The 72,089-nt window shown below is 38.9% G+C and overlaps 1 protein-coding gene across 1 annotated transcript; it reads left to right on the top strand.

Annotated features, from left to right (window-relative positions):
* Positions 1-34,914: 34,914 nt before the first annotated feature.
* htr2aa (5-hydroxytryptamine (serotonin) receptor 2A, genome duplicate a) lies at positions 34,915-71,118 on the top strand. The gene is made up of 3 exons (XM_056252022.1): positions 34,915-35,474; positions 64,905-65,105; positions 69,700-71,118. Exons 1-3 carry the CDS (start codon positions 35,006-35,008, stop codon positions 70,503-70,505), a joined length of 1,476 nt encoding a protein of 491 aa, XP_056107997.1. The 5' UTR covers positions 34,915-35,005; the 3' UTR covers positions 70,506-71,118.
* The last annotated feature ends 971 nt before the right edge of the window (positions 71,119-72,089 follow it).

The following is a 72,089-nucleotide window of genomic DNA, read 5'->3' as shown; positions in this document are numbered from 1 at the left end:
ATTCAGCAAGGATGTGTTAAATATATAAAAAGTGATAGTGAAGACTTTTTTAAAACAACTTTTTAATAATAAAAAAAAATCCTGAAAAAAAGTATTACAGGTTATAAAATAAATATTAAGCACCATTTCTAACATTTGATAATAAATCAGAATATTATAAAGTTTTCTGAAGGATCACGTGACACTAAATTCAGCTTTGCATCACATAAATATATTTTAAAGTATAGTAAAATAGGAAAACCATTATTTTAAATTTTGATAATATTTCAATATATATTATTTTTCTGTATTTTTTTATCAAATAAATCCAGGCTTGATGAGCATAAGAGACTTCTTTCAAAAACATTAAAAATAGTAATGTGTTCAAACTTATGTACTGTGTAAGTAAAAACATTTAAAATTAAACGTTGTATAAATTAAAAGGTTAGGAATCATATTTGTTTCAAGAGTTTTTTATTGGGGGTGGGGGGCCTCCAACATGAATATTGCCTAGGGCCTCCAAATGTCTAGAACCGGCCCTGGGTACGGTCTGCTGTACTTTGAGGAATGTTTAAAGTTTCGTGCGTGTGTAATTGTTGACATTTGCCGCGCTTAGTCCGTGCTGAGAGACTTAATTGTAGTTAAGTTAGTGCGTGCACTGTTCAGTTCTCTCGGTTTGCGATATGTTCGAACTCTGGATAATTAACAAATTACCAGGTAAACTAATGTAGCAGATGGTTGTGGTAGGCGACGGAGTTGCATTCATTTTGGTAAAACATTGTAATGATTAATGCACTTTGCCTGGTTACTCGTGTGATAGCTATACTCTGCGCAGGAGTGATGCTATGCATTATGGGAAATGTAGTTTCTGCGGTGTTCTGACGCAGCTGTGTAAAACTGTATAGGGGATTATATGATAGTGTATTCTTATTTACAACAGAAATAGATCTAGTTATTTTATTGTAACTATTTCATGTTTGTTTATTTTGCATTATATATTCAATGGATATATTTGTAACACTGGTTTATTTCTTATTTCAGGTTTATGACCTGTGGTCAATTGTATAAATAAACAAAAATACAAGACTAATGACAAACACGAGTCGTGCCATGTGTGCTGCCTGTCACTAGCCCATTCGGATGGCTGAAAATCTAAAAAGATCCGAACATTTTGTATGTGGTATTTGTTGTAATCTTTATCATTGTATCTGACTTGAACAATAACCACAAAAGTGCACTTAACTATACCCGATTCAACTGCAGTCTCAATATTTAGAGTTTTTATCATATTTCTTTCATTATCTTTGGTTGTAATTATGTTTGTTTAATTATTTTTCAATATATGGTACCAGTACCAAATTTAAAGGAACACTCCGACTTTTTGGGACTTTAGCCTATTCACCTTATCCCCCAGAGTTAGATAAGTCCATACATACCTTTTTCATCTCCGTGCGTGCTATAAGTCTGTTTGACGCACCCACCGCTAGCCTAGCTTAGCACAAAGACTGGATGTAAATGGTTGCAGCTAGCATACTAATCCAAATAAGTGAGAAAATAACGCAAACATTTTCCTATTTACATGTTGTGATTTGTATAGTCACAGAGTGTACAAAAAACTACGTCACATGAGACAGACATATTTTAACAGTATAAATACTGGGAACTATATTCTCTGAAGGCGAAGCACTGCTACTTGGGCGGAGTAATAACCGCAGCACCTGAGACGTACCGTACCCAAACTCTGAACGAACTCTCTGCTCCTCACCACGGCGCGTCTCAGGTGCTGCGGTTATCACTCCACCCAAGTAGCAGTGCTTCGCCTTCAGAGAATATAGTTCCCAGTATTTATACTGTTAAAATATGTCTGTGTCTCATGTGACGTAGTTTTTTGTACACTCTGTGACTATACAAATCCCAACATGTAAATAGGAAAATGTTTGCGCTATTTTGTCACTTATTTGGATTGGTATGCTAGCTGCAACCATTTACATCCAGTCTTTGTGCTAAGCTAGGCTAGCGGTGGGTGCGTCAAACAGACTTATAGCACGCACGGAGATGAAAAAGGTATGTATGGACTTATAACTCTGGGGGATAAGGTGAATAGGCTAAAGTCCCAAAAAGTCGGAGTGTTCCTTTAACTTCCTGTTTCTGTGTTGTTACTGACCACCAGCTCCTGTAGTCGAACTTTAGACTTCTATGATTTTGAATCTAATTTGATCTATTTAAGTTAGTCTAGCTAATATTGATTATAGATTAATATCGGCTAGCAAGGCCCAAGCACACGTTACACGTGCGTCTGTTTTGAATGTATCTTGACTGCCGTACAGTCTGACATTAATGACTACTGACATCCCAGAGTGTGACATGGCTTACAGCGGGGATCATGATCGTACATTCTGATAAGCAACAGATGTAAATTGTAAATCGTGCCCGGCTGAAAACGAGCGTATTCAAGTGTAAATGTTTCTGTACTATTTGTGTAATTTGAGTTTAAAACATAGATAATATTATAATTAATATTAGGTTTGTTGGGGTTTTAACATCGAAAATGAATTACTATAAATAGAATGATTATCTAATTTCTTAATAGTATTTTATTATAACACATGAACCATCTATTTGTGCTCATGGTCAGAGGTATCATGCACCATCATATATATTAAAACACTTTAAAATTAAAGATTATGATATTTTGGAAGTTGTCTTCCAGTGTTATTTTAAGATCATTTAGATACTATTATAGTTTTTATTAAAAGTTTGAATTAGTTTTTCTTTTATATTTTTCATTTGCATTTTAAAGTTTTAGCAATTTTTATATATTTTCTTAATGTCTATATAGTTTTTATACATTTTTTTTCTTCAGTTTTACATCAAGTTAAGCTAAATAAAAATGAGAAATGTAATGTTGCCTTGGAAACTAGCTGAAATAAAATAAGTGTAATTTTTTTTCTATTTTATTTTATTTAAAGTTTATTTTATAAACGTTAAATAAAACATGCATCTTTTGTGCAGCAACAAAAACGTTTTTATGGTTTTAGTTTCAGTTAACTGTAATAAGCCCGTTGCCTTCAAATTCAACAAAAAAATCTTACATTTAAATGATTTCTCTGCTCTTGGTCTTGCTTTTATCTTACCTTTTTTAGATGAGAGAAAAAAAGAACAAAAAAAGCTGCATTCTTCTGGGGACCAGCAGAAGATCATTTTGTGATGTGGAGCTCTGCAGGTGAAGGAGCTCAATAAAGAGAGGGAGAGGGAGGCAAGGGGGTTGAGTTAGTGTTTTACCATGTCGTGTCCCCACGCTCCTGTCTGTTTTTGTGCGGGGAACATGACTCACTCAAAGGGCAGAAAGGCATCAGAGGAGAGCTCAACAACCTGCTGCCAAGACCCAGAGACTTCAGATCAATGAGCACACGGTTTCTGGCAGTTTCACTTAACAACAGGCTATGAGCATAGGCTTGAAGAATTTACCACAGGCAGTCAAAGAACAAAGAAGAAAAATGCATTTGAGGAAAGTTATAACTCACCACATGCTTGAATATGTAAATTAAAGAAAAATTTGGCTTTTGTAGGATGCATTGAATTAGTTGGTGTATTTACAGCTGCATGTGTATGTGTTTGGAGGTGTTTGGATATACTGCATGTGACGCCACAGCTGATTGACAGGCAATAGGTTTTATGTTTTTGAAAGAGAGAAATCAATGGGGTTATTTTAAAAGTCATGCTTAAGAAAACCACATAGAGCCCTGGAGATGCAGTGTTTTCTGGGTCCTGGAGGTGTTCTGTCATGCTCTGACAATTGTGCCTATTTCTGCTACTTGTGACATTTTCATGGCCAAAGTCTGATTACACTGTATTAAGCACAAACTCTGCTACAATAATATGTCAGCAGCATGCAGGGTTTTTCCTAGCTCAAACCGAGGCGGAGGTGGTAAAATCCTTATAATGTATTTTAATAAGATAATTCAATTTGTATTTTTTGTAGACCATCATATAGCCTACTGTGTTTCCCACAGTATATTTGTGGGTGGAGCTCGGCACCTCTAGGGGGGATTACATTTCCTTAATAGCCTAAACCATAGGTCGGCAACCCGCGGCTCTAGAGCCGCATGCGGCTCTTAAGCGCCGCCCTAGTGGCTCCCTGGAGCTTTTTCAAAAATTTGAAAATGGAAAAAATATTTTTTATTTTAATATAATTTCTGTAGGAGGAAAAACATGACAAATATTCTTAAAGTTTTTCAACGTTGTAAAAATGTGTATAATAAATATTTAATTTCAACATTTCTGTCAACGAAGAATTTACGTCATAGACTGTGACACACGTGTCTGTCAGATCGGCGTGATGCTAGACCGGTGGGCTGACAAACAAACAAACAAACCGGCGGGTGTGTCATGGGCCATGGATCCCAAGGGGAAAAAGAGAAAGATAGCTGAGCACTCCCAACGGAATAGAGTGCGGCGCGGGACTAGATTTGATGGCCGAGTGCGCGTGGGCGCGTGCGGTAATGCACTCACTCTACTAAAACCAAATAGAAATCCAATATGGTCCAATATGGCTCTTTCAACATTTTGGGTTGCCGACCCCTGGCCTAAACAGAGGCTTTACTCCCTTCAAACTTAAATTGTCAATGTTTCATTATATCACTTTTGGAAAACACAATTATCAGAATACATTTTTTTTACCTTTATAAAGGGCATGTTTTCCCTAATTTTATTAAATGTATGCTCCATCTTTCATTTCAAATTCTTAAATTTGATCAATACATTCAATTAGAATAATAAGACACTAGGCTGTTACCAATCAAATTAAATCATTTACTTTGAAACATTACAACTGTATTAAATGAAATTTTGAGAGTGTTTTAAATATTGTTTGAATATACAAATAAGGAATGTTGAAAAGAATGACACTTTGAAACTAAACTGCCTGTAGGTGTCGGCAGGCGACCGTCTTAATGAGCGAGTCATTGAGTCATTCATTCAAACGATTCGTTCAAACGGCTGATTTATTCAGAATGAGGCAGTTTATGAATGGGTAATTTAATCTTTGACTCAACCGATTCGTTCAAAACGCTGAATCATTCAGTAATGAAACACGGCTGAGTGTTACTGTGAGATGCGATATGGTTCTGCTGTGATCTTTGTTTGGAACTATTTTCCCTGCTGAAATAACAAAAACAGTCATTGCATCTAAAATGTAAGTGACTTAATGATTTCATAACAGTTCAATAAACAAATAGTTAAAATTGTCACGGTTTCAATCGTGAGGGTATTCCGGAAAACAGCACTCTGGTGTGATTCTTCTTAACTGTAGCCTATAATATGTTAGAAATAAATGCGCGAGCCTCAACAGCGCAACTTTGTTACCGTCAGCAGGCCTACATTAGGTAGGCCTATATTATTATCAATCGCCACTTACATTAAATGAAATAAAATCAGAATCATCCTCGCGTTTTCGTGATTCCTAGTTATTTTTTTATATTAAAAATTGTTTTAATCAGGGCATTTGTCCGGTTGGGCAAGTACAATTCTCTTTCAATTGTCCCTTCAAAAAAACACACATGTCCCGGTCGAGCCCTGGCATGTGTTTTTCTTGATTGGTTTTCCCTGAAGAGAATTACGTTGTTGAAAACGATAGCAAAAGAGTGATGCACGTTCATTGCGTTTTACCGTGATGAGAGTTCTGTGTCTTTATTAAACTTAACACATTATAATGATTTATCTATCATCCACCCTCGATTAATTGGAATGTTGTGTTTTATTTCTTGGCCCGCCCGACCCGCGGATTATGATCCGTGCAGCACTATCGGCAAACGATACGGTTTGAGAATGAACACAGGCCGGGAACCCGCAACAGAACCGTCACGGTGGAAAAAGTGTATCTGAGCATGTGACTGTCTATCCGAGTTTTGTCGAGAGCCGGAGGCGGCACGAAATTTGACGGAGGCGGCCGCCTCGTAATTCTCTATGCAGGAAAAAACCCTGAGCATGTATGTAAAAGTTTGTAGTTTTGAGATAATGACATTTATGCGTGGTTTGTGAAAAAAATTAAAAATAAATTGTCACTGAAATAAGGTCATGAAACCCATACTGATTATTTCTTCACAAGACTTGAAAATTGTATCACGTAGCCAAGAATATTTGCTCCAAACCTATGTGAAAATCATCCTGCCTACTCATTCAGAAAAGACAATATATTGATTTCAAATTTGTAAGACATGTTTTGTGTAAGAAAGCTTTATGCGAGTAGGCGTGAATCATCATGAATATTGATGTTTTTCACACCTGAGAAAGACAAAGACCCTCCCATAATGGCCCTATGAGGTGCTATCAGGCCCTATCATTATGAGGAACCTTGCACAAAGAACGAGGAGATAAAAAAAAATGGCTTTTTGATTGTTTGGATTTATTTACAACACAACATAATACAAAGATACACAACAAATTACAAAAAAGCACATTATTGAACACACTGATCTAAAGACTTTGTGCCATTCCTGAAACATAGTACATATCTGTCATTTCCAATGTGTTTGATTCTTGGGTCGTATTGACCCCAAACTTTTAAAGAGTGATTGCATAAGGAAATATAAATTTTTATATGGAAAACTATATATCATTTTTTTTATTCACTCCTCAACTATACAATAATGCTAGGCCTGTAGCGGCGCGTCGATGACGTCGACGCTTCGACGTCAAAATTTCGTCGACGTCATATTTTTTTGTCGATGCTTCTTTATTTATTTATGTATTTTTTTTTTTTGCACCGTTCCCGGCGGTACAGCTCGCCACACACACGTGGGAGACCGAAACTTTGCTGAATCGAGAACGAAACAGCAACCTCTTCACAGAATTCACAACAAAGCCATGCAAAAGTCCCAACAAAAGAAAAAGTCCTAAAAAAACCCAGCTCGTACTAAATCATCGAAGGTATGGGAATACTTCAAATTTAGTCCCAAACGTAAAGGTGTCGTTATTTGCGCTCTTTGTCAAATGGAGTTGACATCCCACCTCCCGCATATTAATAGCGGCTCCCTGATGCCCGCAAATTAGTTAAAATCTCCCGGAATCTAGAGCTCGCGAGCTCCAAACCGTGTAGCGCGCGCACTCGCGCAGCGAGGGAGAGAGCGAGAGACCTTGCGTGTGTGTGCAAGTGTGCGTGTGTGCCTTATGAAGCGCATGTAAACCCCACCCCCGTCAACAAAACCGAAAAATCAGTCCGGATGTTTTTTATGAGCACTGAAAACATTAAAATGAGCACCACATCCAAGTGTGATAGGGCTCATTTGAGTAACCTACCAAACATTTTACAGTGTAGATACTCTGTAAGAACCAGATCAAAATTGTTGTGCATTGAATGTGCACTCCTGCAATTTCCATGTTACAAAAAACAATCGTTCAATTAGTCGTTAGATTAGTCGACTAATCGATAAAATAATCGACAGACTAATCGTTTAATTAATAATCGTTTACCCCAGCCCTAAATAATGCTGTGTTTTTTTGGAAATTTTTAGTTTTTTTACATATTTACTGCACAATTACACAACTAGGCCATAAATTGGCACATGAAAAATGATTTTTTAAAGAAAAAATCACTTTAATGATGATGATAATTAAATCTAAATAGTTTTTGGACATTGCTCTATGTGTTAGGGATAAAATACTACCATCTGGTGGTTAGTCGAAAAACAGTTTTTCTTATAGTTAAGAAATTAAAGTGCAATGACCACATCTGTCCAATAGAGGTCCATAGAGACTCATTCATTTTCACTCATTTGTCTAAACCGTTCTAAACGCTTCAAATTCTCTTCACAACTTGATATATATGCTAAAAATAGTTTATGCAATTTACAAAATATATATGTCACAGTTAGAGTTTGTTGTTGTTGTCTGATATATTTTGAATTATTTGTTTTTGCAAATTATTATACATACATTTCCATAAACATTACAAGTCAGCACTATGACATGAAAATTGAAAAAAAAAACATGTAATTTCAGAAAATTATTTATCAACAATTATTTATTTTTTTAGAACAAGAGATTTTAGAACAAAATAAATTAAATAAACCAATATAATACAAAACAACAGCACCAATAAACTGTAATGAACAGGATGCAGACATATGCATACATGTGTGTGTTTGTGTGTGTGTGTGTGAGATAGAAAGCTCGTTCCACTTTGTGTTTATGCTCTAGGACCAGACCTTGATTTAAATATATATTTTTTTAGATTTATGCCAGTTTTGTTTATTTTATTTGCCAATATCTGTAACAATGCTCTCGGTTGCAGTCACATACATGTGTGTTTGTGTGTGTGTGTGTATGAGATAGAAAGTTCGTTCCACTTTGTGTTTATGCTCTAGGACCAGTCCTTGATTTATATGTGATTTTTTCTATTTTTTATGCCAGTTTTGTTTATTTTATTTGCCAATTTCTGTAAAAAAATGCTCTCTGTTGCAGTCATAGATTTGTGTCTGTGTGTGTATGTGTGTGTATGTGTGTGTGTGTGTATGAGATAGAAAGTTCGTTCCACTTTGTGTTTATGCTCTAGGACCAGACCTTGATTTATATGTCTTTTATTTTTAATTTATGCCAGTTTTGTTTATTTTATTTGCCAATTTCTGTAAAAATGCTATCTGTTGCAGTCATGACATGTTTGTGTGTGTGTGTCTGTGCGTGTGTATGAGATAGAAAGTTTGTTCTACTTTCTATTTATGCTCTAGGACCAGACCTTGGTTTATATGTAGAACATTTCAGATTTATAATGGATTTACTTTTATTTTTTTGATATACAAAACAAAAAAAGTCATTTTTTTCATTTTCCCATTCATTTTCAATTGGGGTCATTTTGACCCCAAACACCTTAAATGGTAAAAAAAAATGTACACACCTTTAGAACAACCGAATCGAACCCAGTTTTTTTGTGCATGTTTAGATAGATTATTTAGGAAAAGTCCCAGAGTTTCATGGCCCTGAGATGAAGGGAACATTTTTTTTAAAAATCAAAGAAAAAGACCCCCAAAATGACCCCACTGAAGAATTAAGGGTTAAGTCAGCAGGACTCATCAGTGGCATCTGGTCCCTGTAAAAAACAAACAACTGTGAACATGCTGATATCAAGAGAAACTATAGGGCTGCACGATTTTGGGAATATATTTGAGATATTTCTGGTTAAAATTGCGATTTAAAATTTACAAAATACACAGACTTATGTATGTATATATATATGAACACCAGGTTTGTTGTGCCTTGTAGGCTACGTGTAGCGCTGTATAAAATAATAACAATAGCCAATAGCAGGCAGCCTATAAATTGTTAAAAAGGAACACTTCAGTAACACTATACTAGAGAAAAATATATGGATTATCATATGTTACTTCAAATCTTTCAATTCGTTATAACGTTATGAAATGAGATTGGAGTAAAAACGTGAAGCCTATTGTTTGGCGTGTTTTGCCTTTCAAACACATAGCACGAGTGACTCAAACTCACAGCGCGTGCAAAGAACATTTACTCAAGCGATCGAGCCGCTCCAAACTATGTAACATTATTGTTACATTATACATATCTACGTTTGAGCAGATATCCACAAACACAGTATTTAACAGTAAACACAGGTCTAAACATTATAATATTCACCATATTAGAGTAAACATTCATACTAGCCTACTTTTATCATGCTGTGTTTTATTATTGATAAACATCCTCATGTCGTACATGTATAAATTTAGCATTGCAAGGTTGCCTACCTGTCTAGTTCTCATTTCAACGTGTTTCTGTCTATATATAGATACATACATGTATGACATTAGGCTTCATGTTTTTACTCTAATCTCATTTCATAACGTACATTTTAGTCTGGCACCAGTTAAACTAGTAGCTACAATGTAAAATTTATACAACAATAACATGCTTACTATTATGAGTGGAAATGTCTTACTTACCTTAAAAATCTTCTCATCTTCAAATCGCGTTCTTCTAATTCTTTTGAGGTAAATCCAAGGTAAACAGCACAGCACAAAACAGTCTTCCAAACTCGATGAAAAGCAGAGGAGTACTGGAGTCTCTGATTCTTTGTTTTTGAGGTGATGGGCGTTTACAAGCCTGCGTTCCTTCACGTGGACTATTTGCATGTCAATCGCTAGTGCGCGCGGTCACATTAGAGTTAATGAGGAGCATTTGAGAAACTGTACATGTCGTTGCTTTCATACGGATTACTTAAACAGAGAATATTTGTTTTTGATATTTACATTTAAAAATAGAGACTCCAAGCTTTGTAAAGACATACGTCTCAAGTCTATGTGACAAACATTCGCTGAGTTACAGTTACATTTTCTGTCACGTTTCAGAATGAACTTCACATTGAGAGAGACGGCAGAACGCGCATCATGTTTATTTTCTTTATTTTACGAAAAAACGCAACATTTTGTTTTTATTATGAGTGTACACAAATAAAAGAAGACATTTAACAGTTTTGAATGATGTATAACACTTATGTAAGATCAAAATTAACAGAGTATTTTGAGTCTCTTTTGCACTGATAAGAAAAAAAGCGAGCTGGTCACGCCGGCGTGACCGCCGACCCCAGAGGGTTAAGCCTTGCCAATTTAAACATTCAAGGCAAGGCAAGTTTATTTATATAGGACATTTCATACACAATGGTAATTCAAAGTGCTTTACATAGAAGAAATTCAAATAATCAAAAGAAATAAGAATAATTAAAACAGTTTAGAATAAAAAATAAAATACAGTAAAAACAGTCGGACGAACAGTGGCACAGTGCTCATTCAGTAAATGCATAGCTAAACAGATGTGTTTTGAGTCTGGATTTGAATGTGAGTACTGTAGGAGCACATCTGATCTCCTCTGGAAGCTGGTTCCAGCTGCGGCTGGCATAATAGCTAAAAGCAGACTCTCCATGCTTAGAGTGAACCCTTTGTATTTTTGGCTGATGTGATCCTAATGATCTGAATGATCTGTTGGGTTTATATTCAGTGAGCAAAGCACAAGAAGACGTGAAAGACGATTCACACGGAAAGCCGCGTCTCAGACAGTGCGGAAATATTGAGTTCTCTTTCAAGTCTTGCGCTTGAATGGATACATTTACAGAAAAATTGTCAACATGCCGAGTATCCTAGCAAACAGTATATTATTTCTTAAGTGAACATAAACATTCTAGAAAGATAACGCATGTGTATCCATGCATATCCATGCATTGCAAGTGACAGCAGTATTCCTGAGGTCTGATTTTAAAGGGCATATTGCAGGTTAGAGGACCCAACGAGTCAATGTATAGAAAAATAATGTAGGAACTAGATTTTCTTTAAAATATACTTATAAATACGCTACAGAAGCTTCTGGAGTCGTTTTTGTGAGAATTTTACTTCCGCGTCTGAAAATGGGCGTGGCGGGCGTGACGTAACGGGCGGGAGAGCGGTCGATTCAAACAACAGGAAAACAATGGATCGCAATGACATTTCGGACGCTGAGGAAATTGTTCATACTTCCTCGTATGACGGACCACAGCCATACAATCATGAGCCTGCTATGCTGCCAAGAGAGCAGGACAGGCCAGGGTTAATGTTAGACAGAATGTCTTACGTCATCTAAAGTCGTAGTTTTTGTTATTTTTGGACCAAAATGTATTTTCGATGCTTCAAAACATTCGAACTAACCCACTGATGTCACATGGACTACTTTGATGATGTCTTTATTTCCTTTCTGGACAAGACAGTATATCGTACATACATTTTCATTAATGACATAATTTTCATTTTTGGGTGAACTAACCCTTTAATGTGTTTATTTTGCCGCCTGTCTGTTCGCCTGTCTATTTTCAGCATCCGCTCCGACATACGTACAACCTACTCGTAAGCTGCGGTCGGCGCTAACCTCATTATTGTCTTCTTCTTCACACCGCTTCACACCCGTTACTTACGTTTCACAGTCTATCTATGTTCACACACATTGTTGAGTCTGACTTTCAAGAGTGATGGAACCGTCAGAGTGAGCTGGCAATGAAAGTGAAATGTTACACACTACAGTCGGCGTCAAGTCATGGGTGTGGAAGTATTTTGGCTTCAGGAAAACAGATGGAGCAGTGGTAAGAGATGTTGACGTTTGCAAAGAGAAAGACTGCTATAGTGTAACATACACATTATGTGAATAGAATACTGTGGCGAGCAGGCCGAGGGATGTGAGAGAACGGCGCGAGGCTGGTGGCGTGAGTGTTACCTGTTACCTGTGAGACGCACCGGTCTCGCATCTCTCACGGAGGAGCAGAAGCATAAAAAGAGGAGCGACGATGCTGAAGATCAAGAGACCGGTGCGTCTCACAGGTGACGTTCATTAACACTCACGCCCCCGGCCTCGCGACGTTCTCTCACGTCCCTCGTCCTGCTCGCCACAAATACTGTTTCTGTATTCTCAATAAAAGGCAAATTATTATTTTTTTTGTTGATTTATTTGAAACTTAATAGAAATCATGTAAAAAATCTAGTATTGAATCGAATCGTATCGCGGGAAATTCTGAAGTATCGAAAATAATCGAATCGTTGGCTTAAGAAATCGGTATCGAATCGAATCGTCATTAAGGCTCCGATTTTCACCCCTAATAATAATAGTAATTTAAATGAAAAATATCTAAATAATATCATGTTATATATATATATATAGGCCTATATGATCCGAAGTAACTAGTAACTAACTACTTGAGTAATTTTTTCATTGGATACTTTTTACTCTTACTCAAAGTAAAAGTAATAATCTTAATAGTTACTTGAGTAAATATTTCTATAAGTACTTTTACTTGAGTACAGTTTTTGGATACTCTACCCACCTCTGAACAAAAGCACAAAAGAAAAAGCAAAATACACAAACACACGTGGAATGTAACACAATACAATAGTTAGGGTTAGTGTTACTACATTAAATCCATGGTGAATGTTGCTGATTTGTGGACTTAAAGTCTTCTATAACTTGTTCATTCATGGCACAACATTCATGGTTTCTCCTGGTTTCCACGTCAGCGATATTTGTTCTGATATCTATGGTTTATAACAGAGTTAACTCTGCGCCGAATTTGAATTTTTCTCAATGGATCTCGCAGCGATGTTATTAATTCTGTGGCGAAGTCAATGGATTTCTTCACTGGATACCCCAGCGCTGTGTTGTAAAGGTGTCGGGTGACCGATATCGGCCCGCGAGTAGCTCGCGACGCTGTGCTGTCTATTATTATTGGTCCGAACTAATAAACGGTCCGTGAAGCACAAATGAGTAGCACAGTTTCGTTCCGATTTCATTTCATTTGCCATTTGATGCTGGGCAACGTTGTGGTCACGCTGTCATATTCCAAAATTTGGTCGCACCAGCAGGAAAAATGGTCACAAAATGTGACCGTTTGATAGCAGTCTGGAGCCCTGAAAAGCCGGTGGCACAGCATCCTATTGAGCTAATGCCAATCACTGTAGAATTGCCATATTAACTGTGTCCATCTCCATAGCCCTCCTTAGAAAACACCACTTAAACACTTCTGTCCCCTGAACACCATCGGATATCACAGACTCTCTCCCAAAGATCCCTTGATGTATTTAGTCTTAGCACTGTATTCCCCCCTTACCAAATCACATCTTCTGACAGTTGGCCTCGGTGACAACAATGTCACTGTAAAATTAAATCTTATATTATACTAACCAAGGTGGTTGCTTACTAGTAGAGATGCAAAGATACACATTTTTTCCACTGATACCGACAGCCAATTGTTCAGAATGATTTCGGCCGATGCCGATACAGATATTTCGATTTTTTTTTCTTAAGGAAAAGAAAATCTCTCCCAAATAATGCTGCAAACTATACAGGGAACCCTCTCATTTGGTACACTATGATATTAGAGGTAAAAATTAACAACAGCTATTATATTCAAATGCTATTTATTTCCAGATATAATATTTACACTCAAATAAAAGCTGAAATGTTTTTTATACAACTCAGTTGCACATAAGGTAGTTTTCATAAACACTTCTTCATGGCAAATTTATTCAAACATTCATATATAATTAACAGTAAATAATCTCTTCTCTAGTGTTTTTCATAGCTAACTAACAAACTGTGAACACTGGTTAACTGTCCTGAGGTGAATGTAACATTAAGAGATATTGTTCACAAGCTGTTTTACTGACGTCTTTTCGCGGTTGAAACACAGATTGAGTGATTTACACGACTCATGAACAAATACTTTGAAAACATTGAAAAGTTCAAAGCACAAAGGAAAGACATATCGATGCGTAGTGTATAATACAGTATCTATCAATGCAATACTTTATTGAGCCTTTTCTCTTAACAGTTTTAAATTTCAGTTACTGTGCGCGTGAAGAACAATTATAGTGCTCTCTACTCCAGTGTTGTGATCTAACAGACACCCGGTAGAAAGTAACATGATTAAGGTACAGCAATAAAGTCCAGCAAGATAAAGTTGTTTTATGCGAAACCATAGACCTTTATCTACAGATCAAGTATAATAATAGTAACATTGATTCATCTTGGAGAGAGTTTCATCGTGTTGACTGTTGTAACAAAACGCGACGCACAGTTTGAATGCTGAATGGAGAATGACTGACAGCCGCAGCGGAGGGAAGAGTTTAGGTGGACTTGAATTTAACGACTTTATTAATTTCTACCTCACATTTTACTATAGAATGGCTTCAGAACACTTATAATATAGTACACGACAACCTTATGGTGCTTTATAATGTTTTTGTGCCTTTTGTGTGGCTTAACAATAACAGAATAGTATACATGATACAATATCGGATTTGGATCAGTCTCGTCTGACTGATACCCGATCCGGCAAAGAATGGGAGTATCGGAGCCGATACCGTTACTGAGTCGAAGAAGCTCAGGCTCGGCGGGCATGACGTGAAGAAGCTCAGGCTCGGCATGACGTGAAGAAGCTCAGGCTCTGGTCTGGGAACCAAAGGACAGGGAGGTACATAAAACACAGGACTAGCAATCATCAGACCTGGGCATGCTGGTGACTGTGATGGGCCAAGCTCGGTGGCCATCGGAGCTTGCTGCATGGTTCCCACCCCAAAAGAAAGTTTAGAGGAAGACTCCTCAACCTCCCCAACTTTAATTTGAAAAGTTAAGGAATCTTACACTGGTTCAAACTAGGCTACTGTATTGTATATGTTTGATTTATGTTGAAGTGTTTGGTACATAGCTTTTAATGGTGAGCCTTTTGTTTATGTGGCTATCAAAGTATATAAATATTTGAATTTAGATTTATCGCCCAATATATCTGTTTATATAATTACACTAATAAATGTTTAATTACACTGTAATAAATGTATAATTACATTGTAATACATTTATAATCACACTGTAACAGACATATAATTACACTAACAAATGTATAATTACACTGTAATGTATAATAACACTGTAACAAATGTGTAATTACACTGTAACAAATGTGTAATTACACTGTAATAAATGTATAATAACACTGAAACAAATGTATAATTACACTGTAATAAATGTATAATGACACTGTAACAAATGTGTAATTACACTGTAATAAATGTATAATTATACTGTAATAAATGTATAACACTGAAACAAATATAACTACACTAACAAATGTATAATTACACTAACAAATATATAATTATACTTAATAAACTGTAACAAATATGTTCCATTGTAACAAACGTATAATTAAACTTTATACACTGTAATAAATGTATAATTACACTGTAATAAATGTATAATACTGTAACAAATGTATCATTACACTGTAATACATGTATAATAACACTGAAACAAATGTTTAACTACACTAACAAATGTACAATTACTCTGTAACAGACATATAATTACACTGTAACAAATGTATAATTATACTTAACTACTGCGTAAGATTAAACTGGGTCATAGCACTTGCATATTGTTGTCCTAATGTTAGTTTAACTGCTTCTATTGTTCTCATTTGTAAGTCGTTTGGATAAAAGCATCTGCTAAATGAATAAATGTAAATAAACTGATAAAGGAATAAGTCCATGTTTGTCATTTGTAAATAGATGAATAGTGTGGTGATGCCTTATTTTACAAATTAAATTTTTTCCATCCAGAAAACAGAAAAATATTAATTACCTCAACCACAGTAATTGTTGTTTCAGTTGCTGCGACAAGAATATATTTATTAGCAAAATACGACAATCAACATTGCATGAACGAACAAATTTACGTTGGCTAAACAAAGTATTTTTACTGAGAAGAACTAAAAAATAATTGTTGAGACAACTCAAATGTCTTACAGCATCAAGTTGCCTCATATTTTTACGTTTTCTCAACTATTTATTTTTTACAGTGTAGTGCAATGCCCGTGCAAAATCTGTTTTTGTGTGTTTTTAGTAATTGTTGGTTTGGTATGTTTGAGTTGCTGAATAGCCTATGCTACTATTACACATGAGCCTAAACTCTGAGAAAACGATAACGTTAAGCGCACCAGAATAAAATATAATATTCAGAATTAAACATTGTAGCTGACTTACAGATTCAGTTAACACTAGAACGGCCACGGCGGTCATTTTGACCGTTTTGAATTTTATATCTGCAATAACTTTGTTGAAAAAATAAATAAAATCCTGCTGGTACCTGACTTTTCCTAAAAGTGTCTGTATTTTCATTTAAAATGTTTTTAATATAAATTACACATAAGGCAAAAAAACAAATGAACATATTTACCTATTTCGGCCATAGACGGTCATATTGACCGCACTGAATTTCGCGGTATTCTTTTGTTGCATTTCCCGCGGTTAACCTTTGTCTGTTAGGATATAATCAATATGGGCCAACATTTCTAAAGAATGCTTTCAGCACCTTGTTGAATCAATGCCACGTAGAATTAAGGCAGTTCTGAAGGCGAAAGGGGGTCAAACACAGTATTAGTATGGTGTTCCTAATAATCCTTTAGGTGAGTGTATATACAGGAGCCAATCCATTCAAGGATTTAAAAACCAGCATCAATACTTTAAAATCAATTCTGTAATTGATTGGGAGCCAGTGCAGAGATTTCAGAACTGGAGTAATGTGATTTTGTTTGGGTACACCAGTAAGGAGCCTAGCAGCTGCATTCTGTACCATTTGCAAACGGTTGAGTGGTGCTTGGTTAATGCCCAAATACAGGGAATTACAGTAGTCGAGCCTTTTTGAAATAAAGGCATGTATCACTCTTTCGAAGTCCTTAAAAGAGAGAAACGATTTCACTTTAGCTAGGACTCTGAGGTGAAAAAAACTGGTATTGACTACCATACTAATCTATTTGTCAAATTTAAGACCACTATCGACACGCCCCAAATTCTTCACTAATGATTTCACACATGGAGACAGAGGGCCAAAATTTAAGCAACGGGAACTAGCAGCTTCTGGTGATTCAAAGACTATAATCTCAGTTTTGCCTTCATTAAGGTGAAGAAAATTTAGGGACATCCAAGCCTTTACCTCCGCTAGACAAGCTAACAGATTATCCAAACCCGTGTTATTTGCTCCCAGGGGTAAATAGATTTGGGTATCGTCAGCATAACTGTGAAAGGAGATACCATGTCTCCTAAATATCGACCCTAGGGGAAGCATGTACAGAGAGAATATAATCGGGGCAAGAATAGAACCTTGAGGGACCCCACAAGTAAGAGACACTGCATTAGAAGTAAAGTCACCAATACTAACAGAGAACCTTCTATTACTCAAATGGGATTGAAACCATTTAAGGGCATTTCCCCGGATGCCCACCCAGTGCTCCAAACGTGAGATAAGGACAGAGTGGTCAATCGTGTCAAACGCCGCACTCAAATCCAACAGCACTAACACAGCAGACTTGCCAGAGTCACAGCCCATTCTCATCCCTAGGCGTCATGAAACTGACGCCTTGGGAATCATTTTGACCATGCTTCAATATTCGACGCTTTAGGCACCCTTTAGCGTCAGTTACATGACGCGATCCTAGGGCGTCATCTTACTGACGCTTTACCTTTAACGTCAGTTAGATGACGCTATCTAATCCTAACCCTACCCCAGACCTAAACCTACCCGCGTCATCTAACTGACGTTAAAGGTAAAGCGTCAGTAAGATGACGCCCTAGGATCGCGTCATGTAACTGACGCTAAAGGGTGCCTAAAGCGTCGAATATTGAAGCATGGTCAAAATTGTCATTTTAGTGACGCCTTGGGATGAGAATGCGTTGAGAGTCAAGAGTTAATAAAGTATCGTTTAGAACTTTGACCAGTGCTGTTTCTGTAGAGTGGTTTTTCTTAAAGCCTGATTGGAATACCTCAAAAATCTTATTTTTATTTAAAGGGTCATGAAACCCCCCTCTTTCAGCTCAAGTCTAGCTCACAATCTTTTTGAAAAATACAACTTAAATGGGCGTGGATGGCTGTGAGAAGGGGTGTGGTATGGCCATCACTGTCATCGCCAGTATCCCATGCATATCGACAGTCACTAAAAGCAGTGGTAAAACGTGAGGAAATGCTAGATTTTTTTTTATAGCTGGCAAAGTTAAAGTCTTATGAAATACGACACTTTATTATTGTCCTTTCAAAAGTAACTGAATGCCCTGCTATATTAGCCTAGTAAGCCTACAGTAATCGTAATTCTATTGAGAACATATTAATGTAGGCTACATGTATAATTATAATGTCATTATAAAATATATAGTTGTTTATAGACACTATACATATATTTGAAAATTATTAATTTTCCGCTTAAAAAAACGTTCCGTGCATAGCCTACACTGTAAAAAAATTGCTGTAATTATGCAGCTGTTTGCCAGAAATTTACTGTAGATTTAAATTGATGTATATTTACTGGCAACAGTTTGTTCAAAGTTAAATGAACATTAAACATTAACAAGTCTTTGTCTTTACAGAATAAAATTATAAAATAACAATCTAATGCAAAGCATTCTGGGAACCAGAAATCTTCATCAACCTTTTTCTGTTTTTTTCCTTCAGATTTTGGTTCCCAGAATGCTTTGCATGAGGCTGTTATTTTAGTTTTATTCTGTAAAGATAAAGACTTGTTAATGTTTAATGTTCATTTAACTTTGAACAAACTGTTGCCAGTAAATAACATCAATTTAAAACTACAGTAAGTTACTGGTAAGCAGCTGCCAGTAATACTGTAATTTCTACAGATTTTTTTTACAGTGTAGATCTACGCGCCCCCTGAACCCCCATTATAAAGATGGCTCTGTGGAGGTGGATGACTTCTCATTTTAGACACACACACACACCTCTGAAGGGATAGAAAAGTCCTCGGGACTTGGTAACGCATCACTCGCAAGACGCAACCTGCATTGGTTGTCAACAAGGTGAAGTCCATTCTCCAATTCTCGAAGCTCAAAAATGTTTGCGGCACACACGTTTAGATGTGTCCGTGGTTGATGGAAAACCAACCGCCCAGAGCCAGAGTCTAGCCCGGGCAGCATCGCGGGGAAACATATTCAACCCAATTGGACTTTTGCACCACGAAAACAAACACTTTCGTGCGTATGATTGCCTCTCTCATCTACTACGCGATATCACAGTTTGACATGTCTGTCACTGGAAAGATCCACGTGGTGTCATGAATAATTAAGAGACAGTGTCTTCTCATAGGATATGAAAACTCAGTCTCATTAATAATTATGAGACACCGATGAGTCATCAACGCACTATACTGTGCTCTGCCACGTCACAGCCTGCGATGAAGATTTTAAACCCGGAAGACGAAAATAGCGGAAAGAAACTAAAATTTAACCATTTTCACCCTACTATTAAATCTAACAGATGCTAACATTGTCTTCAATGGTGTTCAACACACATACCTCTGATAAAATCTCAGAAAATTTGGTTCAGGGTTTCATGACCCTTTAAGAAGCTCTGTAGTTGGTGAAATACAATTTTTGACATAAAAGAAAGATTTGAGACTGGCCTAAAATTTGTCAAGACTGTCGGATCTAAATTTGGCTTTTTGAGAAGAGGATGGACAATGGCATGCTTCATTTCATCTGGCACCGTAGCCTCTTCAAGGCAGTTGTTAATGATCTTTTGAACAATGGGCCCAATCACCTCAAAAACTTGTTTAAAAAATATCTAATCTAATCAGAAGATTCAATTGCAAAATGACAGATATGTTTATTGAGAGCTGGTCAGATGCTGGGAGAGTTAAGGTGTGCAAATGTCTGGTATGAAGCCCTTGGCAGCAGAGGGACGCTGCGTGTAGAACCATGGAGTGCTGAACACGGATGGATGACACACGGAAAACGGATACAGGCAGGGAACAAACACGCAGGAAGCATCCACAACGGTCTGACAAAGACTAGGCGACAATAGTGACACTAAAAAGGGTTCGCTGATCAGCTGCAGCTGGTGGGTTGATCAGAAGCAGCGGGCGTGCTGATCAGCGGCGATGATCAGCGACCACGCACACACGCGCACACACACACACACACACAACAAGACGAGAAAGGAGACAGCGAATTCATAAACCGTGACATTATTGTCTCTCTCACTGTCAAAAGACTATCTAAATAAGATACTTTTAGTTGTTATTATCTTGTTCTGAGTTATGTTGAATGGATATGGAATATATAGCCTATCTGTTGTGAATATGCGATATTACGGGCTAGCCTACTAATGCTATTATTATTTATAAATGTATAATTAAACTTGTTTAAATGTCCAGTTTGGTGTTGTTTTGTTTTTAAAAGATATCCTAATACAATAAATGCATTAATCTCTCAATTGGGTATTTATCATTAAAGATTTATGGAGTTTGCAATCTAACGGTCAAAATGACCGCTTGTGGCAGTTCTAGTAGTTATGGAATTCTGGCACTTCTAGTGTTAACATCCACAAATGAATTAGCGTGACGATTCAGGGGAGGTTCAGACCTTGGCTGGAGCAGCTACACAGTGAACTCCGAGAAAACGCTACGCTTGAGCAAACAGTTGGTGAATAGGCTACTACAAATGATGGCCGTGAATAAAATATAATATTCAGATATTTTTAAACCACAACCCTCTAATGTCAGAATGTTTATTTTGGGGAGTGACCACTCAGTGTGCAGTGTGAGCCAGAGTGGCCAGTGGCTAGAACGGCAAAAGCCAATGTGTGCTTCTTTTACCAATATATTAAACAATATCTTATTTTATAAGGCAGTCAAACTTGTATGTTTAGTTGGTGAATAGCATAGGCTACTATTACACAGTAGCGATAACGTTAAGTGCACCAGAATAAAATATAATATTCAGAAGTAAACAGTGTAGCTGACTTACAGATTCAGTTAACATCCACAAATGAATAAGCGCGACGATTCGGGGAGCAGATTACACAGTGAACTCAGAGAAAACCCTTTATTGGCCGATACATCTGTGCATACTTGCAACAAAGTCAATGAATCGGCTACAAATTACTTGCAAAAATGGCAAGCACTGACTGAAATCATCAATTCCCATGTCATTTGATTGGTTTATTATTTATTTGTTTATTTGTTTATTTATTTATTTTACACAATTTAGATATTTTGACACAATTTATTTATTTTACATTTTGTATTTATTTTTAAAGTATTTTACATCATTTATTTATAATAGATTTGTACATTCATTTAATTTAATTTATTTTACATTAATGTCACGGATGCAATAGCATCATTAACACAAGACTCTTCAGCTCCACCCACTCGTTCAGCTTCACCTGAATACTAATCGAGCACACCTGCACCAGCTCATCAGTACACAGTTCAGAAGCATGTCACCATTTAACTTCACAATTGTCTGGTCTTGTTGTTACAACCCGTACAACTTACCCAAACTACTCACCTTCTATGATCCCTTCTCATCTTCATCCTTCATGCTCCTTGTATTCAGATCATCGTCACCCTCACTGCACCTGCAAGGAAATCACAGACTGTTACCACTCAAATTAAGGCCTTGTCCACACGGACACGGGTATTTTTATAACCGGAGTTTTTCCTACAGCGTTTAAAAAAAAAATCCCGTCCACACATGCTCGGTCTCCGTCTACATGAAAACGCAAAAACACGCTATCAAGCGCGGTCAAGAGCATGCCACGCCAGCAGGTAAAGCCACGTTGGCCAATGAGAAGCGCAAATCTGACGTCAAACACAGCGGATAACGGCGCACACTCTGACGTCGCAAGGCAAAAACCCCGGTTTCACTGTCTACACGACAACACTGTAACCGGCGTTTCTGAAAATCCTCACCCTGGCAGGGGTTTCCAAAAATGTTCGGTTTCAGTGCGTTTCCGTGTGGACGAACGGCCGAACCGCGTAAAAAAAAGTCACGGTTATAAAAATACCCGTGTCCGTGTGGACAGGGCCTAAGTCTACTCAACTATCTCTCTGCTTAACACTCACCTGCTTATCCTGCTTGCTCTCTGCTACCTGTAAATGAACTACCCGTTACCAGTTACCTGAGTTGTCTCCTTCTGTAAGCTGACAATATATTTATTATGTCAATTGATTGATTTGTTGGTTTTGAAGCAGTTTGGTTTTGATTTTTGGTTTTGAAGCAGTATATGCTGGATGGCTTGTTTATACTTGCAGAAATGTCTGGGGAAGTTCCTCCAGATGTCCACTTCTGATTTTCTGACTGCTCTCTTTTTTATGACAATAGACTCTTATTTATTTGGCATTTGAGGAGGTTTGTTGACCGTCAGCAGTGAAATGAGTGCCAGCTGGGATGGTGTGAACACAGAAGGGGGTTGCAAACTGGCCAAGATCTTGAGCTATGAGTTAATGCATTACAAATGACATGGCAAAAAAATGTTTGATTGGCATCTTGTGATAAAGTAACAAGTAAGGGAAGCAGAAAAGGACAACAGACAGGCACCAAACACACACACTGTGGATATGTTGGCATAGATCAAAATCTTAGAACCGCAGCTGTGACTGGAAATTGTAATAGCACTGTCATTCTCATAGATGCAGCAATTAAAATTGTGATGTAACAGGAATATTGCAAAATAATTTTTGAGTTATTTGGTTCATGCTTTTAGCACGGTAGTCAAGATCATTTGTGATATCTTTTCGAAATTAAAAAGGAAGTAATTTATTGTTAAAATACTTAATATATAATATATTTTTTTAAATGCAGGCTATCACTCTTCTAAAACAGAGGAAGAGAAAACCATTGTATTTCCATATATGTGCAGATTTAAAGGGTTAGTTCACCAAGAAATTCTGTTATCATTTACTCACCCTAATGTCGTTCTCGTTCCAAACCCGTAAGACTTTCTTTCATCTTCAGAACACAAATGAAAATATTTTTAATAAAATTTGAGAGATTTCCGTCCCTCCATTGACAGTTTCACTTTGCTTCAAAAAATTTGCTTCAAAAAATTCATAAAGAAACTAATCCATATGAATTAAGCAGTTTTATTAAAAAAATTCTCGATTGCTTTGTATGATGAACTGATTTAATTTAGGCTTTTTTCAGATATAAACATTCATTAACGTTGCACACGTTAGTTATGATGTGAGAACCAATGAGGTTCATTCTCGTGTGTCACACAGCACTTTTGAGCTTCCACAAGAACCAATGAGGTTTGTTCTTGCGCATCAAGCAGTTACGCTTGAGCTTCTGTTTGTGTTCACTGATCAATGTTTATATGTGAATAAAAGCCTAGATTCAATTTGATCATATAAAGCGATCTTGTCTCTTCAGAAAATTTGGATTAAACCGTTCAATTCATATGGATTTTTTATGATCTCTTTATGAACCTTTTGAAGCGTCAAAGTGGTAGATGAGCAGACTCTCAATGGAGGGACAGAAATCTATCAGAATTCATTAAAAATATCTCCATTTGTGTTCCGAAGATGAACAAAAGTCTGGTTTGGAACAACATCAGGATGAGTAAATGATGACAGGAACAAAAAAATAAAATAATAATCGAAAATTAAAGGGTTCACCCAAAAATGAAAATTCTGTCTCATAATCTGTTTTATAACATCCCTGGTGTTTTTTCCCCCTCTCAAATCTTAAAATACAATTTGAGGCGTATTATCCACATTATCTAATGTTTTTTTTTCACTAAAAGGATACAGTCAGTGCATCTTTGAGTCTTAAATCATCTCATTTTAACATTATTTAGCTTATCCTTGGCAAACTAAATGTGGACATCACATCCGGACTCTCTTTTCCTATAGATTTTGTTTTTCACTTGCAGTTTGAATGCTGTAGAAGATTCAGACGAAGAACAAAAACCAACATGATGTGACAAACAACACAAAAGATGATGCCTGACAGAAAAAAAGAAATCTGTTGGGTATGTCAGTGAGTAATCTGACAATTATCTCCGTTAGCTGCTTTCAGTAACATGAATTCATTCACTGAGAAGCATTGAAGTTGGTTTTTGAAGATGTCATAACTGATTTTGTCACTTTTCTCACATACTCATTTTAACTTAATTAAAGTTAATGACAGAGTAAATGACATTGCTGTGAGCATTTACTTTTTTTGGACATCTTGGTAGTGAATTGGAGCAGATCAAGAAGATTTCAATCTTCAGCAGATGAATCACAGGCTGGAAAGTATCAGATTGCTGCAACAAGAGGTGTTGACTGAGACTGAGTGCTTATATTTATCCACAAGCATAAAAACACTCACAGATGATGATGATAATTGGAAATGAGCGGCAAACAGAGAAAATGAGCATTATGTAAAAGCCAAACTGTTCATGTAATGTCCATTGTGGTGACTGTGATTATATTTTTGGATCAACAATTAAAAAGAAGAAACTGACATTTGATGTCAGCTGAGCTGCCAACTAATTAGGAGACTGTCTGATTTAGTTCAGCAATTTCAGCATGATTTTCCAAATTGTTCTGCCTTTTCTTCACATACATGCCTGATGACTGAAAGAGAAATAGAATGACTACTGTCACAAATAATTTACAAATCCATATTTAGTTTAGTTTACTTTCCACATTGATGCTGCATTTTTTTCTACACAGTCCAATTAGAGGACTATTAGATGTATAAACCTGAAATTAAACATTTGTGATTATTTGTAATTCTAACACAGATTGTAAATGGTAATCATTTTATTATAATTGATTTTATTTGCTGCAGAGTCTGAACTCTGAAGTAATTTTACATACTCAATTCTGTAAGGCCGTCTAATTTGATCCAATGGCGGCATTCAAATTAGCGGTCTCACGCGTGTTCCATCTCTTCCCATCAAGGCAAAGGGATTTTTAATTAAATACAATACATTTTATCTTATGTATTAACTTGCTTTATCTGACTCCATAAAATGAAAGTTTTTCAATGATATCTGTGCATCATTAAATATACTTTAATGTTTGACTATTCCTTTTAACTCCAATGAAAATGAAGTCAAAGTCTGTTAGAATAATCAAATATAACAATTTATTATGTCAGGTAACAGTATTATGCCAATTTCATAATCAGTTCAAAGATCATCAATACAAAACATCAAATGCTTTAGGATAAGAGAAATAGATGCAAACCCAACATTTAAGAACTACATGAGCTAATCCTCACGGGCTATCTGAAATACAGAAAGAGCCCTGAGCTTTCGTTGCATTTTCCTTATATAGCCAGACCTTATTTGATATGTAAAACTAGAGTTTAGTGGAAATTTACTGTATTCCCCCACCATTACTGGGGGTACAATTTTGACCATCTGCTAAGAACAGTGGAAATTAGCATTCATGAATTTACACCTTTGGGAGTGCCTAGAGACCACATTCCTTTGTGTGCCAGTTATTTCTAAACTCTTAAAAACCTTATTTCCTTTTGTTTTACTTATTTGGAATGAGACATCTGAACCAGCCCTGAGACCTTTAAAATGATACTAAACACAATAATCATTCACATTAAACCATATATATATTCTTATGTGAGTTTTAGCTGTTACTGGGTGAGAGAATGAAATGTAAATCAGGTGAGACTGCGTGAGGGGGAGGTCGAATGTTAATTTTCAGCAAGTTCCTTTGTTTCAATAGACCATGTGGTCAGGACAGTTCCTCCAACCAGTTTTACAGTCTTACAATTCCTTGAGTGACTGCACCAAACTCCAAAAACCTTGATAATCTGGTGGTGTTTGATTAGACCTGAGTTTAACAATTTTTGTTTTCAGTCTGCTATTAATAGATCAAACAAATTACCGGAAAATGACTATGCACAGATTTAGAAGATGCCTTTAGAATGCATTTTGAATCATTATTCAAATTTGATTCTGTTTTTGAAAAGTAGAGTGCACTGCAGCACTATCAGAGCCAAGGGCAACAAAGGATTATTTTAAGCTTAATCATATATAATAACTTCTATACAAGCCTCAAAGTGGCCAGGCTGATCCCATATAGAGCATGACAAATGTATTTAACCCCTTAACTGCTTGGCACTGCTTGGTTTTTTACTGGTTTCCCTCCCCCCCCATCACATATTTTAGTAATCATAAATCAGATATCATTCGAAAGCTTAAACACTAAAAAAAAATTCATCCTGTGAAAACCGTTTTAAAATCGGCCATTGCGTTAGCATGGAAACAGTACTTTAAATCCTTTTAGCAAGCTTCTCCTAGTGGGCAGTCACGTTTCATATTATTCTTATAATTTTATTTGAACTATTTTATTATCAAAACTTTTTCTAATCTTGACTTTACACATATAATCAGACAGGTCTGAGACTTGGTTCCATATTTAGCGACTGTTTTGGTAGGAGTGAGATTAAAGAGAACAAAAAAAAAAAATCTGTATAATGTGGGTGTTGTTACATGTATGTCCTGTGTTTCCCCCGTTCTTTGTGTATTTGGTTTAATCCTGTGTCACTTTTCCCGCTCCTCGTTAGTTCTCAGTTCCTTCACCTGTCTACCTGTCATTATCAGTTCATTTGCCCCAGCTGTGTCTTGTTCTCATTATCCGTTCTAAGTGTATTTATACCCTGTGTTCTCCCTCACTCCTTGTCGGTTCTCGTTCGTATGTACGTTTATGTAACGTTTGTGTATGGTGTGTTGCTGTTTCCCGTGATCCTTGTTTTGTTTGAGTAAATTATATTTGAATTGGACCTGTTGACTGCTGCCTCTTCCTCTGCCTACACCAACCGTAACAGAAGAACCGACCTAAAATATGGAGGACGCTATGGAGGCTTTTCTATTTAATCAGAATGGGAGTTCTCTGGAGGAATTTGTTGCAGTTTACCTGCATCTGCATCAGGACGTTTACTGGGAGGAGGAGTTCTTAAAGCAGCGGTTCTGGAGAGGACTGGATGATCCACTAACCCAGATACTGCTGCTAGAAGACTTAAATCTTTCTTTTGCTGAATTTATGGACAGAGCTCTGTGGGTTTGTGGTTCTTCCCTCATAGTAACACCAGCCGATCCAGAGCCCGCTGATCCTGCGCCAGAGCCCGCTGATCCTGCGCCAGAGCCCGCTGATCCTGCGCCAGAGCCCGCTGATCCTGCGCCAGAGCCCGCTGATCCTGCACCAGAGCCCGTCGCCTGCCCGCCAGAGCCTGAGCCCGTCGCCTGCCCGCCAGAGCCTGAGCCCGTCGCCTGCCCGCCAGAGCCTGAGCCCGTCGCCTGCCCGCCAGAGCCTGAGCCCGTCGCCTGCCCGCCAGAGCCTGAGCCCGTCGCCTGCCCGCCAGAGCCTGAGCCCGTCGCCTGCCCGCCAGAGCCTGAGCCCGTCGCCTGCCCGCCAGAGCCTGAGCCCGTCGTCTGCCCGCCAGAGCCTGAGCCGCCTTCACTACTGGAGCACGCCTATCCGCCAGAGACTAAGCACACCACACGTAAGTCCACTCAAGAGGAGACTGCATTGATGGTGATGTCTACGGCGATTTTGTGTGTGTGGGCTACACACACATCAGTTCTGGCCCATGCATCCATTCCTCCCGAGCCTTCTCCGCTGGTTCCGTCCAGCCCAGCCGAGCCTTCACAGCCGGTTCCATCCAGCCCAGCCAAGCCCGCACCGCTGGTTCCGTCCAGCCCAGCCAAGCCCGCACCGCTGGTTCCGTCCGGCCCAGCCAAGCCCTCATCGCTGGTTCCGTCCAGCCCAGCCAAGCCCGCACAGCTGGTCACGTCCAGCCCTGCCGAGCCTGAGCTTCCCTGCAGCCCTGCCGAGCCTGAGCTTCCCTGCAGCCCTGCCGAGCCTGAGCTTCCCTGCAGCCCTGCCGAGCCTGAGCTTCCCTGCAGCCCTGCCGAGCCTGAGCTTCCCTGCAGCCCTGCCGAGCCTGAGCTTCCCTGCAGCCCTGCCGAGCCTGAGCTTCCCTGCAGCCCTGCCGAGCCTGAGCTTCCCTGCAGCCCTGCCGAGCCTGAGCTTCCCTGCAGCCCTGCCGAGCCTGAGCTTCCCTGCACGCCTGCCGAGCCAGAGCTTCCCTGCACGCCTGCCGAGCCAGAGCTTCCCTGCACGCCTGCCGAGCCAGAGCTTCCCTGCACGCCTGCCGAGCCGGAGCTTCCCCGCACGCCTGCCGAGCCGGAGCTTCCCCGCGCGTCTGCCGAGCCAGAGCCTTCTCCGCTGGTCCCGTCCAGTCCTCCCGAGCCTTCTCCGCTGGTCCCGTCCAGTCCTCCCGAGCCTTCTCCGCTGGTCCCGTCCAGTCCTCCCGAGCCTTCTCCGCTGGTCCCGTCCAGTCCTCCCGTGCCTTCTCCGCTGGTCCCGTCCAGTTCCCCCAAGCCTGTCTCTGAACCCGTCACTCCCCCCAAGAAAATTTTGGGGGGGGGATATAAGCCACCCTGGCCACCTGAAGTGGCCTCTCCACCCTGGCCACCTGAAGTGGCCTCTCCACCCTGGCCACCTGAAGTGGCCTCTCCACCCTGGCCACCTGAAGTGGCCTCTCCACCCTGGCCACCTGAAGTGGCCTCTCCACCCTGGCCACCTGAAGTGGCCTCTCCACCCTGGCCTCCTGAAGTGGCCTCTCCACCCTGGCCACCCGAGGGAAAGTCTCCACCCTGGCCACCCGAGGGAAAGTCTCCACCCTGGCCTCCTGCACGTCCTGCTCCGCCCTGGCCTCCTGCACGTCCTGCTCCGCCCTGGCCTCCTGCACGTCCTGCTCCGCCCTGGCCTCCTGCATGTCCTGCTCCGCCCTGGAGGCTTCCTGCTCCGGGTAGGCCACTCCCTCGTCAGCCTCCAGGGCGCCCACCCCCCCACCCTTATTGATGTTGCTCGGCGCGAGGACGCGCCTTGCAGGAGGGGGAGCTAATGTTACATGTATGTCCTGTGTTTCCCCCGTTCTTTGTGTATTTGGTTTAATCCTGTGTCACTTTTCCCGCTCCTCGTTAGTTCTCAGTTCCTTCACCTGTCTACCTGTCATTATCAGTTCATTTGCCCCAGCTGTGTCTTGTTCTCATTATCCGTTCTAAGTGTATTTATACCCTGTGTTCTCCCTCACTCCTTGTCGGTTCTCGTTCGTATGTACGTTTATGTAACGTTTGTGTATGGTGTGTTGCTGTTTCCCGTGATCCTTGTTTTGTTTGAGTAAATTATATTTGAATTGGACCTGTTGACTGCTGCCTCTTCCTCTGCCTACACCAACCGTAACAGGTGTCACCTGGTGGCTATTTTTTGTATCATGCCTTAACAAAATCGCATAGGAACTTTTGTGATATCAACAACTTTACATGAACTTTAAATTTGGAACACATATATACAGTATGCCTTTGATTGTATAGCAATTTTAGAGAACATTTTTTACTTTGTTTTAATTTAATTTAATTGTACTTTTTTAACTTATTTTTAATTGTATTATTTGGTAAAATATATATTTTGTATAAAATGTTTAGTACAGTACATTTGCTTTACAGTGAACTTAAACTTCTATAACATTTTTACACTTTCATTTTTTGAAGTGCTTTCACTTCAGAGATAATCTGCTGTGTGTTTTTTTTTTAAAGAGACGCACCTTAGGTCTGTATTCCATTCTTTTTGTTCTTCTATTTCTGAAGATGTCTATTGCCCTTTGCAGTCTTTGTTCTTATCTGCTCGAGCACTGAGCATCTCCATGGTTATGAGCCTGTGATAGGTCAAAAAAGAGGCAACAATGTGATTATCGTTTGGTTATCTCATTCCCTATTGAATGCATTGTTAGCGACAAAGCCTTTCCATGGCAACAACTGGCTGTGAGTGGCAGCGAGTTTGTTGATATCTGAGTGGAAAGCAGAGCTGGAGGGCTAGTGCTGATGTACTGTCCAGTGACCTGGAGTTGTTTTGAGGGTCTGCAGTGCAACGTATCATGCTTCCTATGACTGTATTACCATTATGAGCATTTAACTGGAACTTCAAAAGACTCATGTATGGATGGTGTCCATTTACACTGTGTAAGAAGCAACACATAGACAACATTCAATTAATGTGTTTGGTATATCAGTCTGACCAAAAATAAAAAAATGATATAATTCCTTAAATCAGAAATACAGCTGCCATTTAATAATCGTGGTACAGCATCACTGTATCACCAAATGCCAACCGAAATACAGTTATAGCTGAGAAATGAGGCAAGAAAAGCATGCAGCTGAAAATGTGATGTTCATATTTGCATAACTTATTCATTACTGCACCTCAGCAACTTTCATTTGTGCCGTTAATGAACCGAGCAGAATAAAGACCGAAGGCATTCTGTCATAGCACTGAGATTATTACAGTTTTTTCTCAGTCGCTTTGGTGCATTTCTCACATCACTGTAACTGTAACTGTTACAGTGATGTAACTGTTGTTGCATTTACACAACAGTTAATGACGTTCTCAAAACAATTAGTACAAACTGCAAAACCTATTTGATAACCTGCAAAAGCGTGTCGCTTGCTCAAAATGGATAGCTCATTCCACAAAAGCAAGTAATCATGTCAATGAAAGTGTCAGTGTCATCAAGATGAAAAGTCCTGACACCATTGTTTATGAACAAGATAGTCAAATGGCTTTGTCATGTTTTCATTATGACAGTTTACTCTGTAAATGTTTTCCAATGCAAAAAATTCAAAAAAGATCTCGGTGACAAAATGCTTAAGACAGCACTATATACTATTTGCACAGCCATTTAAAAACTACAGTAAAGTTACTGTATTTTGTGAGGTAACTGAGTACAAGACACTGAATATGTAAGTTTCACATTTTTACTGCATGCTGTTTGCAATTCTAATTTGTTCACAGCATTGTGCAAAAGAAAAAATATACCCTTATTTACAACAAACATAAACTCCCTTTGGGTAGAGCTGTGCACAACTGTAAACAATATTGCAGTATACATATTGGAACTGAACATACAGCATACATAGTACTGTAAATCATTCATGCACATCCCTTCTCATCAGTGAATGCTGAGGTTCACCTGAGAGAAATTGTTCAATTTAGGTTTAAAAAAGATTTTAAAAAAGATTAAAAAAGATATATAATTTTTTTTATTTGCTTGACAGATTTTGACAACTAGTTCAACATGTTTGTATGTGATGACTCAAGCAATGACATGAGGACTATTAGTGATATATGGAATGACTATTCAGCATTCACAAGTATAGTTAATTTTGACTGACATGACATAAGCAAATGATAATGTTATAAAACAGCAGAGAGTTGTATGAAAGCAATTGATGCATGTCCAAAAGCATTTGCAATTTGTTGGAAGGAATGAGAAACTGCTACTATGATGTGCACAAATGACTAAATGTTGTGGAGGTTGAACTAACTGTTGTGCAAATGTAAATAGTGATGTGAGAAATGCACCAAAGCGACTGAGAAAAACTGTATTAGCAAATATTCCCTTAATTTAAACGTTGAAGTACAGGACTGAACCTGTAAAGAGTCATCATGGATGACCATGATAGACCCTTATAAGTACTTTAGAGCAAAATATTTCAACAAAGCTAGTTAAATATTAGTAATTTTCTTCCTCCATGTCTCAATGAATCTATAAATCTGATCAATTTGTTTATTTATTTTTGCATGCATGCAATGTGTATTATAAGTCTTCTGTATAGAGAATAATTCAAAGGTCATTTCAATCTTCCCCTTGTTTGCTACAGAACCAGCTTGCATGTGTGTGTGTCTTCTGTAAACATTTAATGTGTAAATCTATGAGTAGCGCTCATTAGAAGGTGAGATCTTATTGGAAGTGAGCTATTGATAGTCCACATCTGACAGGTTCATTTTTTACCAGAGTCTCATGTCTATGGTCAACACTTTTCATTTCACACCACACGCCATATTCACACATTCACATGTAAACATTTATTCTACAAGACATGACTGCCAGGTTAGATGTACTACAAAAAGGAAGATAAGCGGCACAGTGCTGGGGGTAATGAGACAGTTCAAATGTAAATGGAAGTGTAAGAGGAGAAAGAGAGAGAGAAAGAAAGAGAGAAAGCTTGAAATATATTGCACAACTAATGCCAGTTGTGTGAGAGAAGATGGATAAATGGATAAATGATCAGGGAGAGGGACAGATATACATTTATATAGATAGATAGATAGATAGATAGATAGATAGATAGATAGATAGATAGATAGATAGATAGATAGATAGATAGATAGATAGATAGATAGATAGATAGATAGATAGACTGAGATGGATGGATGGATGGATATATGGGATATATGGATCTATATATATGGATATAGAGGGATTGGTAGACATTAAAATATAGATGTATGGAATGATAGATGCATTGATGGATGGATGGATAGACAGATAGAGGGTTAGATTTAGTTGGATGGATGATGAATGGATGGATGGACGGATAGAGGGATAGATATTAGGGATGTAACGTTTCAAATTACTCACGGATCGGTTTGTATCACGGTTTTAGCATCACGGTTTCCATATGGTTCGATATGTGTTAAGTTCAGAGAAAAATGACTACTGTCAAATAAAAAATAAAGAAAATATAAGAACAAATAATCAAACTACAAGGAACAGCATTAATAAATACAATAGAGCAAAGATAAAAAAAACAACAAAATAAAACAGTGCTTTTCAGGTTATTTTGGAATCTAACAAACAGTAGTTTTCTGGTACAGAAATTGAATAAAGTAATCAAATGTAAAATATCATTGCATATAATCTTCACTGCAAATATTAAAAAGAGATTAATCATTATTAAAGTTAATAAAGTTATTGAGTCAAGAACAGTGAGTGATTTCCTTGTCTCTTGTTGTTTGATTAACATTAAAAACAGACAGCTGGAATATTAGGCTGTTGTCACTTTAAGACATAATGCACGGATCCAGTACACTGATACACATGCGTTGTCTTTCCCGACTGTTTACGTTCACTTAAGACATAACCTACTAAGTTTGCTAGGATACTCGGCAAGACGGGCATGTTGACAATTTTTGTTTAAATTTGTCCATTCAAGAGCAAGACTTGAAAGAGAACTCAACTCAATATTTGCGCACTGTCTGAGACGAGGTTTACCGTGTGCGGCTAAGATGAGTGCACACATAAATCTTCACACAGCGTGTGCGAGTATTCTTTCACGTCTTTTTGCGCTTGAATCTTTAAATTGGCAAGGCTTAAATAAATTTAGTTTAAACACAGATAGCAACATGTGCTGTTCAGGTCTCACCTCTGCGTACGGGTGATGACAACATAAATGGCTTGTCATATATTAGAGCATTTTTAAACTTTGTTCAATAGGCTATAGCCAACGGCACTTCTATTGAACAAAGTTTACAAAGATTACTTTTTTTGTCCACGTTTTTTTGATTATCGCTGTTGTAACGTATTGGGAAGCCAGAATGCGTATCCATCGACATATATCTGTGTCTGTTTTACGCATTGTTATTTTCAACAAACCATATTATAGATGTCATCAGATTTAAGATGTGGGTGGAGAACGGTACGGTTTGATTTTTTTTTATTGAGAACCGTTACACCCTTAATAGATGAACAGATAGATAGGGATAGATTGACAAGATAGATAGATTTATTGATTGATATAGATGGACAAATAGAGGGATAGTTAGACGTTTAGATATAGATGGATGGATAGATGATAGAGGGATAGATAGACGTTTAGATATAGATGGATGGATAGATGATAGAGGGATAGATAGACGTTTAGATGGATGGATGCATGAATAGATGGACAAACAGATAGATGGGATAGACATGATATTTTATTCCAGCAGTCATGATATTTTAACACCGGAAGCATAATTATTTTCTCAAGGTAAGTTTGTGTGTTTTATATATTTGTCTGAATATTTTCCTAATCTTGCCTGCTATTTCCATGAATCACATTTTCTTTGGGCCTCAAGAAAGTGGAGTGTGTGTATTTGTGTCGCCTATCACATTACATAAGCTCCCTGATTCATTTTGGTAGTTGCAGATGCAGGTGCAGAAGAAAGAGGGAACACCTGAGGAACTTTCACTAAACCTCTGACTCACACTTCTGTCTCTCTCTCTCTCTCTCTCTCTCTCTCTCTCTCTCTCTCTCTCTCTCTCTCTCTCTCTCTCTCTCTCTCTCTCTCTCTCTCTCTCTCTCTCTCTCTCTCTCTCTCTCTCTCCCTCACTCTCTCAGCACAGCTGGATTGAACAGAATGATCACTGACTTGAGGAGGACCAGACTCTGCTAGCTCACACACAGCCAGAGAGAGCAGAGAGAGGGAGCACGCGAGAGAGAGAGAGAGAGAGAGAGAGAGAGAGAGAGAGAGAGAGAGAGAGAGAGAGAGAGAGAGAGAGAGAGAGAGAGAGAGAGCATGTGCTCAACTAGCAGGTCATCCAGCTCATAAAATCTGACAACGAGAACAGAGGGGAACAAGAAGACTGCGCGTTCTGAAATGCACGGATTATGGAAACCACGTTTTATCTATACACCTTACATTTCCAGTTTTCAGGCTTTTTGGTGACAGTAAAAGAGTAGCAGGAAGACTTCAGGAGTGTTTTCAAACTGGACAGAATGAAGCAAACCTCTGGACTCGTGGCTGTATGAAAGATGCCATGAAGAAAAGAAGGATACATCACCTCTAACTGAACTTGTTTTTGACAGTCTATCAGTGTTAATAAGGGACATTATGAACTTGCATGCCAACATTTCAAAACCTGTGTCCAAAAGCATCTTCACCTCTTCGAACCTGATGCCCTTTGACCCAGACACCTGGACACCGGACACGGACATCATGCTGGGTAATGTGGTCCGTAACAGTACGTTTGGCTGTAACAGAAGTTGGGCTGATACAGAAGAATCTCTCCTGCCCAATCTATCCATCATCGGCACTTCCAGTGAAAGGAAAGAACCACTGTCATGGCTAAGGTGCAACGGCGAGACGAGTAAAGAGGAGTTAGTTCGGAAAAACTGGGTTGCACTGCTGATTTTGATTGTGGTCATTGTTACGGTTTCTGGAAACATTCTAGTAATCTTGGCTGTCAATCTGGAACGAAAACTGCAAAATGCCACCAATTACTTTCTCATGTCACTGGCAGTAGCAGATATGCTTCTGGGACTTCTGGTCATGCCTGTCTCCATGGTGACCATTGTGTATGGTGAGTCTGCTTTGATTTTGACAGCTGCAATAGGTGTGTACTGTTGTGATTGATTATGTAGGCAGTGATGTTTGGATGTAAGCTTTCACTTACACAGTGTTGAATGTTCTTGTGTGATTATGAATGACAGTAATGTGTGGTGATCTAGTAATGTCAATGTCAAGGTTTCAGAAGTTTACTACTAGTGATTGGAAACCATATGAAGAGTTATTGCCATATGAGTTTCCACTGGAAAAGTTGGAAGTGAACTTATGGCTGATGTTAATAAGGGACAGAAGAAATTTTCCCACCTCCTACTTGAAAATAATGACTGGAACGGTGCTCGGAAGTCGGACAGGGATTAGATTAGATTGATCAATCCTGACCTCAGGGAGAAGCGTCATTTGATATGGAAAAGAGGTCGGGCGACTGTTGAGCATTTGTTGTTTGTAATGTTTTTTGTAATGTTGTATTTAAAGGTTTTTTTTTTTTTTGCTGTTTTTTATAGTGACCTTTGCTTTTGCCATAATCGGCCTAATTGACATGAGTTGTGGCACTGTCTTGTGGTGTATTTGGATATTCCCCTTCCAACAAAAACAAGATTGGAGCGGTGAAAGTGTGATTTCTAGGGATGTGCAAGACTAGTACATTGGAAATAGTCTATTACATCTAAAAAATAGTTTTACACATTTATGTTTTGCTTTATATTTTTACAAAGGCTACGTTCAAATATTGTTAATGACATGTTAATGTTACGTTTTAACAATAATACGTTATTTAGAAAATTGGATAACTGGTGCAGAAAACAATGTCATTTTCTTTTCACTTCAGGCCTTGCATGCGTTTTCATTGACAGCGGAGTCAGAGGAATATTCACTGGAAAAATGAGGTGTGGGAGTATTTTGTTTAGAAAAAAAAAAAAACCTTAATATTGTGGTGGCTAACGGTAATGAAGTGAATGCTTAAGTTTTTTCAACATTGATCATAATGCAAGGCAAGCACATTGCATATATATATATATATATATATATATATTTCAGCACCATTCAGAATAGGATTTGACTGTTTGATTCACATTGGGATCGCATATGCACATACTGTTTTTTGGTTGTCTTCCAGGGGTTTGTTTACTTTTAGACTAGTTGATAGATGGTTGCATAATCTATGTTTGATAAAAACACATTAGTAGTAGCACATCCCTAGTGATGGCACAGCCTTGAGACAGACGTAATTGGACTAGACAATTTACCTCAGTAACCCTTTGAATTATAATATATAAAATCGTTATAAAAAACTTAAGAGAAAACAAGTTATGCACATGCATTATTTCTATATTTCTTCAATGTAACAAATCTAAATCAATCAAATCCCCATTTTATACTTGAAAAACTGTTTGAGTAAAGTAAGGTATATGGTGTAATAGCACAGAATTTGAAATGACATTGAACATGACTGCAGCATACAGTATTTGTGGCATTTAATGGTAATTTTCTAGTATACTATTCTGAACCCCAGTTTAAGGTATTTTAAATGACAGAAAAGTTTTGATTCACTGGTTAGTTTTTTTCACTGTGCTGATATTTCTTTTTTATATATACTGCATATATAGGGTCATGTTTATTTATCATTTCCACATTGTGTTGTTAATTTTGATTCATTATCTTTCCTGTTTCATTAGGGAAATGCTAATTTCTGTGTAATTTGTTATTTGTCTACTTAAAGTGGATGTGTTAATTGATCATTAGTGGCCTTGTATACACTGACGAGTGTATTTTCATGCAAAGGGCTTGCTGGATGACATTGTAGATTATTTTAATTGCTCCTCTATTTTATAATGAGTCCTAACACATAAAAAATGCATGGTTTAGACACAAGCTTTTATATTAGTTTATGATGGAGTTTGAAGGTGTTACTATTCGAGTGTGTTTTTCTGATGAAGCTTGACAGTGAAACGTCATTGTCACGCTGTATTTCAGGCTGTTATCAGTGTGCCGAGGCAGCCGTTTTGAAGAACTCAAAGAGACAGAGAGGTTAAAATCGCACAAGAGTGTGCATGAGAGAAATATGCCACACTCTTCAACGTTTCCATCCCTCTCTGTCTCTCTTCTGCTCATTTGTCCCCTCTAGATACTGTATGCTGTGGGAAGTATTAGTACTATTAGTCAGACTGTGGATGTGAATGAATGACATCATGTCACGGTTTTAGGACAGAGTCATGTGTTACAGCTAAAACCTTGTTAACAATTCAAGGTATGTGTGTGTGTTAGTAAAAGGACCTCTGCTGCTTGGTAAATGCATTTGTTAAACGGTCAAACAAAAGAACCCATTAAAGGTGATGATGTGGAGGGAGAATTTTGAAAGAAAGTCTCATTATTTTATGCTGCGTAAACGCTGGACTGATGCTATTCAAATCCACTGGATGCTGGTGAGATTCGCATCTTTGAGCACCAAAATTACATATTTAAATGTTGTTTCCTTGAAAAAAATGTCTTCATGCCATACTATCGCTTGAATAACTACACCCTTGTCTCATTAAGTATTCATTGTTCTATGAATATGCAAATTAGCTCCGCCTCCACTCACTCACACCAGCTCAGAGATCCACTCGTTGATGATCACACGTTGACGTGATTGGTTACAAGGTTGTTTGTGACATTAGAAACACCAGCAATTTCAAACCGTGTTTTTGAGTCTTTCTTTGGTTCTCTGCAGTTTTAAAGGGGTCATATAATGCCATTTTTATACAAGTTAATTTGATTCATTAGGGTCTAAATGAAAAGTTTGTAATATACTTTAATTAAAAATTCTCATTAGTATTGTAAGAAAACACTCATTTTACCTGGTCAAAACAGCTCTATTTTCAGCACGCCGTTTCAGTGCATATGCCTTTAAATGATAATGAGCTTCGCTCACTCCGCCCCTCTTTACTGTGGGCGTTTTGACACAATGCAAGTGGAGTGTTGCCTTGACAACAGTTGAGGGTATATTTTGGAGAAAGAATGGAGTTTCTGAGGACACATCTGTGCAACATCAATTTGTACCGGAGTCAAACCCGGAACAAGATGACGGCCGCAAAGAAGTTCGACAATTTAGGCTCGAACAGGACGTTTCTGAATGGTTGGTTAACGTAATGTCACTTTGATCTATCTTTGTGTACTGGCAGGGTAGAGTAACTTAGTGAGATGTACGAACGCTATGTGTTTAACTTACGGATGTAACGTTATACGTACTCAGGTGGAATAACACAATAACCATAACCCGTTGTTCATTATAAACGTGGGATTATGAATTATATTGAGAACGTCGTACATAGAAAACATGCCGTAATGTACCCTGAGTGTAAACCTTAGCCGCATTCATCGTGAAGCGTGCAAGCGATTTGCAAAGATTAATATAAAGGTTAATACAACTTTACACTCACTTCTTCTGGAGGTGCAGGAGGGACATGAATAGTTGGTACCGATTCTTTTTTCAGGAGCAGCTTCTTAGCAAAACCAGCTTTATACTGACCCTCATTTATAAAGCAGTCTGGTGAGAAATGATTCGCGCAAACATGAAAGCATTGACGTTGCTCGTGGGGAATATTCCCTTCGAAAACAAAACTCAGCCACTGCGTCTTCAGCGGTTCGGATTTAGGAACATCAAAATGACTGCTGTGTTCGTTATTACACCCAAGAACAGAACACCACAATCGCTTAGACGCCATTCTGCTCCAGTGTATCAACAATAGCGGACTATGATGACAGCTCACTCAGTGCTGGTCTGTGTTGAAACGCTGCCGTCAATCAACAATCGCGGGAGGGGCGTCCGACCGTGTGACGTCACACGGTCAAACGGCTCAATTTAAGGCAGGGGAAAACATATGAGGAGATTAAAACAAAAACACTGGATAGATTTTTATCATTATATGATGGTTGTGTACAGGCACTGCCAGCACACATTTCGGTACAATCAACTTGAAAAAGTGCATGTACCATTATATGACCCCTTTAAGGAGAAAATACTCAGCAACGATGTTGATTTATGAATTTGCAAATGGTTTGTTTCAAAGCATATTAAAAACATCACATAGACATAAACAACATTAAAAGCTTGATTTTCACCACAGGGGGACTTTAAGCAATTTGTCTTGGTCTCCTGGCTGGCTGTGCATTTTTGGTTTTATTGTTCAGGAGAAATTACTATTGTTATTTTGCCTGTTAATTGGCTTGATTAAACTCTTTGTCCTTGTGTTTGTGAGTCACAATGTCTGTTCCATTCTCCTTTTCTTTTTGTCTCACATGAATGCATACACAAACACAACACATATTTTCCGGAGAATGTTGCAATGAATTATAGCTTCTATCATTTTTTTTTTCAAATATATGAAAATATTATATGAAAATATACTTTTAAGAATATATGCAAAATATTGTGAATTAATACCATGTATTTAGAGAAATAATCTTGTTTAGTTAAGCTTTGGCACATAACTCACCGCGGTAGGAATGCACCGATATTACAATTTTACCAATATTTGATGATTATTTTTTATATTAATGTTATATTAATAAATGGTCATGTATTTAGAATGTACTAAGAATTTACATTTTTCTATTGATATATTTTCATATTAAAAATCTATATGGTTTTGTCTGAAATTTAGACATCACAACTTCATAATGTACAATATGAAAAATAAATTGATTTGCTAAATATTAAAATGTTATTAAATTATTTGTGTTTAACTTTGATTTACTTTAAGTGAGCGTTAGATTACAGCCAAGTTAATCTAAATGTAAAAGTAGGGGAAATGAGCTGCACAACTAAATATCCATAATATTGATTGATACAATAAATTCAGAAATCTAATAGAAGTGTGTGTAACCGATATGGTACTGTTATATTGTGCATCCCTATACAACGGTGTTATTGTTATAGGACTATTTATATACTATTATAATACATAATATGTTGAATTAGCTTTTTTTTCCCCTTTTAATTTTACTTTCAATTTTAGTCATTTTGTTCTATTAATCTGTGTTATACTCAAGCATTGAATCATGTGGCTTGTTAAGGAGAGGAGTGCAATCTGGAGTTTTTGACTGGCAGATAAAAAAAAAACATGAATGAAAAAATCATAAATGTAATATTAGAAGCAATCACACAGCAACCTCTCAAAACACTCAAGCAATCGCATAGCAGAGTGCTAACACCCAGTCAGAACACCCTAGCAACCGCATTGCAATGCCCTGGCAACCAAACACAACTCCTTGGCAAAGCAGTAGCAAGTTTTGCGCAGGAAAGTGTCAATTCTTCAGAAAATTAAAAAATATGGTCTTGTTCGGTATAAGCTGTTTGAACAGATAATAATTAGTGTGTTTTTGAATTGATAATGGGTGGATTCAATAGGCAGCTGCTCTGTATTGTTCCAGCACATGCAGACACAGAGGAAGGAAGCTACTCACTATAATACTATGGGCTGCTCCCCGACTTTCAGACTTCAGAACAGTGTATTTTAACACAGATTTTCTGATAAAGAACATTGCATGTACACACACATTCAAGAGACATACACACACACACACACACACACACACACATTGAGAGAGACTCCAATAAGGGTACCAGTATATCCTGATGGACAAATGTCTTTTATCAGAGACTTGGCCTGGTGGATATTACTCATGCTTCGGCACGGTTGCACTGTTGGGGGCAATGAGTTTCAATACCTTGTGTCATTTTATATCTATTATCTATCCACCCCTTCAGCTTCCTGGCAATTCTTTTTTGTACTATACAATAAACAGCAAAAAAGTGTATTTTTTCCATAAAAATAATTGAAAAAATGGTCATAACAGTAAGGGGGAAACAAATTGTGCCTGCTGATAGAGCCATTTATTTAAATGGATAGTTCACCCAAAAATTAAATTCATACCATAATTTACTCACCATCAAGCCATCCAATGTGTATATGACTATCTTCTTTCAGATGAACACAATCGGAGAGATATTTAAAAATATCCTGGCTCTTAGAAGCTTTATAATGGGAGTGAATTGGGGGCAAGATTTTGAAGCCCAAAAAAATGCATCCATCCATCATAAAAAATAGAATCCATACTGCTCCAGGGGTTAACAAAGGCCTTCTGAAGAGAAGAGATGCGTTTTTGTAAGAATAATATCCATATTTAAAACTTGATTAGCTTTAATAACTAGCTTCCGGCAGACGGACGTACGCAGCGATTTGCGGTGGAAGAGTAACCCATGTCCTGACGCATGACGCAATGAAGAACACGGAAGTGCAAAGGATAGAGCGAAACAAAACACTGGTCACAAATTAAAAGTCTAAAACAAGAAATTTTTAAAGAGAAATGTCAGAGGATTTCGATATAAGAGAAGAGAATCCGGAATGCAGTTTCCCTGACAGCATTCAAAAGACAACTGAAAACTCATCTCTTCCATGAGCACTTAACGTAAAAAAAAAAAAAAAAAAAAATTATTTCCTTTTCCTTTAAATCCTTGCTTATCTGGCTTATGCTACTCCGAGCAATGTCTGAACTTTGTATTTTGAGCACCTCTTGCGTTGTTTTTTTTTTGTTTATTCACGATGACTCGCTTGGTTTAGTCCTCAGTTGTAAGTCGCTTTGGATAAAAGCGTCTGCTAAATGACTAAATGTAAATGTAAAATGTAAAGAGAAGAGGAGCTTGAGTTTGTTACCCAGCCCTATTTGTTTAAACCGCGAAAGGCATCTGCTTACGATACTCCTACTTCCTACCTCATACATCGCGTCAGGGGTTATTCTTGTGCCGCAAGTCGACTTGTGCAGTATCCATACGTTCATGTGCCGGAAGCTAGTGTATTATAGCTAATAAAGTTTTAAATATGGATTTTTTTTCTTACACAAACGCAACGCTTCGCCTCAGACGGCCTTTATTAACCTCCTGGAGCCATATGGATTACTTTTATGATGGATGGGTTGGATGGATGGATGCATTTTTTTGGGCTTCAAAATCTCGGCCCCCATTCACTCCCTTTATAAAGCTGAGAAGAGCCAGAATATTTTTTAAATATATCTCCGATTGTGTTTGTCTAAAAGAAGATAGTCATATACACCTTGTATGGCTTGATATGGCTGGATGGCTGTTTGTAATTTGCTGATTGTAATTTCACATAATTTACATAAGCCATAGTGTTCTCCACCTTCACATTATCTTTTGAGGGAATGTCTTTGTAGGGAGATTTCATGAGAACAAGTGATGAGGATTAGTGAAACACTACTGAAACCTCCACCGAATTACTTGTAAACACAGACTGATTCCACTGGTCTTAGAGAAGAGCAGAGAGGCTGAAGTGCTTTCAGAAGAGAGGAGATGACAGAGCGAGCGAGAAACTGACACATGGGACAGAGATCTTTTAGTCCATGAGAATGGGATCACAGCTGAAGCAGCAGGGGTGATAAAATCAGAGAGGAACTCCTATTGAGTCTCAGCGATGCACTGACGTACTAGAGTTGTGACGAAGCACGCTCTGAGTAATCCAATGGTAATCAGAGCTGTTTTATAAATAGCAGCGAGTGGTTCTAACCTATTATCTGAACAGGTAAAAATAGCTATGTGTGTGTGTGAATCTGGGCCATTATCTCTAGGAAGCAAAGGAGCTAGTGTCTCCTCAAAAAAAATATTCCTTCCTTTTTTTTTTGAAGTAGTTAAATGCATAAACTTGATGTGACTTGGTTATAATGAATGTTAATTATGTGAATGAAGCAATAAGCCATTAGAGGCCATGTGTTATAGTGAGTATACTATGGGTAATGAGAATTAATATGATAAAGACAGACACCAGTGTCTTTGCTGTTCCTCTTTCTTTTTCTTTTTCCATTGAGTGACAGTTAGGGAAGCTAAAATAAATGGGATCAGAAAACACACAGACACTAATTTCCCCCTGATTCTCTAAACCTCTCAATCTCCCAAACGGCTCCACAGCAGAGCTCTGCCATAATCCACCGCCACGTCATGTCACCATGACGATGGAGTATTCCAGAACAACACACAAAGCTCAATAGCTGCCGTTGATGCAGCATTGATGGTTCTCTGGCACAGGTGGTCTCTAGGTTGCCACGGCACTCACCGACTAAAAAGAGAGGAGTGACTTAATGAGCAGCATGAAGGGCTAATGACGAGCATCTGCGTAGACACTGAAACATATCTTTCACTTCATTCTCATTAGGGTCGTGGCCATTTCAAGCACATGAAACTGTGCCACATCTGCTTAACTATTCTCTCTTAATCATACATCATACAGCATGGTACATCTGGGGTGGGTTATAATATCTTATACCACGGCCTGTTTAAATACTCGATTCTGATTGGCTGGAAGGTGTGCAGTAAAACCGTTTAATGCACAGGTAGTTCCAGTCAGTTTGATTACAGTTCGAAATTAATCCGCTACTATAAACATTGGTAACCATAGTAACAGAGTTACACTTGCAAAAGCGTGAGAGAGAGAGAGAGAGAGAGAGAGAGAGACACATATGAAAACGTTAGGTAGGCTCAGAGCCATAGAGAGAATGAGTTGCGACGCTCTTTGATCGCTCGCGATGGCTGTCACGTGGTTCATGTAAGCCCCAATAGTTACAAAACATACGCGGGCTGTCATGTTCTTCTATGGGACAGACAGCAGCGATTGCATTATTGACCGGTAAATATAAAATAAAACACACACCCAAGTACTTTTTCAGCTGTTACTGCATTATTGCATTTTGTTAATGTCAGTTATGCATTTGGAGCAGCCCATTCTCATCCCAAGGCGTCATCTAACTGACGCTTTTGACCATGCGTCAACATGCCGACGCACATGGTACCCCTTAAGCGTCAATATGAGACGCGCCTAGTGGTCTAACCCTAACCCTAACCCTACCCCAGACCTAAACCTACCCATAACGGAAGCGTCATCTAACTGACGCTAAAGGGTGTCATGTGCCTCGGATTTAGACGCAAAAGCGTCAGTCAGATGACGCCCGAGGATGAGCGTCTCATATTGACGTTAAGGGGTACCATGTGCGTCGGCATGTTGACGCATGGTCAAAAGTGTCAGTTAGATGACGCCTTGGGATGAGAATGTGTTGTTTGGAGAGGCAGGGTGACAACGAAATAGGCTACTACTGTATATTACTTAGATACGTTTTAGGCTTTTTTTTTTTTTTTGAGGTAAAAGACAGAGCTAGATAAGATCGAAGACGACAAAGATGAGGTCAATACGAAAAAGACAACTAAATGGGCAGTTAACACTTTCAGTGACTTGCGCCAAAGACAGAACAATTGTGATTTCGAGACCTAACGGTACTCTGCTTCTCTTTTAAATGAGACATTTCGGGAGTTTTATGCCTCTGTTCAGTCTACCGCTGGACGCGAATACAGTGTTGCAAGTTTGATGCGTCTCAGAGCAGGTATAAACCGTCACATTACAAAATACAACATCATAAGGGATAAAGACTTCAAGTCAAGCAATGCCGTCTTTAAATCAGTTTTAAAGCTCTACAGGAAAAATGGAAACGACACCAGCGTTCATCATCCGCGTAAGAAAAGTTTGGTTTGAAATACAGCTAATTCATTTAAATAAATGACATGATTAGTTCAAATAAAGCTTGCCTTGTCACTGTCAGTGTTGCCTATCATTCATAAATAATTTTAATAAATCCATGAATCATTAAGTTAGCTATAGGCCTATGCTTAAGCAACGAGGGGACTGTAGACTTTAAAGAAGAGACGCTCATAGGTAACTCGCGCACGCATATCTCTCTCTCTCTCTCTCTCTCTCTCTCTCTCTCTCTCTCTCTCTCTCTCTCTCTCTCTCTCTCTCTCTCTCTCTCTCTCTCTCTCTCTCTCTCTCTCTCTCTTTCTTCTCTTTCAGTTCTCTGTCTCTCTCTTTTAATAATGAATTTAAATAAATGTGTTAATTCATTCAAATAAAAGCAATCCGATGGCTCTACTTTATTTAAAGCGGACGGAGTGCTAGAACTAACGAGCCGTAACTTAAGAAAATAACCGTCATTTTTACACGTCTGTTAAAAAAATTACATTGTAAATTAACTTGGCAAATAACCGAGGTATAAGCGGGATAATCCACGGCTAGCCATGCATTAAAGGATTTTAATGCATGGCTAGCCGTGGATTATCCCTTACTTTTTGGATGGTTATGGATAGCCATCATCACTTTGGGGCAGTTGTGGCCTAATGGTTAGAGAGTCGGACTTGTAACCCGAAGGCCGAGGTTCGATTCTCAATAGTGGCAAGAAACAACTGAGGTGCCCTTGAGCAAGGCACCTAACCCCCAATCGCTCCCTGGGCGCCGCAGTGAATGGCTGCCCACTGCTCCGGGTGTGTGTCAACGGTTTGCAGTGTGTGTGTTCACTACTCACTGCTCCTTATGTGTGTGCACTAACTTGGATGGGTTAAATGCAGAGGACAAATTCCGAGTATTGGTTGCCATTCTTGGCCTTCACCTCACTTCACTTTCTTAAATGTTGCGTCCACTATTTCAACTCAAAAGCCTATGTCTTATTCACTAACCACCCAGAGTTCAGTTTAATCAGGTGCTGACTGTGCTGGAATAGCACTGCGATGTGCGGATTCAAATTAGATAATTGTCATTCTTTTCAGCACATTCCTTTCTATGTAAATTAGGATTATAAATTGTGCTAAACTAAAAATTACTATGTATGCTATTTAAAAATAACTGCGCTTTTTGCCTGCCACAATCAGCTTTGCTAAAGAAAAAGAGATTTCATTTTCTATTGATCAGGAGAGCAGTCATTCATCAAATGATGGAGAAGAGCGTTATAAGGTGTACAGTACATCCAGATGTGTGGTATCGAGCACATTTTCACATTTTTAAGAAAAGTGAATAATAGTGGCACTAAACCAATGCAAACAGCATGTGCAAATCATTCTTAATGCATTTACCCCTAAACGATTGTAGGGTTTAAAATTGAGTTTCCTAACCCTCTCTTCCATTACAAAAAGGGCCATTTGTGATTCCTAAAGGCACAGAGGTGTTGATAATGATCAAGATCTAAAGGCCAAGATGAGTATACATAGCCAGCAGCTATTACCCTGTCGCCCAACACTGGTTGTCCATTAAAGCTAAGCAGAGTTGAGCCTGGTCAGTACCTGGATTTTAAAACTAGGAAAACCAGGTAGCTGCTGGAAGAGGTGTTAGTCAGGCCAGCAGAGGGTGCTCACCCTGTGGTCTGGGTCCTAACTCCCCAGTATAGTGATGGGGACACTATACTGTCAGAAAGCACCGTCTTCCAAAATAAAAACTACAAGTTACTGTCATACTCGTGCGCCCCTAATAAATCCAAAGGTGTGCTGATACTTGCAAAGAGGTCACTACATTTAACCATAGACTTACTAGGAGGAGATGACCTTGGCCGTTTTGCGTATGCGGCTGTAACACTAAATCATTCCAAACTCCTGCTGGTATCCATCTACGCTCCGAACGAGCCTGATCAACATTTTCTGAATAATATCTGTGGAAAACTACTACAATTTAGTGATCTGGATGTCGTCACAGGGGGAGATTTCAATGCCTCAATTCATCCTCAACTTGATCGCTCATCTAGTTGTAACCCCTCTAGTGCAATGTCTACATCCTCTCTAAATAGGTTCATTACAGAGTTAAATCTAATTGACCCATGGCGCATACACAATCGCCATACGAAGGGCTACGCATTCTATTCTCCTAGGCACAAATCCTTTTCAAGAATTGATTATATCCTGGTTAGTGCCCCCTTGCTTCAGTATATATCCAATATTGTCATATTGCCTATCTTGATTTCAGATCACTCTCCCATTATTTGTAATATCACACCTGCTACAGCTCATGCTAAATCCCGTATGGCGCTTTAACGACTCCCTGCTGTATGATGCTACATTTCTGGACCAACTCAGATCTGGGCTTACAGAATTCTTGGAAATTAATACGGATCATTGCTCAAACCCTCAGGTGTTATGGGAAGTTACTAAATGCTATCTACGAGGGAACTGCATTGCCTTTTCCTCAAAGGCCAAGCGTCTTAAAAATAAACGCTTTGATTATCTTGAACAAGAAATAAGGTCTTTGGAGCATCAGCAGACCCAGTCTTTCTCGGAAGAGGCTGCTCAGAATTTGTTACTGTTGAAAAAAGAATACAATAGCCTGTCAATGTCCAAAACCGAGTTCTTTATTCACAGAATTAAGCAAAAATATTATTTTCATTCAGATAGAACTAGCCATCTGCTTGCATTGAGGTTAAAGGAAACCGAGTCCAAAGCAAATATCGATATGTTACGAAACAGTGATGGCAAAATAGTTACAGATCCTAGGGCTATTAATAACACCTTTAAAGCATTTTATTCCACACTGTATTCTTCAGAGGTGGTTCTTGACAGACATACATGCAAAACATTTAATTGAACTTGAACCTGCCTATCTTACCAGAAGAGGACAGAGACCTTCTAGATTAGAAGAACATCTAATGTTGGAGGAATTTCATAATGCGGCCAAATCTCTTAAAAAAGGGAAATCCCCCCGCCCCGATGGAATTTCCCCGGAGCTCTACCTGGCTGTTTGGGATGTTGTTGGGCCCTTAATCTTGAATTCTATGAATTATGCTATTAAACATGGTATGCTTCATTGGGACCAGAACATAGCGCTTATCATTTTGTTACATAAGAAAAATAAAGATCCGTTGAATTGTTTTAGTTAACGTCCAATATCTTTAATTAATAGTGATGTCAAAATTCTGGCAAAAGCCTTGGTTTCCCGGATGGAGCCCTTCATGGATACTTTGATTCATTTAGACCAAACCGGATATCTTAGAGGCCGGCTGGCCGCAGACAATATGCAACGTTTATTGCACATCATTGAACATTCTCACACATATACTACACTTGCGCAGTTTTTTTCCCTTGACACGCTCAAAGCTTTTGACAGACTTGAATGGGACTTTCTATGGACAGTACGGAAACATTTTGGTTTCGGTCCTAAATTCATATATGCCATTCAAACTCTTTATAGTAACCCAATAGCTTCTATTTCAACAGGCACTTATCAGTCTCTACCCTTTCCATTACAGAGGGGTTGTCGTCAAGGCTGTCCCCTATCACCACTTTTTTTTGCACTTTCACTGGAACCATTAGCCCAAGCTCTCAGATAAAGCCAAGCTATTGCTCCAATTACTTTACTCGGTTCTCAACATTACATATCGTTGTATGCGGATGACATCATTTTGTACCTTTCAGACTTAAAAAACTCTATACCTAATGTCTTAAAGTTATTCCACCACTTCAGCAGCATGTCTGGATACATGATAAATTGGGATAAATCCTCCTTAATGGCACTTAACAATATCTCTCACCACATTTCCCTTCCTAACAATATTGTGCTCACTAAATCCTTCACATACCTAGGAATCAAAATAACGGATTCTCTGTCAAGAATCATCCAATTAAATGTCAGTGAACTCAGCCAGAAAAAAAAAACCTTGATGTTCAAAGATGGACTAACCTTCAGATCTCAATGCAAGCCAGAATCAGTACAGTCAAGATGAATATTCTACCACACCTGAACTTCTTGTTTTTTATGATCCCATTCACACCACCTCCCAAATATTTTAAAGAGTTAAACTCTGAAGTATCTAGATTTATATGGAATGGCAGACAACCCAGAATACGTTTTTCTGTTTTGCAGCGCACAAAATTAGAAGGTGGCCTTGGCCTCCCTAATTTTCAGATTTATTACTGGGCATTCCAGATTAGAGCTATGCGAACATGGACGGACAAAGACAGTAAAGTGCCATGGAGAAGCATAGAATCAGTTATTGTACTTCCCCGTAGACTTCAAGATCTGTCCTTCACAGGTATAGGACATCGCAACTCGCGCTATAAATTTGGTTATTTCATCCACTTTAGCTGCATGGTACAGTGCTGAAAAGCAATAGCCCATTCAAAGAAATTCTCTCAGCAATCTCCTCTATGGAACAATGCTCACTTCTTATCTGATCAACAACCTTTTGTTTACCCTTTGTGGTCGTCTAAAGGGGTTTTTATTTTTTCCAATATTTTTGACGGGACTGGTTTGCGCACATTCCAGAATATCCAAGCAGAATACAGCCTACCTGGCTTTTCTTTTTTCTTGTACATGAGGTTGCGATCTGCTATGAAAGCTTATGGCGTGCCATGGAATTCTGTTTTGACTGACCACCCAATGTTTAGCTGGATTGATCCTGTCAAAGATGCTAGAGGGGCGGTCACAGCAGTCTATAATTCTTTACTCAGTAGTTTTCATAAGCCTTTAAAGATACTATCAACATGGGATTTGGAACTTTCTTGGTTAGGATTCCACCCAGACTGGGAAACAGTGTGGTCAAACCTTGGCCTTACTTCTAAAAACCTTAGTTATGTACTTGTAAGGACTGGGCTAAAAGGGTGAATCTGAATAACTAAATACATCCTGCTAAAGACCCAAAAAGACTGAATGTAACACACACACACACACACGAGCCCTTCCCTCCCCCAACACACGAGTGAAGCTCCTGTTACGAGACTTTATAACCCATCGGAATGTCGCAGAATGTCTCTGAACAAAGAGACGGACATTTCTGTTGGGTAAAGACATAAAAACCATTGAATATATTTTGTTAAATGTATATGTGTTTTTCCCCATGTCACAGTGAAATATCTTTGTTTGGCCACGGCATAAATAGACATTAGAAATACCTTCTTTATGCATATTAAATACCTCTGTATTTTTCCTTTGACTTTCATTTGATGTGTTTGACACCTCTAAAATGCTCATGGAACGGGCTATCTGAATATGCACAGAGATATAAAGTAAAGTGTATTTTTAATAGGTTTTACCGCCATTGAAGATTCAAACTGTTAAACTTCACACCCTCCTTGAACACACCCCTGTACCACGAGGGGCACGTTCTCCCAAACAAAGGACAAAAAACCGAGGGTTCCCGCGTGCAACATCCATTCCCCGATTGGCCCAGTGAACAGGAAGGGGATGGATTTCTCCGAGGTGATAAATGTAGGAGCGCGGCTCCGCCCAACTCTCTCTTGAACTTTCCAGCGCATCAGAAACATGTAATTCACGCGGATGTCCCCTCAGGGGATCAGATCCTATCCTGGATCTTTTCTTTACTTTCTAGCCTAAGATCTGTTTTCTGTACTCAACTTGTTTCACTTCCACGAAGTGAAATGACCTGAGCCGAACTATTTCCGTTAGTAACGTGACCTAAAAGACTTCCGACTGCTGTTCAAAGACTCGCGCCGCATCACGTGACTCCACGGAACCAAGGATTCAGCTCACGCACGCAGCTAAACCATGCGGGCCGCACGCGCACGGAGAACAAAAGATCTGCCGTCAAAAAACGCGGCTAGACCATGCAGGCCGCTCAAGGAACGCAGCAACACATGAGAGAACCCTTCCACATGCAAGTAAATTTGGGTTACCCTGTTTTCAGAGCATTAAGAATGTGTTTTCGTGTTGTTTCAGGAAAGTTGACTGTCTAGGTGATCGTAACCCTCTCTCTCTCTCTCTTACTCGCTCTCACGCGTGTAATTTATCCATATCTCTATATCTCACACACTTTCTCGTTCATTGATGTCTTATTGTGTTGTTTATGTCTTTTTTGTTTGTAAATATATATATATTACTGTACCGTAGTAAATATATAAGTAGACATGCCTTTATTAAATCCATTATATTCATTTTCATTGATGTGCTGTCTCTTTGCTCAATTTCAAGTCCCTTAAGTGCCAAAGGTCTAACTTATGCTACAAGTTTTACGAATTAAAGATACTTTAAAGAGTATGTGTTGATAGGGCGGGAAACCCAATTCTTCTGGCCAGAGAATTGCGTTTCCTGAAATCCTATAAAGTAAGATGATATTGTGGATCCCACAAATATTATCCTGACAATTGAGCTAATTCATTTTACCTGTTTGTGAAACATGGTCCGTGTAATTAACTGCAATCAACTTGTGGTTAATTTCAGGGATTCACATGCACGCATGCAGGTAGAATGACAGATCCTCCCTTATCGGGAGATTTATTAACATGTAAGACTGATCTAATCCAAACATGTATGAACAATTATTAATTACCAATTATTAATTATGATATGCAAATTCCCCACGGATTAGATCCGCCCTGAATCCTTACATACTTATTCATTTTAAGACTATCCATCATTTCTACTACACACCTTTCAGGCGATATCCCATGAAACTTATACCCAATCCATACTGCAGTTTCTGTAACACTGGTGCCTCTGGTACATTTCTACATATGTTTTGGGACTATCCAATGATTCATCTATTCTGGAAGTATGTGATTGTTAGGTTACATGATCTTACAGGTCTATATTTGGTTTTGGACCTGTTTACTATTATTGAATGATGATTCAAAGTACCAATTTTCTTTATGTGACAAAAAAGTGTTGATGGCAGGGTTCACAGCTGCAAAAAAAAAGCTATTTTACAGCAGTGGATAACCAGATATGAAGCAATTTTGGATAATCTCATTTCATTACATAGTTTGCCTTGAGTACAACCGCAAAGATCAATAAGGCAAAGACAACCACTGTAAACATCTGGATGAATATAGCCTCTGCCCTTAAAGAGCTTATTTGAATATTCTACAGTCAATATGAGTTTCCTGCCAGTGTTTGTTAAGTGTGTTGTGTTCTGTGCGTATGTGTGTTTTTATTTTACTTTATTTTAATTTTATTTCTATTCTCATCCGAATGCTCTCTCTGTATGATATACAGTATGTTGTTTATTGATTGAAAATGAAAAAAGAAAAAAAAAGAAAGCACCGTCCTTCGCATGAGACGTTAGACCAAGGTCCTGACTCTTGTGGTCATTAAAAATCCCAGGATGTCCTTTGAAAAAGAATATGGGTATAACCCCAGTATCCAATTTGCCCATTGGCCTCTGTCCATCATCATTGCCTCCTAATCATCCCCTTCATCACTCCACCTCCTCTCCACCAATAAACTGGTGTGTAGTGGGCATTTGTGCGCAATATGGCTGCCGTCGCAACATCCAGGTGGATGCTGCACATTGGTGGTGGTTGGGGAGATTTCCCCCTTCCATATGTAAATAATTGTAACAAATTATTATTATTACGTTGGGGGTCTGCTATTTGTCATATCTTTTATGCTGTCTGCTGTAATCTTAAAATGTAATCTGCTGATTTGCTTCAGCTCACGCTTACTTTTAACACTATCAGTTAGGTTTTAGTTTTGGTGTAGGGTAGGTGGGATGTTTTTCAAATGCGATAGAGCATTATTAGCACCACTCTGGATATTTCATTTCCAAACTGCATAATACGTTGTTATTCATATTCATATCCATATTCATGTTCATCTCTTTCAGTTAAAACTTAACACATATTTAGTGGCACTTACTGGACATTGGAAAGTGTCATCTTTTAGAAATATCGCCACAGGCTTGTTTTTCCAAAGAGACTGGATTTTATAATAAATAGTAAAAAAAATTATAATAATACAGTTGTGCTGCTCCTTTAAGAAAGCAGGTAGAAGAATTACTACTCCGCGCTGTTTGTCTCTTTAGACTTGCCGTAGTTCTTAATGCATTCAACAACCCTGAAACACAGCTGAGCACTTTTCATCATCTTTTACACGTTTTGTCTTCATAACTCTGAAGAACTTATGTCTGTAAGTGATGGTTAAAGTGTATTTTTATGACAACCTTAAGTGAAGATCGTTTGAATTACATATTGGTGTGAAAAGTGTTGAAAATGGTAAAGATGCTAATCGCGTTAGCCTGTCTATGGCGTTTTCCATGTTAAGTTAGCATTCATGCTAATCGTTATTTAACCATGTGTGGTTAATGGGTAAATTTATGTTACTGTATTTTGTGTTTTTCAAAGTGGTATTTATCCTGTGTTAATAAGAATTTAACCTATTCAAGTTTATTAATAAGTACATTTTGTATTTCTGTATTGCAGTTTCACAGTGCTTCTGATAAAGCATTCTAAACATCCTACTGCTTCCTGGGTGTTTATTGAAGAACCTGTTAGCTGTCTGCCAAGCTAGAAGTCCTACCCAAATTTTAGTAAGGGCAGAATAGTGAAAAGACACAATTCGACGGGTTACATCTGGAACGTGTTGCCACGTGGAAATGCACAGCAATCTTCAATAAAGCTGCCTTCACTATGGAAGATCTCGAGATACGATCCCAATGCTCTAACACTTCACGTAGCAGCCGGTCTTCTTCAGCAAGTGTTATAGCAGCCAGAGCACGTGCAAAGGCAGAGGCTGCTCGCACTCAAGCATCATTCGCTCAAAAAGAAGCAGACATGCTAAAAGCACAAGCATATATCGAGGAAGAACAACAGAAAGCTGCAGCTGTGGCTGCTAGGAAGAAAGCAGAGCTTGAAGCAAACCTACACACTCTGCGACTAGAGGGTGCTGCTGCAGCTGCCAATGCTGAAGCTGAAGTTTTAGAGGCAGCTGCTGAGAACGAAGTAGGGGATCCTGATCGCATTAGCTTAAAGAGTGAATGCGTTGAGCAGGGTTTTGCAACGAATACAAAATTTGACCACCCTCACCATGACTCGCAACCCCAAGAACCGGTGCCAACACCAACACGCCAGCTAGCAATGGAAGTTGGTGAGCCAGATAAAAGAAGCATGGAGAAGGGTACAACGCAGTCAAGTGAAATCAGCGTCCACGAGTTTCAGGAATTACCCGCTCAATACACATTCACTCAAGAACAAGCTCCTTCGAGTTGCCACCATCAAAGTCCATATAAGTACGCTCTGTACGACTTTGAGCGTCCATATCATTCATATCCACTACGAGGAAGTTCTAGTCACAGAGATCACTCACACATGGCTACACTATCAGACAACCATGGCCAACCTTCTCAGCCTTATTCAACTTTTGCTTCCAGAGAGCCCGAGTCTGGTTCAGCAGCTATGTCAGACTTAGCCAAGTATTTGGTACGCCGCGAAATGGTGAGCTCAGGACTCCTAAAGTACGACGACCAACCAGAGAACTATAGGGCCTGGAAGGCATCCTTCTACAGCTCTATAGAGAGCCTACACCTAGCACCAAGAGAGGAGTTAGATCTCCTTTGCAAATGGCTGGGACCAAAATCTTCCGAGCAGGCAAGGAGGATAAGAGCGGTTCATATCCATGATGCAGCAGCGGGTGTGAATATGGTGTGGCAAAGGCTGAAGGACTGTTTTGGATCGCCGGAAGCTATAGAAAATGCTCTCTTCAGGAAAATAGAGGATTTTCCAAAAATCAGCAACAGAGACAATCAAAAGCTGAGAGAATTTGGAGACATTCTTTTGGAGCTAGAGGCTGCCAGAGCAGATGGCTTCTTAACTGGGCTCAGTTACTTGGATACATCTCGTGGCATCACTCCAATTGTTCAGAAGCTGCCATACTCCCTGCATGACAAGTGGGTCTCTCTAGCATCACGTTACAAAGAAGCCTACAGAGTTTCATACCCACCATTCTCTATATTTGCAAAGTTTGTCTGTGACCAAGCCAAGATTCTGAACGACCCGAGTTTTGCAGTACTTACTGGTCCAAGCATAAACAAAACTGAAAGACCCTTTAAACAAAACTTAAAAACACCTGTTTCTGTCAGGAGGACGGACGTCTCAGTAGACACTGAAAACCATCAAGACAACACGGGAGAAAATGCACCGATCGACCTTGACAAGCAGTGTCCCCTACACCTCAAACCACATCCCCTGAGGAAATGCCGTGGTTTCCGAAGCAAACCTTTGGATGAGAGAAAAACCTACCTTAGGGACAAGAACATCTGTTACAGGTGTTGTGCTTCATCCAGTCACCTAGCCAAGAACTGCGACAAAAACATTCAATGCAGAGAGTGCAATAGTGATAGTCACCCAACAGCACTTCATCCGGGACCAGCTCCGTGGACTTCTGGAGCCTCTGTAATGGCGAAAGATCAAGGCGGGGAGCAAAGGGAAGGAGCCTCTTTAGCTATCACATCCAAACGCACAGACATATGTGGTCCTGCTTCGAGGTCAAGGTCATGTGCAAAAATCTGTCTTGTCAGTGTTTACCCAGTAGGCCATAGAGAAAGAGCCGTGAGAACCTACGCTGTTGTCGACGAACAGAGTAACAGATCTTTGGCAAGAAGTGAGTTTTTTGAGCTCTTTGACATCAAGGAAGGTTCAGCCTCATACACATTGAAGACATGCTCAGGAGTCATTGATAACATAGGGCGACGAGCTAACAACTTCGTCATGGAGTCTTTAGATGGTAAGAATCAGATCCCACTCCCATCTCTGATCGAATGTGATATGTTGCCGGATGATAGGTCAGAAATTCCCACACCAGAGATCGCCAAACACTATTCTCATCTCAAAGTTGTTGTGGGCAAGATCCCTCCACTTGATCCCACAGCAGCCATCCTTATCCTACTCGGACGTGATGTACCAAGAGTGCATAAAGTCCGAAAGCAGTGCAACGGACCTCATAACGCACCCTATGCCCAACGCCTCGATCTGGGCTGGGTTATCATAGGAGAAGTGTGCTTGGGGTCAGCTCACAAACCAGACTCCATCAGTGTCTACAAGACTAACATACTGAGTAATGGCCGTCCATCTCTTTTTGATCCTTGTCCAAATAAGCTTCACATCAAAGAGAAGGTGGATGTTCAAGTACTTCAACCTGGAGTTGCATATCTCGCAGATGTTGACAGCCTGTTTAGGGAAACGGATTGTCTTGGTAAAGGAGTCTCCCAGCAAACGGCCCAGGATGACAAGCCTGCGATGTCTGTGGAAGATAAGATCTTTCTGGAAATCATGGACAAAAAGATGTTTATGGATGACTCAAACAGTTGGGTGGCTCCATTGCCCTTCAGAGAACCAAGGCGCAAACTTCCCAACAATAGAGTACAAGCAGAAAACCGTCTCAAGACACTACATCGTAGGATGGAAAGAAGTCAGGAAATGAGAGAACACATGCTTGCATTTATGCAGAGAATCTTTGAGTCAGGACATGCAGAACCAGCTCCTCTGCTTCCCCGAGACCAAGAGCGCTGGTATTTGCCAATTTTTGGGGTTTACCATCCACGCAAGCCAGGTCAGATTCGAGCTGTATTCGACTCCAGTGCTAAGCATGATGGTATTTCCCTGAATGACCTCCTTTTGAGCGGCCCTGATTTAAACAACTCGCTCCTTGGGGTACTTACTCGCTTCCGTAAAGAACCGGTTGCTGTAGTAGCAGACATAGAGCAGATGTTCTACTGCTTCAGGGTCTGCGAGGAGCATCGTGATTTCCTGCGGTTCCTTTGGTTTCAGAACAACAACCCTGCCAGAGAGGTTGCAGAGTACCGCATGACTGTCCATGTATTTGGAAATAACCCCTCTCCAGCCGTTGCCATATATGGTTTAAGAAGAGCTGCTCTACAAGAGGAAGACGAATATGGCCTGGAGGCAAAACAGTTTGTCTTGAGAGATTTTTACGTGGATGACGGTTTGGCCTCATTTCCTACCAGTGACCTCGCCGTTCATGTACTAAAACAGACTAAAGAAATGTTAGCAGTTTCAAACATTCGACTACACAAAATAGCATCCAATCACAAGGCTGTGATGGAGGCATTCCCACCCGAAGAACAGGCTAAAGAGCTAAAGGGTTTAGCACTGGGGGTAGACCCTCTACCTGTGCAGAGAAGCTTAGGGCTCAACTGGAACCTTCAGAGCGACAGTTTCACTTTCTTCGTCTCCAGAGAAGAGAAACCATTCACGCGCAGGGGTGTTCTCTCAACAGTCAACAGTCTGTTCGACCCACTTGGTTTTGTGGCTCCAATAACAATACAAGGGAAGTCACTTGTCAGAGAACTTTCGTCAGAGTGTTGTGAATGGGATGCCCCATTGCCTGCCGAAAAAAAGACAAGGTGGAAGACCTGGAAAGATTCGCTCATTGCACTCGAGCAGCTTCAGATTCCACGATCATACTTACCTGTTTCTTTGGTCTCTACACAAGTCAGGGAACTGTGTGTCTTTTCTGACGCCTCTACCACAGCTATCTCTGCAGTAGCTTACATCAGAACAGTTGACAATCAGGGAAATATTCAGTTTGGATTCTGCATGGGGAAGTCCAAATTGGCTCCAAAACAGTGTCACACTGTACCACGTCTGGAGCTTTGTGCAGCCGTACTCGCGGTAGAGCTTGCAGACACGTTGGTGGAAGAGTTGGACATGAAGGTGCACACAGTTAAGTTCTACACAGATAGTAGAGTAGTGCTTGGTTACATATACAACACTAACAGAAGGTTTTACGTATATGTTGCCAACAGAGTAGCACGCATCCGAAAGTCAACACGCTCCGAACAATGGCATTTTATCAACACAGGACACAATCCTGCAGATCACGGCACACGAGACATACCAGCTACTCTCTTGAAGGAAACCAACTGGTTTTGCGGACCCCCCTTTCTCAAAAAGAAAGATAACGCTGCTTCGTCTCAGCAGGAAGTCTTCGAGCTTGTGGAACCAGACTTGGACACAGAGGTGCGTCCCCTGATTACAACCCTGGCTACTAATGTTTCCAAGGCTCACCTTGGCTCGCACAGATTCGAGCGCTTTTCCAGCTGGAAGCAACTGACCCTTGGAGTAGCTAGACTTATTCAGAAGGTCAGATCTTGTTTTAAGACTTTGGACGAAACAAAGATGGACAATTTCTCACAGGCAAGGACTGTAATAATCCGTTGTGTACAACACGAAATCTTCAAAGAGGAAATTAAGAATTTGTCCAAAGGAGAGAGTGTGTCAAAAGACAGCCATCTCAGAAAACTTGATCCCATCATGGACACTGACGGTTTGTTGAGAATTGGTGGTCGCCTGTCCTCGGCCGCAATTTCTTGGGAAGAGAAACATCCAATAATCATCCCTAAACTTCATCACATTGCAACACTGTTGGTGCGTTATTACCATGAACGGGTCGCACACCAAGGCAGACACATCACCGAAGGCGCCATTCGGTCGGCCAGTTTATGGATCTTGGGAGGAAAGAGATTGGTTTCAAGTGTCCTGCACAAATGTGTTACTTGTTTGAAGTTAAGAGGCGAGACAGAAAAGCAAAAAATGTCCAACCTACCTGTCGATCGAGTTACCCAAGTTCCTCCATTTACTCATGTCGGGATGGACGTGTTTGGCCCGTGGACAGTTTGTGCTCGTCGCACCAGAGGGGGTCTTTCTGAAGGAAAATGCTGGGCAGTGTTGTTTACCTGTCTAGTCACAAGAGCAGTGCACATAGAGGTAGTGGAGTCTCTATCAACATCGAGCTTCATAAATGCTCTAAGGAGATTCACCGCTATCAGAGGACCAGCAAAGCTTTTTCGTTCGCCAAGTGGAGGTTAGGGTAGTTCAAGGAGGTTCTGCTAGAATTTATTCAAGACCCATCTTAGAAGTCGTTCTTTTATTCAGAGAGACATAGTGGTATACTATGTTATACCAGGCGGGGAGTGTGCTGCTCCTTTAAGAAAGCAGGTAGAAGAATTACTACTCCGCGCTGTTTGTCTCTTTAGACTTGCCGTAGTTCTCAATGCATTCAACAACCCTGAAACACAGCTGAGCACTTTTCATCATCTTTTACACGTTTTGCAGGGTTCTCAAGTCTCACGCATCGGCCGTGAGACACACGCAATTCAACCAGTTCACACGCTCACACGCCACACCGTGTATATCTCACGCTGAAAAGGCAATGCCAACCAAGTTGTCCTGCAAGCTTTATATATAACGTTGTATACGAGGCGCATGCACACAAAGATAAGTTTCCTGCCGCCAGCGCGTCCGCATCTCGGCCAGATTGCGTTCGTTACTAGGCAACTTATAGACGCGCGAAGTCCGCGAACACACACGGAAGTTCGGCCACCGCGACATCGCGCGAACACACGTCGTGATGGAGAAAGTAAGTTGGAAGAAAGCTCGCCTAACATTTTTAGACTAGAACATTTAATATATAGCCCATCGTATACATTATTGATGCAGTCAAAAACTCTTTGCAACCCAACTCTTTCACACAACTGCTTTGCAACCAGGCCAAAAGCTTTGGCTCAGTTTGGCTAAGGAAATGTTATTGGGTATGGGAAGGAATGAAGATGTATTTCTTCAGTTTATTTTAAATTCTATATTATACTGTATTAATAGTATTTCTAGTTACATTAAGGCTAAAGCAGAGTGCTCTTGGTAATATTGTATATCCTGTCAAACATACATTAGCCTAATCATTGCCATTGCATTTGTATTTTTCAAAGATGTCAGGGAAAAATGCAAAAATATTTGTTTTTCCAAACATTTTGGAGCAATTTGTTATATATTTGTAGCCTAATTTTGAAATATAACATTAAAGAGTAGGCCTATATTTGATGTGATGAATTGCTCTGTCATTTATCAGATTTACCAATTGTTATACTTCACCAATTGTGGACTTCAGGAGGAACAGCCCAGCACTCCCCCCACTCACCATCATGAACAGCACTGTGGAAGCAGTGGAGTCATTCAGGTTCCTGGGCACTATCATCTCTCAGGACCTGAAGTGGGACAATCACATTGACTCCATTGTGAAAAAGGCCCAGCAGAGACTGTACTTCCTTCGCCAGCTGAGGAAGTTCAACTTGCCACAGGAGCTGCTGATTCAGTTCTACTCAGCCGTCATTGAGTCTGTCTTATGCACTTCCATCACTGTCTGGTTTGGTTCAGCTACCAAATCAGACATCAGGAGACTACAACGGACAGTCCGGACTGCGGAGAGGATTATTGGTGCCCCCCTGCCAAACCTCCAGGACCTGTACTCTTCCAGAGTGAGGAAGAGAGCAGGTAAAATCATCACAGACTCCACTCACCCTGGACACCACCTATTTGAACTGTTACCGTCAAGACGGCGACTCAGATCACTGGCCACTAGAACATCTCGGCACAGGAACAGTTTCTTCCCACAGGCCATATCCCTCCTGAACAGTTAACACACCTCCCAAGGCATATGCTTTAAGTGCAATACTCCCACTGTTTAGTGCAATATCCTACAACTCAGGTGATACTTATATGTAGATTTATTTATTCATAATATTCAAAACACTGTAATATATGTGATACTTGTGACAACTGTGATACTTTTATTCTCATATATTTATATTTATATTTTTTATTCTTAGAATTTGTAGTATTATGTTTCTTGTTGTATTTGTATTTGTATATGTCCACTGGAAGCCTCAGTACCAAAACAAATTCCTTGTGTGTGCAAGCACACTTGGCAATAAAGCTCTTTCTGATTCTGATTCTGATTCTGATAATTTCAATTTTTGCTGGTTAATTATGAACAATGGGTAAAATTGGGGGCGGGGCTAGGCGGGGGCGGGGCTCCATTTAGGCCCCTCCCCTAACCGCATGTGATCTCACTCCAAGCTTTTGATAAAACTTGAGAACCCTGCGTTTTGTCTTCATAACTCTGAAGAACTTATGTCTGTAAGTGATGGTTAAAGTGTATTTTTATGACAACCTTAAGTGAAGATCGTTTGAATTACATATTGGTGTGAAAAGTGTTGAAAATGGTAAAGATGCTAATCGCGTTAGCCTGTCTATGGCGTTTTCCATGTTAAGTTAGCATTCATGCTAATCGTTATATAACCATGTGTGGTTAATGGGTAAATTTATGTTACTGTATTTTGTGTTTTTCAAAGTGGTATTAATCCTGTGTTAATAAGAATTTAACCTATTCAAGTTTATTAATAAGTACATTTTGTATTTCTGTATTGCAGTTTCACAGTGCTTCTGATAAAGCATTCTAAACGTCCTACTGCTTCCTGGGTGTTTATTGAAGAACCTGTTAGCTGTCTGCCAAGCTAGAAGTCCTACCCAAATTTTAGTAAGGGCAGAGTCATCATGTATTGTGTTCTTGTATCACATTACGACACAGCAAGTTTGAATATGTGCAAGCACAAACTTTGGAGTTTTTGGAGTGGTCACTGCATGATTTTTTGGGGAAAAAAGGCATCAACATTCTTCAAAACATGCATCCAGTCATACAGGTTTAGAATGATGATGATTGATTATGGAAGAATACAAATTTTTCTGTTTCATGACAAACAAGAGGTAAAGAGGCAGTGAGAGAGAGGTGTGTGGGCAAGGAGGGCGAGATTAATTAGTCTGATAGATTCAGGGCTGTTTAACGAGGCAGAGGATGAGTTCAGGAAGGGTCAGAGAAAACGGGGTGAGCCAGCGGTATTGTAATTATCCATCTACCGACACAAACGCACACGCAGACACACTCCTCGTGACATTACAGCGAGTTTCCTTCTTGCCTCAGGCAAATGTCATAGACTTAAAAAAAAAAAAAAACATTTCAACATGGTGACACAGTGACGCATATAATCATGCCCTCAGTGGTCATTTCCCAGGCATCCGGCTCAAATCAGTGCTCACATGAAATGCATTTCAAATTGTCCTGGCACTCTAGAGTCTAGTTTTTCCAAAGACTTGTCATTCAGCTTGCTGAAATATTGGGCTTGTGGTCAAAAGGCAAAGCTTTTAAGGCGGTGGTGCTGTTTGTCTGTGTGTGTGTATTCATAGTTGATGTCGTCAGAGAGACTGTATGGTTAAATTCAGTGTGCTATTTGTATATAGTTTGTTATAAATAACCTAAACCTAACCATAACAGAAAACGTCCTGCTATTTACAATTAAAAAAAATATATTTACTTACCTATATGCATTTCTTTCTTCTGCTGAAAAGAAGATATTTTGAAGAATGTTGATAAGCAAATAGTTTCAGTTCCTAGTGATTTCCATTGTATTTTTTGTTCATACAATAAGTACCAAAACAGTTTAGTTACCAACGTTCTTCAAAATATCTTCTTTTGTGTTAAAGAGAAGAAAGTAAGTCATACAGGTTTGGAACAACATGAGGGTAAATGATGACATAATTCTCATTTGTGGCGGGTGAACTATTTCTTTAATATACTGTATTTTATAAAGTTTTTACAAATGACAACATTCCAGAAAGGAGGTTTAGTCAGATTTAGCTCATTTCTGGGTACAAATTTGGTTAAGTAGGTACACATACACTCATACACACTCACTGCTTTCTAAGGTGCCCTTCAGCAAAATCAGACTATTCTCCTGCATGGCTAGATAACGTTTGGCTTTCATCTAGACCAGAGGCACAAACAATTTAAGGATTTGAGGGAATTTGTCAGGTGTTTTTGGGTCTCTGTATTAAACGCTGAGTATTACCCTTCAGCAAATAGGGCGTCCACTGAGCCTGTGCCGATGAGCAACTCCAATTAGACAAACTGTCTGAAGGGTTTTAAATAGAGTCTTTGCCCTTCATCGTTTCTGTTTCCCTTTCAGTCACAAGCACAAACCCCAATGCATGCATCTCATAGACAGCACACACACATCCAGCCATTTTGTATTAATGTATTATTAATTAGCCTCTGGTTTTGATGCGGCATCTCTTGTTTTTTTAGCTTTATTGAATAAAGCCACAGCTGGCAGAAGCCTCGCGGAGAAAGGGATGACGTTCTTCATCTCTATTCATAAGCACCTCTTATGCCTAGCAGTGATTGAACTTTTATTCGTTTAGTTCTTTATTTTACTTTTTGTGCAACTTTCATCAAGACTTTGATTTTTATTTATGCCATGATGCATACGCTACATCAAACAGTGCCCCCCATCTTAATATTTTCTTAAAAGACCTTCATCTCTTCATATCATAAGCCCTGATCCTCTCTCTCTTTCAGCCCATGCTTTAATCACTTTCCATGCAATGGGGTATAAAATAAGGCCTGAAACTCTTTTTTTCTTTTCAATATACAGTTTTAGAAGGGGCTTAACCTTCTAAAAATGTTGATCAACAAGCTCAGAAGACTTTATTTTCTGTGGTTTGATGTAATAATTACTGAAATTTGGGACATAAATTCAATTTAATATTGTCTAAATACAGTTTTAAAAGTCTTATTTGTGCGGTTTTAATCAAAACTTGCATTAATTTAGTTTCAAATGAATTATTAAAATTTTAATATTAAATAAAAATGAATAAAATAATGATAATTGCATATACTTTTACTACAAAGAGTTTAATATCAGGTCATCAGATTATGTTGAAATTATGATGTAAAATATGTATCATACTCACAGAGAATGGCAGTAGTTTCAGTCTGTGTACAGTCGCATGGGTAATATTGCCTAAGTTTATGTTTGAGTCGTGATGGCAGTCTGCATCTCATGTTCATAGTAAAAGACATCTATCTTTAGCTAGTGTGTCACCCAGACTTCTTTTTGTACCTCAATAGATAGTGAAGGCAGGAGAGCGTGGGAGCTTTACAAAACTAAAATAATGTTATTTACTCACAATTTATCTCCCATGCTGCCGCATACGTTTATCCCACTGCAGACTGAATTTTAGCTGATTTTTCTTCTGCAGAGAAATTCACAGAATCTGTTTTTTGAGCGCTGTCTTGAACTGTATAGAAACCACAGGTTTTCAATCACTCTGAAAGAACACAGTAAACACAACACACACAGGGAAACTAATATAATACTGTGGCTCTGCTGAGGTAACAATCCAATAACAAACCTGAGTGAGTTCTGATGAAGAATGCTGTTTCTGAAACTCAAGTGTGTGATTCTGTGCTCTTTGTTTTGGTGATTGATGGTCTTTATCTATTTCTGCACACAAGCTCTGTATATTCATTCACCCACATTCTTCCCTTCATTTCCGGCAGCTCCTCCTCCTGTTATCCTTTCACTCATTTCTTTCTTTATATTTTTCTACCTCATTTCCTCTTCCCTCGAAAGTCTATTTTCTTTGTGGCACTTCATTTGTGTTGGCTCTTTTGGATTTGCCGTCGTGCTTCATTTCAAACTTTTGTCACTGACAAAAAAACAAAACGAAAAAAGAAAGTATCCGACAATAACTGCAAATTGCGGTAAAGGTATTATTAATTCAAAATTTCTCCCCTTCATGGTTTGTGTCTGTGTGTGTCCTGTATAAAGTGCCAGGAGTGTTAACAATGAACTTTACAGTGTCAGTCTGGTGGATGGTCATTTTCTGCCTGACTGCCCCCAGCGGAGTGAGTTAACTCTTGCACTTACAAAACTGTCTGAACTTGCTTTTCAGGATGGATGGATGGATGGATGGATGGGCAGACAAACAAGCTGATAGACAGACAGACAGACTACAATCTTGTTGAAATTAATTTCTAGAGTATAGTCGTGTGCTGTTTGCATGAGCTCATCAGACTCATGCTTTCCAATGAAATCACTCACTTGAGCTTAGTGGACAAAGCCCATTAAATGAACTCACAGGACTCATTAGTATGCAACAGAGGAAAGTCAATGTTTTAAGCCTTTTGTTGTCAGTTTTATTCCTTCGGTTTGATTTTCTGAATGTGTTTCTCCTCTTCAGGTTACTCCTGGCCCCTCCCTGCATCACTCTGTCCCATGTGGATCTACTTGGATGTTCTTTTTTCCACCGCCTCCATCATGCACCTGTGCGCTATCTCCCTGGACCGTTATGTGGCCATCCGGAACCCCATCCGACACAATCGATCAAACTCACGCTCCCGGGCCCGGGCCAAAATCACGGCGGTCTGGACCATCTCTGCAGGTACAACATGTGGGCATGACACTGTGCTGTAGTGTGATGTGAAGCCATGAAGCCATGAAGCTGTTATGAACAGGATGTCATTCTGTCTGATGAGTCATGACTCTGATCTAATGTATATTCATGATAACATGGTATTAACCTCTGACTCTGCATTTAGAATTTGTGAAATCCTAGAATAATTTCCTTATTGGTGTGAGATGACATTAGCTGTTTAGAGACGCTACTAAAAAGAAGAGTGATCCAAAGAGGGTTTAAATGTTTATGTGTACTAGGGCTGTCATGATGTCAGAATTTTCACAGCACAGTTATCGTGGCCAAAAGAATTCACGGTATACAGTATATCACGATAGAAACCTGTATCTACTGTATATATACTGTGTATGGATACATATATGGGTGTGTACACACACACACACACACAATATCTATAATAATATATAAACACTTATATATAAACAAAAACTTTTATGGTAGATGCGATTAATCGATTTGACAGCACTAGTAAAAATACAACAAAAATATTTCTCTATAGATATTTGAAGTTAACATACTATAATCCATGTTTTAATCCGAATGAGCACATTTTTTGGACTAAGGATTATTTGACGCAGAGGTGGGTGAACAGGTTTCTAGTATTGCCCCCTTTTGCACTCGCTGTTGATCGACAAGTCCTGCAGACTGGGGTGTTTAACGACTCATTTTCTCTAAATCCAAAAAACTCCCATACTGGCGAGCTTAATTGGTTCCTTCGAGATTTTTCTATGAGGTTTTATAATGGGGTTTTTCGATTCATGTGTAAAATAAAGCCTGTGGTAAACATAACTTGACTGTTGTTTGAATGTTATTTCTACAACGTAAATTACAACGTAAAGTTTTTAATAAATTAAATAACTAGATAAGACAGCTTGGGTTGTGAGTGTGTGCAGTGTGCGTTGTAGGACAAAACGTCAATGTATCAAGTTATGTTTACCATGATATTTACATGAGTGGGAGAGAGAGCTTTTTGAACACAAGTTGGATATCTGTAAATCAGAAGTAAAATTGCAGCAATAATCATCTATAATATAGATTGGAACTGCACCTTCATTAGTATCCTGCTGATTATGTCAATGGAGAAAAATTATTGAGATGAGGAAAAAATAGCATAATAGAAAGATAAAAATGAATGAATTTTACATGTCTGGGTTATTGAATGCTGAAGACATGAATAATTCCCCCATGCACAGTGTCATTTCCACCACATCTCAAATCATTCTCTGGTGGAAATGACAGTGATGGAAATGAGAGTTTAAACATTTGCAGAAGAAAATAGATATGGTATTAGCCTTAGCCAGATGGAGCCATCATTTTACAGATAGTAAATACACACAAATACATGTTCACACATACTTTTCAAGCTTGCTTGGAAATTATTCTCAATAAATATATTGTTCACGAGTGACATTTATCTTAATGTTTCTTTGATTTCCCTTTGAATTTTTATTCCATGTCATGTTACGTATTTAATCTCACATACTCTCCACTAAAAGTGTTGTTGCCTTGGTAAATAAGTACACTAACCTTTGATAAAACAATATTATTAAATAATTGATAAGTGATATAGAAATTTGTTTAAAAATTATATGATATTGTTTCATTTATTTATTTAGAGACTGTGATGTCCCTGTCTGGGACAAAAAAAAGTAGCAAAAGATAATGAAGGCATGGAAAGACAGTTTTAGTATGACCTTCATATAACAAAAGAAAAAGAAATCGATTAGTTTTAATAAAAATCACCCTCTGCAGTGCCCGAAATTGAAGAAATACCCAAGCACTGATCTTTTTCAAAACGACCTCAAACCAGCCCTGTTTTTCGATCTGCATGCAGCGCAGACAGAAATGAATTATTATGAGCAGAAAATGTAATAAAGTGTATCCCACAATTTGCACCACAGTAATGCAAAAAGAAAAACAAAACAGTGTAATGAAACACATTTATAATGCAAAGCAATATAACTACAGTCCATATAACTATTTTAAAAAATATCTTCACTAATAAAGCAGTTAAACTGTGCCGGTACACTTTTGGATAGAGCTTCAGTTCCCCGAACTCCAGTCTCAAGCCTCTGCGAGATTCAGACTGGGCATAGAGCTGAGAGCCAGTGTTGCTTTAAAGTGATTAGTAATTATGTATCGTTTGGGGATCAAAGAAGACCTACTAACATTTCAGAGATTAGGGCTCTTTGAGCATGAGTCAGATGCTTTTCAAAGAACAGCATGTCTGGTTGGTAAGACAAAAAAGTGCTTTTGTAATTATCACTGGAAGAGGCGCATGCCACTGAGATGCGTAATTATCTGTCTTCTGTACTGGAACATTTTATGGGTGTAATTTTTCTTGCATAAAAGTATCCATCCAGTATTTGTAATGCAAACATAACAGATGAACTATCCCCCTTCATCTCCATGTTAAAAAGCTCTTAATCTGCTTTAAGGCAAGACATTACAAACAAAACCAATGTTTTATCAAGCACTGGTCAATTTTGAGACTGTAAGCTATTTTGCTTCCATAGCATGTATTCTTTCAGACCTTTTTTTTTTTTTTTTTTTTTTGCTTTCTGATTTATAGTGTGATAAAAAGAGACATCCAAAATAAACCGGAAGTATGGTGATATCTAGTTAAAATTCACATGTAGTCTTGCCTTGAAATGTCATCACATAGCATCTATAACTGAGATGAGGATGAGTGCTGTCAGTGGATTTGAGCAAAGCACCATAATCCCCATTTACATTATAATGCTGCTTTTCTAACTTTTTCCAACTCTGTGTACTCTCATCTCCAGGAAAGGATGAGAAATGGGATGTCAGAGGAGGTTGATAGTGTGTAAGATAAAGTAACCCCACTCACTTTTAAAGGAGAAACCGTACAGATGTATTATTTTTAATCTCCTCATATTCCTCTCAGATTTTGACACTCTTATCATAGTCATCCAAGGCCCGCGGTTATCCATAGATTCACAGCCAATTCCAGATGCATCCAGTGGCACCGGGTCCATCATGGCACCCCCCGCCCTCCTTACCAGCTCTGTTTCCCCCAACAAACCCCAGAGATCACGATTTGCAGAGATTTACTGTTGCCATGGAGATGGTTTGTCACCATGGCAGTTTCACTGAAAGTTTGTCCTTGTGCGATAGAAGCTTTCCATTTGCAAGATGCTAGCGGAAATGAGAAGTATATTATAAACAGCGTTATACAGAACTGAACACTAATGGTCATAGTTGTGTTGTTGAGGTTACACTCCTAAACTGTTAGAGGCAATGAGAGAAAAAAGTCCCATCAATTACTGTAAAGTAACCCGAAGGCATGTAACAAGATGGACATTTTCGCTGCCTAAGCATTAGCAATATATCTAAGTAAGTAGAATAATATGAGCATGTCCTTCAACAAGAGATCCATCAATCACAGGGTTCACATTGAGCCGCACAACATGTTTTTAATAAATATACGCCACCTGCGCTCTCAGTTTAAAGCCGTTTAATGATTTGTAACTAAATTATGTATTAGTGCTTGAAACAATTAAAGTAAAGTGTTTACACTTGATTATTAGCCAAGAGCTATTTAAAGATTACCATCTCTTTTGAAACAGGATGGGATAATAGGGGATCAGACAGAATCTCTGCTGTGTGTGCGAGTCGGTTTTTCCTTTGAGATAAGAGATGGTTCATGGACTAAAACATTTCTTGGATGTATATGTGTTAGTCAGGTGTTTAAGTGATATTCCTTTATATGAACTCTTTCCAGTCCAAGTGAACAGCATATTGTGAGTCTGGTTATCTTTAAAATTATGTCCACCACACTCTTTGGTAGCATATGTAAAAAAAAAAAAAAAAAAAAAAAAAAAATATATATATATATATATATATATATATATAATATACACAATTATTTTTATTATATATTTATTCATATCTATTAATTTTTTATAGATATGGGCTGTTAATAAATAATATTATTATTTTTATTGTTGTTATTATTATTATATTATGATTATATGCTTTTATTAAAAAACACTATTATATAGACTACATTTATATCTACACAATTACCATATGTTGTGAAAACAATTTTTTTTATTGTTTATTAAATTGTAATATTGATTTATTATTATTAATCACAACGAACCCCATTTTGATTGTAAATTATACATAAATTATTTTACCATGATTTACTGATACAAAATAATAATCACAGAACAGTTATAATGTCAGAATTGCAAATTGCATTTAATGCCATTAAAGGGAATAATGAACTGCATGTTAATTTGTTTTCTATGAAAGTGCTATTTTTATAGCACTACAGTATATTAACTATTATTTATTTATGCTTGCTTGGACAAATGGACTGTGAAAGGGACATAAATAAAACAGCTGCAAATGATATGCAACTGCAGGTCACACAACTTTACTGCTTTTGTGTTTTGTGTGAAATAGGCAACTGTCATCATTGCTCCTCTTTTGTTTATTTTTTTGCCACCTTGTTTTTTTGGTCTGTCACAATTTCTGGAGACTAAACTAAACTGCGAAACAAATGCACTTTCTTCCCTCTGTCTTTCTGCAGGCATCTCCATGCCGATCCCAGTGCTGGGTCTCCGCGATCACACTAAAGTTTTCAAGGATGGCAGCTGCCTATTGACTGACAATTCGTTTGTGTTGATTGGGTCCTTTGTGGCCTTCTTTGTGCCATTGACCATTATGGTGGTGACCTACTTCCTGACTATCAGCGCTCTGCAGAGTGAGGCTACGCTCTGCCTTGACCAACTGGTGCCCAGGCCCAAATGGAGCGCAGGATTCACTCTGAACTTCCTCCCTAGCCCATCGTTCTCGCCCTCAGAGAAGAAACTGTTCTTGCGGCGTTCGTTGAGTCGCGAGGTGGGGACAGAGTCGGGGGTTGTGATGCCACCTTTCGGACGGCACAGCGTACAGTCCATCAGCAACGAGCAGAAAGCCTCCAAAGTTCTGGGCGTGGTCTTCTTCCTGTTCGTGGTCATGTGGTGTCCCTTTTTCATAACCAACGTTTTGGCGGTGGTTTGCGAGCCGGTGGCGTGTGACGCCGATATAATGAACGGACTGTTGAATGTGTTTGTGTGGGTCGGTTACCTTTCCTCCGCCGTTAACCCGCTGGTTTACACGCTCTTCAACAAGACTTACCGCTCAGCCTTTGCTAGATACATCCGATGCCAGTTTCACGAAGAGAAGAAACCACTACAGCAAATTCTGGTCAACACCATTCCACCGCTGGCCTATCAGTCCACACACCTGCCGCTTACTGGATCAATAGGCAATGGGGATTTCTCTCTGCACCTTCCCAATAAAAACCACCATCTGTCCAAAAGCCGCAAAAATGAGAGCGTCAGCTGCTTGTGAATTCACTCAATGAACTCACAAATGCCAACCATAACCCTGGATTGTCTTCTGGGTTCGTGTTTGGCATTCTATCCTTCTTACCTCTACAGAAATCAGCTCAGATTGATCTAAAGTATTAGTATTCAAAGCCCAAATGCATCTATGAACAAACAGCATCACAGTCCATGACTTGATCACAGGGCAGTGATGCATCAAAAGACCTTCGTCTGACTGGGATCGGTCCTTAGTACCATCAGTGTCAGTTTAATCAATGGGATAAATAAAACTTGTATATAAGTGTTAAGTCAGAGTTACTGTTTGATGTCAAGACTTTTCATTTTTATGTAGCACTTTATATTCCAGAAGGCAAAGTCTAAATTCATGGGAGATCAGCTGTGTTTTGTTTACAATGTCAGGTTTTTGAAAACAAGTGTGGATAAAATTTGTGATGTGACTAAAGTTTTGTACTGCGTCAAATGATTGAGATGTTGTAGCCTCATTCATATGAGCTGACGTGTGTGCTGCTGGTTTATCATTTTACCATACATTTGCATTCAATGTCATGGAAAAGAACTAAAAGAATCCTATTTCTGTTTCCTGTTCAAGTGCTTGTTTCCACTTCAGAGTAAAACAATTAATTATGTTTAAAATAAGAAATAAAGTCAAACTGTAAAATATAAACATGTGAGATACACTGTATACTTTCCAAAAGTATGGTGTTGGTAAGATTTTTAAATATTTTTGAAATGGTCTTATGGTCACAAAGGCTGCATTTATTTGATCAAAAATACAATAAAAACAGCAATATTGTAAAATATTACAGTTCAAAATAACTTTTTTCTATTTTAGATAATATATTTTAATATGTAATTTATTCCTGTGATGGCAATGCTAAATTTTCAGCATCATTACTCCAGTCTTCAGTGTCACACTTGACTCTGAGGTGGAAATAGGCTTCCATAGAAACCTCCTCAAATAAAGAATACTATCCAGATCAGAAAGAACGTTTCTAGTGGTAAACAACATGTTGAGCTAGACCAGCACTAAAATGGTAACCAGCATAAACCATCCTGGACCAGCATGGAAAGTCAAAGCTGTTCTTTTCAAAAGGGAACTTAGTATGCACTTTTGCACCTTGTCATTTGGACCTATCAAAAACTATTTCTGAGACATTTTGATGTTGCACCTATTGTTCAGATAGTGGCAGTACTCAAACCCAACACTTACCTATGTCAGATTTGAAGTTCATTGAAAACATGCTTTTAAGATCACCGGTAAGTTTTTGGTTCAGCATTCAGGGTTCCATGGCAACACAGAGAGCGATCTCGGGACCATTCGTGCGTCTCCTGAGGTTCGGATCTCAGCACCTTTCTGATTCTATTTCCAGTGTCTGAATTGACAGCAGTGTTGTTGTTGTTATGATGACGGTCATAAACTTGTTTGCAGATATTTAATGAGTCATCTCTGTTTCATGTTTCTGAGTGGATGTTTGTTTATATGTGCAGTGTTTATCTGCCCTCATTCCAATACATCAAAGATATTTTGAATCAGCTTGAGCGCTAGAGCTAGATGTTCTGAAGAACACTGAGTTACAAATGAAGAGGT

The sequence above is a fragment of the Rhinichthys klamathensis genome, unplaced genomic scaffold (assembly GCF_029890125.1).
Source record: "Rhinichthys klamathensis goyatoka isolate OS25496 unplaced genomic scaffold, OSU_Roscu_1.1 h1tg000090l_1, whole genome shotgun sequence".
In the NCBI taxonomy this organism is placed as follows: domain Eukaryota; kingdom Metazoa; phylum Chordata; class Actinopteri; order Cypriniformes; family Leuciscidae; genus Rhinichthys; species Rhinichthys klamathensis.
Note: the sequence above shows the minus strand (reverse complement) of the source record. Positions and strands in the feature narration are given on the sequence as shown.

Excerpts from the sequence above, each read along its gene's own strand:
- htr2aa (XM_056252022.1), top strand. The coding sequence starts at position 35,006 with ATGAACTTGCATGCCAACATTTCAAAACCTGTGTCCAAAAGCATCTTC. Across the intron at positions 35,475-64,904 it reads CATGGTGACCATTGTGTATG|GTTACTCCTGGCCCCTCCCT; the intron begins GTGAGTCTGCTT and ends TCTCCTCTTCAG. Across the intron at positions 65,106-69,699 it reads GGTCTGGACCATCTCTGCAG|GCATCTCCATGCCGATCCCA; the intron begins GTACAACATGTG and ends GTCTTTCTGCAG.